The sequence below is a fragment of the Mytilus edulis genome, chromosome 9 (assembly GCF_963676685.1).
Source record: "Mytilus edulis chromosome 9, xbMytEdul2.2, whole genome shotgun sequence".
Lineage (NCBI taxonomy): Eukaryota > Metazoa > Mollusca > Bivalvia > Mytilida > Mytilidae > Mytilus > Mytilus edulis.
Window position 1 is genome coordinate 41,671,357 of NC_092352.1, and position 72,089 is coordinate 41,743,445.

Consider the following 72,089-nt stretch of genomic DNA (forward strand, 5'->3'; position numbering starts at 1 on the left):
GCATACAGACTAGTGGACACATCGACAGACCAATGAAAATGTTGACGGACTAGTGAACAAAGACAGACTTGTGGAAACATGTCCAGACTGTAGAGAATGTAGACAGACTATTATAAAATATTGGTGGAAATAAAAACAAGCTAGTTGACACATAGACAGAATGATGAATATGTATAGACAGACTTGTGTTAATGTAAATTGACAAAAAATATTTGTCAGCGTCGAACGATCTTGCAGCGTATAAAACGTGCCCCAAACGTGTCTCAAACTTATCTGTAGCGTTTTCAACGCGCTTGCAGCGTATGTATAACGTGTAGCGTATATGTATAGTATGGTAGTGTTTTATTCTTTGCATAAAAAATAACTTTCGAATCATAACAGTTCAAAAGCCAATTAATTACGAAATTGAAACGCGCAGAAAACAAACAATTCCAAAGAGTTTTGCTTAATTTGGTTTGGGCTATATATTATGCTTTGTGTTTCGAATAAATCACCAATTTATACAAATTTAATTGAAAATAACCTACCAATCATGTCAGCTGGCTACACTGTTAGTTAATTGGTGATATCCCGAGTCCAGTTCATATACTACCAGCAATGACATTGACCAAGTACTTTAAAAAAACAACTCAAAAATACAAGTCTCCCGCGCCGTATGCTAAACGTCTCGGGTTTTGTCTACATAAACCAGCAATGGCGCTCGATCAAACCGTGAGAGAAGGGAATCAAATACGATTGTCACTGAGCCTACTATTCAATGAGACAACAATATATGTTATAGTAGTCTCAGATTTCAAATTAAAAATTAAGTGGAAGATCACAAGGACTTATATGATTTGTATAGTACTATACAAATCCTTGCTTTTACCAAAAATTCTTTATATTTTAGTTTTTGATTTTTTTAAATTTCGATTTTTTTTTACTATGCTCAGTGAACGTAGTAAATAGTTTTACCAGGGAATAGAAGTAACAGAGACATATAATTGTATTATATACAAATCCTTGCTTTTACCAAAAATTCTTTATATTTTAGTTTTTGATTTTTTTTTAATTTCGATTTTTTTGTAAATAGTTTTACTAGGGAATAGAAGTAACAGAGACATATAATAGTATATGTTATTCTGGTCTCAGACAGGGTATATACTGTGACATTCCCGGCTTAGAGTTTATATCCCCTGAGCCGAAGGCGAAGGGGATATAAGCCCTAAGCCGGGAATGTCACAGTATATACCCTTTCTGAGACCTGAATTACACATATATTACGGATAACCCCTGACTTGATGTTATTTTCCAGTGCAGGTATTTGTTGACAACACATATATATTGAAAAACCCAACCTGATATGTTCGGCATACGTGAAGGATTTTCTAATTTGCTATGTACATAATTTTATCGTGTGTGTAATAATTTATAATAAGACTTTTAACATCAAATTAAAGTATTAAAAGTGTTAATTGCGTGATTTTGTATCAAAAATGTATCATTGACTGAAGCACGTCATTATTTTCCTCTGTGAACCTCTGACAGTCTGATAGCTTATGACTACGTCACATAGTAACCGGTGTTATGGTGACGTTTTTGAGGTTCCAATTGGGGATAAAAACGTCGTATATACCCCGGCAGTTTCCTGAATATATACTGACATCTCTGTGTTGTTATCCCATCAGAAACTTCGACACATTTGTAATCCGTAATAGTATTATATATATATATATGTCTAGCGGGACGGCTACAGTGCAGGCGATTTGGTGTCACGGTATCTCAGTAGCATGGGTTCGAATCCTTGCGAGGGAAGAACAAAAAAATTTGCAAAAGCAAATCTACAGAACTAACATTGTTGGGTTGATGTTTAGACGAGTTGTATATTTATATATATAGGCCTCTCTGTCGGGTACTATACGTAGTAAATCGAGGCTATTTGTAAATAGAACTGAATCTATGTATTTCTATTATAACATAAAAGACATAGAACATACACTTCATACACTTTAGGCTTAACTAATTTAAATACTATATATTATATACATGCATGAGCACTAAGCTAAAAGCAACATAAAAACGAAAGCACAACAATCACAAATTATAAAAACTAAGCAAACAAACACAAAAAAACAGCGCTATATATATAATGTTTCAAAGTTGTAACATAAAACATAAAATAAATACTAAGCACATGCATTGCAATGCCATGAGTTTCCATTGCATGAGTTTATTAGATTCTCAAGTACATCTGAGACTTCTATATACTATATGTGTTATGTCTGACTCAGAGCACATGCATTGCAATGGCCACGATGAGTTGCCATTCAAAGAGTGTATTAGACAAAAGATGTTTCAGTTCTAAAGTAATTTTGTAACTCATTCCATAGTTTCACGGCAGAATATCTGAAAGATTTCAAGCCATACCTTGTAGTTCTTACAGCAGGTATTTCCACTAAGTCTTGGTATCTGAATGAACATTTTTTGTTCAAGTAGGCCTACGTATCACGTATCATTGCCGACGTTATCCTCCTTGTGATTGCTTTTCAAGTGTAGATAATCTGAACTCACAGGAACTTGTCTCCGAAAAATATTCATGAGTATCTGGGAACAGTATATATTTAACCTCAATATATATATATATATGTTCCTCATAGTCATATATATTATACCTTGATATATTATACCTTGATTTTTTTCACTGTCAAAACTAATGTCAACTGCCGTCAAAGATCATCAAATGTGACTGCCACTGCTTTTTATAGAAAATGGAAACTACCGGGCATCACAACTTTGTTTATCTTTATAACGTCTGTAGAATCCAAATTTAGAAGAATTGATTATCCACCAGTGCTAGTTCTCTGAAATACATGTTCGTACACTTTATATTTTCCCGCGGAAAACTTTTAGGAAAACAGGTTTGTTATCTCCCTTTGAAGAGAATCTTCTCAAAGAAAATGAATAAATGTGTACACAAATTGGCGTGTTTTTATTTTTTACATGCAGTTTCGTCAGATGTTTTACAGAAAAGTTCTATATAAAAGTTTGCTAAAAATTCAATTAACACTAAAACCTTTTAAAGTGTCACCGATAAGCAAGAGACATTTATCTGACGATTTTAGACTCGAAATAAAAAAACGAGTAAAAGACAATAAATTTAGCCACAGAAATATGGATAAAACTGCTGAATCTAAGAAGACATTACGACAGGTAGTGAACGGCGTTGACCTGGTACGAAGAGTCAAGTACAAGGATAAAAAAGACAGCCTTCCACCTCCAGGAACCATTGATCTTCGTGTCATATCCAGTGGAGGTCGGGGTACTCCTAAATCTGTCCTCCTGAATACAACCAATGAAAGGTGTGTATGTTTACAAATGAAATGTAAATGTATATTAATATATGAGAAATAATGTGAATGATCTTTGTTGTCAACCAGGGAATACCCCTATTTCTACTTTCATATGGTCGAATGATCCCAAAAATTATTTGGCCAAAAAAATAATACATGTGTGATAATCATGTGTTTATGCTTACCTGCTGGGGAAAATATAGGGTATATTTGTAGGTAATAGTCCAAATAATTATGATATCTAGGAAGGCTATTTTATTAAATTTTTTGCTTTCTGTATCTATCATTCTACATGTTCTATCTGTATCTGTATGTTTCACAGTCATGACAGTGCAGGAACCGATCGCTGATATATGCGCACTGGAAGGAAAGCTGGTTGGTTAGTCTACAGCCTTCAATAATTAGCAACGCCCATACTGCATAGTCAGCTATAAAAAGCCCTGAAATCATTCATGTCATTAATTAAAACAATTCAAATGAGAAAACTAGCAGCCTAATTAATACATACATGTATGTACCCAAAAAAAATAACAAAACACAAATACAAATGTATGCAACACAGCAACAAACTACAACACTGAAGTACAGAATCCTGATTTCATTTGGGACAGGTACATACATTTTTACTTACAGAATGTTGTGGGGTTAAACTTGTTAGCAGGATCATAACAAACCCCTAACATGGGACAGGGGTGTAACAGTTCAACATTAGAATAAACTATAAAAATAATATACATGTCAAATGTATGTTTGCAACTGTTATTATACTGATTATATATTTGTCATTTCAGCTACCTGTTTAATTGTGGTGAGAACACATATAGAATAAGCTGTAGCAGCAGGTAATGTATAAATTACACACACATGTTAATTTAGTTTAACAATAAAAATGTATTTTTTGGTTGGTCAGTGGTTATGTTAGTCCACTGACATCGTTTGTGGAAAATATTTTGCTGAGGCAAGGATTTACTTGTTAATTGTTGTCTATGTTCTAGATCTGATTCATGTGCTTCAGGATTTTATGTCATATTATTGTACTCTGCATCAGCATGGTTATGCCCACTTTATTTGAACAAAAACCATATGTGGGTACATGCATTGAGACAGCAACCAAAGGTAGATATTAGTCTACCAGTTAAATTCTTTACACTCTTACAACCTGGGCTTTATAATTCATAAACTGCATGTAATTATATATATATCATATATATGTCTTTTCACAGTTAAATGTCAGATATTATCATCATCTGATCATGTAATATAATCTGCATTTAGCAAACTCCTGTAACTATCAACTACATAATAGTTTGATAGAAACTATAAATAAAACACAATAGGAACAGAAATATGTCTAATGAATAAATCTAGTGAATACTGTTACCACTTGATTAAAGTCATATGAAATGAGTGACCGGTGAAAAATAATGTAATTCCAATTCTTGAACCAATGCATATATCCTAAACTTAGTCTTCTGTGCACGATTTTATTATTTTTTTATGCATAAATTTCATATAATCGTCAATTTTTTTTTCAATAGGCCAGTGTTGTTGTGAACATATGGCAGTTAGTGTTTTGAGGCCAAAGTTTAATGAGTGTCACCCGTTTGTCAACAAGCAACAAACAAGCATGGATATTGAGCACGTGTTTAACATGTACAAGCTGCAGATAATAGCTTATTTCAGTGACAGATCCACGCTTATTGCGATCACTGGATTTTTACGAGTAGGGTCACGCTAAGGTCACTTTGCATATTGGAAATATGTCCGGCGAATTGCTTCCTGGAAGCAAGCAAATAAAAAAAAGTAAACTTCTTCTAAATGTGAACAAATTAAAGAATTTTCTTCAGAAAAAAGTATATGTACATGTTAAAATTTAATAATAAAAACTATCCATTTTGTTATAAAAAACATATGTTTCATTATTTAGCTCCCCTGGTCCAAAGGGCAAAGTGAGCTTTTCTCATCACTTGGGGTCTGTCGTCTGTTGTCGTCGTTAACTTTTACAAAAATCTTCTCCTCTGAAACTACTGGGCCAAATTTACCCCAACTTGGCCACTATCGTCATTGGGGTATCTAGTTAAAAAGAATGGGTCCAGTGACCCGGCCTACTAACCAAGATGGCCGCCATGGCTAAAAATAGAACATAGGGGTAAAATGTAGATTTTGGCTTACCGGTATAGTAAACCAACCTGTATTATTTGGGGTGAATGTAAAAATGAAGGGATAATAAGAATTTTAAAACTCCAAAAAAGGGCAGCAAGATTAATTCTAGATGCAGATCCTTTATCCCCCTCAGCCCCCTTATTTAAAAAACTTGGGTGGATGACAGTTGACAATAGAATAAAATACCACAAATATTTACTTCTATATAAATGTATGCGTAAGGAAGCACCAATGTACCTAGTTCAAAAGTTTAAACTGAAATCAGATAATAATCCTTACTCCTTAAGAGGTGTCACTCAAGGTAATCTGATAGTTCCTAAGCCAAAAGCTGAACTATTTAAGAAATCCTTTGCTTATTCTGGATCAGTATTATGGAATGGACTACCACACACAATGTGTAAAGCTCAAAACACTTTTACTTTTAAGCAAAGTATCAAGAAGTACCTAACACAACCCTGATAAGAAATGTTTGCTACAATGTATTTGTATATTTTTTATTTTTTATTTTCATTTGATTTTTTGACTACATGTATACATCTTAAACAGCATTATATCTTATGTTAATAACAATACATTGAACTACATGAGTGTAAATATCTGTTTTGATTTTATTGTAATTTGTATGTGAGGGCCTCAGGGAAGATTAGTTTATTGTAACTAACTGAGTTTACCCTCTTTAAATAAAGAATTTATTATTATTATTATTATTATTATTCCTTTGTTGGGTTGATGCCCCTGAATTGGTAATTTTAAGGACATTTTGCTGTTTTTGGTTATTATCTTGAATATTATTATAGATAGATTTAAACTGTAAACAGCAATAATGTTAAGCAAAGTAATATCTACAAAAAAGTCTAATGACCAAAATGGTCAGATGACCTCTTAAGGAGTTATTGCCCTTTATAGTAAATTTTTGTCAATTTTTCGTAAATTTTTGTTATCTTTTACAAAAATCTTCTCCTCTGAAACTACTGATACAAATTTAACCAAACTTGTCCACAATCACCATTAGGGTATCTTGTTTAAAAATGTGTCTGATGACCCCGCTTGCAAACCAAGATGGCCGACAGGTCTAAAAATAGTACATAGGGTAAAATGCAGTTTTTGGCTAAAATCTCTGAAATCAAAGCCTTATGAGCAAATCTGATGAGAAAAATTTGTTCGTTAGGTCAAGGTCTATCTGCCCTGACATTTTCAAACCAATCAGGCAACCCATTGCTGGGTTGCTGCCCCTGAATTGGTAATTTTAAGAAAATCTTCCAGCTTTTGGTTATTATCTTGAATATTATTATAGATAGAGATAAACTGTAAACAGCAATAACATACAGTAAAGTAAGACCTACAAATACGTCGATATGATAAAAATGGTCAATTGAACCCTTAAGGAGTTATTGCCCTTTATAGCCAATTTTTAACTAGTTTCATAAATTTTGTAAATTTTTACAAAATATTTAAATTACTGGGATAGATTCATAGGTTCATTATAGACAGAGATAATTGTCAGCAGTAAGAATGTTCAGTAAAGTAAGATCTACAACATGTACAAACACATCACTACCACCAAAACACAATTTTGTCATGAATCCATCTGTGTCCTTTGTTTAATATGCACATAGACCAAAGAGAGCAACACAAGCTCTAAAGAGCCTCTAGTTTTTATTCAGCCTAAAAAAAAACAAATTTTTGTATCGTATAATGGTATGGTGTTGTCCTTGGCGTCGTCGTCCAAAGACACATTGGTTTCTGGACAATAACTTTAGTTAAGGTTAAATTTTTCAGAAGGTTCAATACGACTAAAGGAAGCCTGGGATTAATTTTGGGGATAATTGCCCCAACCGTTTAGGAATTAGGGGCCCAAAACAAGCATTTTTCTAGTTTTAGGATAATAATTTGTGTATAGATATTTCTATTGCTCTGAAATTGTACCACAATGTTAAATACCACAAGTAGAAGGTTGGAATTCTTTTTATGGGTTATGGGGCAAAAAAATAGAAATTAAGGGCCAAAAAGGGGCCCAAAACCAGTATTTTTCTAGTTTCCAGACAATAACTAGTGTGTAAGGGTATGGATCTCTCTGAAATTGTCCCACTATGTTCCATATAACAAAGGGAAGAATGGGATTGTGAGTTTGGGGTTAATTGCCCCAGACATGTAGGTATTAGGGGCCAAAAAAGGGCCAAAAAGAAGCATTTTTCTAGTTTCAGACAATAACTTGTGTTTAAGTGTATGGATCTCGCTGAAACTGTACTACAAGGTTCCATACTACAAAGGAAAGGCTGGCACTGAGTTTTTGGGTTATTGCTCCAAAGGGGGTTTTCAATAAGTTGGGGGGGGGGGGGAGGGTTGTTTACAATTTTTTAAGGTGATGCATATATTTTTTTCTCTTCAAATTTCAAATTTTTGACAAGTTTTAAAGGTGAAATCTTCCATTTCACACTGACAGTAACGAGCAATAGATTTGCAAAGTTTTTACCACATTGATTTTGTGTCAGAAACCTTTATTATGTCAAAAATTTGACCACAATCCAAAATCAGACAGTATCAATCTTGAATGTTGTGTCCATACTTGCCCAGCTGTTCAGGGTTTGACCTCTGCGGTCATATAACGCTGTGCCCTGCAGAGCATCTGGTTTAATTTGAGGTTTCATATGACATTAATATTTTGCAATTTTCTTTTTCAGACTTGATAAATTTTCCAAAACAGAAAACATTTTCATCACACACAAATCTTGGGACAACATTGGAGGATTACATGGTATGTAAGATTTTACTTAAGTTTTCTTATTTAACAATAATTAAGCTAGAAGTGTTTCAGACAACAACAATAACTATTGAAAAAGTATGATAATTCTGAAGCCATAAACTTTTTTCTATATATTATATAACGCTAAAAATGCTAAAATCTTTTTTCTTAAAATTATTTTTTTATATCTTTAGTTTAAACATATTTATTTATCATGTTTATAGTGGATTGGGAAACAAGTTTTTCAACTTATACTAATCCCTTTCCACTTTGCGGGTGCAAGTGCTGCCTTGTAGCGGCATTAGCCTGCTCTTTTTTCGAAATCTACAAGGGTGTCTTTAACGTGCAAGAGATATGGCTCTATCTTAACACGGGTCAGCCATTTATTGTCCCTTTCCGACGGACTATCATCGTTTCCTCAAGACCATACTCGCAAATGGTGTCAAGGGAGAGCCGAAAATTAAGTCCCTGAAATTTTCATCCCAGACGGGAATCGAACCAGGAACCTTCGTGTTAGTAGTCCGATACACTAACCACTACTGTGACCACGGCTCTTACTAACCACTACTTTTTAATATCTTTAAATATCAGGATGATGGATAAATATAAAAATAAGAAGATGTATGATTGCCAATGAGACAACTCTCAACCAGATACCAACTGGTGTAGAAGTAACCAACTATAGGATACAGTCACTGTTACAGCCTTCAACAATAACCAAACCCATACTGCATAGTAAATTAGCTATAAAACAATTTAACAAACTAGATGTTTATAATTTGATTTATATTTTGTTACAGGTATGGCGTTATCTTTAGAGGCAGCAGGTGTCCCTAAAGTAACTTTGCATGGCCCTACAGGAATAGTATGTACCTATATGTATATGACAAAGAGTAGATAAAAAGATAAGATAAGGAGTGAGACAACATCATATCATTACTTGATGAATAAAAAATAAGACATGTAGAAAGAAAAAAATGTTGATATCAGTATTTTGAAATTCAGGCATAGTATGAAAGCTTGTATTTCATGTCTTGATGAAAAGAGGTATTGTGTAAAAGGTTAATAAGGCTGCAAACCAATTCAATCCACCAAGAGGAGGTCAAATAACAGTCTTGTTCATGTTGTTTAAGAATTGTCTATGCATGTGTAAAAACCAATTGTGTAAGCTCTCATTCTCTCTAATAGTGTAAGTTCTAAATTACTCCAAATCTTAAATTGATGTGAACAGACAAAAAAAATGTCCACAGCATATCTGGGTTTCTACTCAGGACAGCTACATTTATATATGTCAGAAATTAAGGCATGTTCAAATTTTATATGTTTATTTGTATACAATAATGATGCATACATTGGTACGAAACAATGTATTATGTATCCCTGTTATTTTACTTTTTTAGGAAACTGTGACTAGAGATGCCATCTTTTTTGCTGAAGGTTGCAGAATAATAATTGGTAAATATGAAGCATTTATTTACTGGTAGCTACTTTAAGAAAGCATACCTGCCAACCCTCCCGCTTTTCATGTAAATGTCAAAAGATAATGATAAAGGAAAGAAACAAACAACACACCATGTATAGGATATAACCATATATTGAAAGAAATAAAGTATATCTATTAACTCTTATAAGTGTTTGTATATAAATAAATAAACAGTTCATATATTTCACTTTAAAAAGTTGTACGCGCAAAATTTCCCACTAAGCTGTCATTGCTGACGGGGAGATCTCCCTCTTTGAAGGTTTCAGAGGTTGGCAGGTATCTGAAAGATGCAGATGTTTGCAGTAGCTATTAATTAAAGATGGCAGATTATCTTGTCAAGGAGATGTTTGAGAGACCTACATTTTATAAGTTGGTTATTGATGTCTTATCTTAATGATCTGAATTGTCTGTCAGGCACTTATTTTCCATTCTGTTTTGGTTAAGAAATTTGTAGCTTAGTTATCATATCAGGGTTGGCTTTTTGTCATAAAACATTACCATGATTACTCAGTACTCAAGAGTAGAATATTTTTGCCCAAAACATCAAATCCAGTATTTAGATTGTTGATTTCTAAGTCCAAGTACAGTAGTCATGTAAGATAAATTAAGATTAATATTTAGATTAGTATACTGTATTTATTGTACAAAAAGTCTGCGGCATAAATCAGAATACTGGTTAGCCAATTTGGTGACCAAGTTCATCTTTTAGCCGCTTTGCTGCCTAAAATGTTTTAACATATTTTTTTAACCTCAACATGTAATGCTTAAAACTGTTCGGGACTTGAATTGTTTGTTTCTTTCTTATTTCCTTACTTTTCTTTGTTAACATGAAACCTTCATCTACAAAACCCTATTCTCCTGCCTGCGAATCCATGTTGTATTTTGAAAACGTCATATTATTCAAACGTCATACACAAAACCATCGCACTTCAGCGAAAGGACCATCATACTTCGGCATGGACCATCGCACTTCAGCGTGACCATCGCACTTCAGCATCCCAATCGCACCTCCGAGTCCTACATATTTATTACTGCAAGGTCCACAAATTATGATGAACAAACATGAGCTAAATATAGCATAGGTAATTGAAAAAAGTAACATTGCTATTATTGAAGTACAAAATAATACTTATTTATACAAAAAGGTTTCTTAGCTTCAGTATTTTATATGATGTTGCTTTTTAGCTCACCTGGCCCGAAGGGCCGAGTAAGCTTTTCTCATCACTTAGCGTCCGGCGTCCGGCGTCTGTCGTCGTCCGGCGTCGTTAACTTTTACAAAAATCTTCTCCTCTGAAACTACTGGGCCAAATTTAACCAAACTTGACCACAATCATCATTAGGGTATCTAGTTTAAAAAATGTGTTCAGTGACCCGGCCAACCAACCAAGATGGCCGCCATGGCTAAAAATAGAACATAGGGGTAAAATGCGGTTTTTGGCTTATAACTCAAAAACCAAAGCATTTAGAGCAAATCTGACATGGGATAAAATTGTTCATCAGGTCAAGATCTATCTGCCCTGAAATTTTCAGATGAATCGGACAACCCGTTGTTGGGTTGCTGCCCCTGAATTGGTAATTTTATGGAAATTTTACTGTTTTGGTTTATTATCTTGAATATTATTATAGATAGAGATAAACTGTAAACAGCAATAATGTTCAGCAAAGTAAGATTTACAAATAAGTCAACATGACCAAAATGGTCAGTTGACTCCTTTAGGAGTTATTGCCCTTTATAGTCAATTTTAAACCATTTTTTGTAAATCTTATTAATCTTTTACAAAAATCTTCTCCTCTGAAACTGCTTGGCCAAATTAATCCAAACTTGGCCACACTCATCATTGGGGTATCTAATTTAAAAAATGTGTCCAGTGACCCGGTCAACCAACCAAGATGGCCACCATGGCTTAAAATAGAACATAGGGGTAAAATGCAGTTTTTGGCTTATAACTCAGAAACCAAAGCATTTAGAGCAAATCTAACATGGGTGGAATTGTTTGTTAGGTCAAGATCTACTTGCCCTTAAATTTTCAGATATATCGGACAACCCGTTGTTGGGTTGCTGCCCCTGAATTGGTAATTTTATGGAAATTTTACTGTTTTGGGTTATTATCTTGAATATTATTATAGATAGAAATAAACTGTAAACAGCAATAATGTTCAGCAAAGTAAGATTTACAAATAAATCAGCATGACCGAAATGGTCAGTTGACCCCTTTAGGAGTTATTGCCCTTTATAGTCAATGTTTAACCAATTTTCAAAAATCTTAGTAATCTTTTACAAAAAATCTTCTCCTCTGAAACTACTGGGTTAAATAATCCAAACTTGGCCACAATCATTTTTGGGGTATTTAGTTTAAAAAATGTGTACAGTGACCTGGCCATCCAACCAAGATGGCCACCACGGCTAAAAATAGAACAATGGGGTAAAATGCAGTTTTTGGCTTATAACTCAAAAACCAAAGCATTTAGAGCAAATCTGACTCAGGGTAAAATTGTTTATCAGGTCAAGATCTATCTGCCCATAAATTTTGAGATGAATCGGACAACCCGTTGTTTAGTTTCTGCCCCTAAATTGGTAAGTTTAAGGAAATTTTGCTGTTTTTGGTTATTATCTTGAATACTATTATAGATAGAGATAACCTGTACACAGCAATAATGTTCAGAAAAGTAAGATTTACAAATAAGTCAACATGACTGAAATGGTCAATTGACCCCCTAAGGAGTTATTGTCCTTTATAGTCAATTTTTAACAATTTTCATAAAATTTGTAAATTTTTACTAACATTTTCCACTGAAACTACTGGGCCAAGTTCATTATAGATAGAGATAATTGTAAGCAGCAAGAATGTTCAGTAAAGTAAGATGTACAAACACATCACCATCACCAAAACACAATTTTTTCATGAATCTATCTGCTTCTTTTGTTTAATATTCATATATACCAAGGTGAGCGACACAGGCTCTTTAGAGCCTCTAGTTCTTATAAATATATTTATCTGAATCCTGAATATTTTTATAACAGGAAGGCATCAGCCATGGATGACAACCTACAGTGATGACAACGTCAATGTTACATATGTGCCTTTACTACCTGAGGAGAAAGAACAATTTCATAATCCTTCTAAAGATATATCTACCTCAAACAGATCTGATAAAAATACAAATTCAAATACAGACGTTCAAGATAGTTCAATAACATCAGAGGGAACATCAATATCAAATGCAGGTGAGTAATGAAAACTCCCAAGTAAAATGCTTGTTATGGATGATCAGAAATTATTCTTTTGTGAAATTGTACTTATTCTTATTTTAAGATTGCTACCTTATTGAACATAGTTTAGAACACGGTTAATTCAGAAACTAATGCATGCATATATTATTTTGAATCCCAAATATCTGGTAAAAAGTTAAATCTGGTACTGTGAAATTACTTTAATTTGTGGGTATCAAATTTCATGGTTTGAGCAAAAGTTAAGTGTTCATGGTGTTGCTGGGCTCTTAAATTCAAATAATAATTTTTATATGACCGCAAAATTTGAAATTTTTTTCGTCGTATATTGCTATCACGTTGGCGTCGTCGTCGTCGTCGTCCGAATACTTTTAGTTTTCGCACTCTAACTTTAGTAAAAGTGAATGGAAATCTATGAAATTTTAACACAAGGTTTATGACCACAAAAGGAAGGTTGGTATTGATTTTGGGAGTTTTGGTCCCAATATTTTAGGAATTAGGGGCCAAAAAGGGCCCAAATAAGCATTTTCTTGGTTTTCGCACTATAACTTTAGTTTAAGTTGATAGAAATCTATGAAATTTTGACACAAGGTTTATGACCACAAAAGAACGGTTGGGATTGATTTTGGGAGTTTTGGTTTCAACAGTTTAGGAATTAGGGGCCAAAAAAGGGCCCAAATAAGCATTATTCTTGGTTTTCGCACAATAACTTTAGTTTAAGTAAATAGAAATCAATGAATTTTAAACACAATGTTAATGACTACAAAAGGAAGGTTGGTATTGATTTTGGGAGTTTAGGTCCCAACAGTTTAGGAATTAGGGGCCAAAAAGGGTCCCAAATAAGCATTTTTAGCTCACCTGGCCCAAAGGGCCAAGTGAGCTTTTCTCATCACTTGGCGTCCGGCGTCCGTCGTCGTCGTCCGTCGTCGTCCTGCGTCCGGCGTTAACTTTTACAAAAATCTTCTCCTCTGAAACTACTTGGCCAAATTTAACCAAACTTGGCCACAATCATCATTGGGGTATCTAGTTTAAAAATTGTGTCCGGTGACCCCGCCAACTAACCAAGATGGCCGCCATGGCTATAAATAGAACATAGGGGTAAAATGCAGTTTTTGGCTTATAACTCAAAAACCAAAGCATTTAGGGCAAATCTGACATGGGGTAATATTGTTAATCAGGTGAAGATCTATCTGCCCTGAAATTTTCAGATGAATCTGACATTCCGTTGTTAGGTTGCTGCCCCTGAATTGGTAATTTTAAGGAAATTTTGTTGTTTTTGGTTATTATCTTGAATATTATTTCAGATAGAGATAAACTGTAAAAAGCAATAATGTTCAGCAAAGTAAGATCTACAAATAAGTCAACATGACCAAAATGATCAGTTGACCACTTTAGGAGTTATTGCCCTTTATAGTAAATTTTTAACCATTTTTCGTAAATCTTAGTAATCTTTTAGAAAAATCTTCTCCTCTGAAACTGCTGGGCCAAATTATTTGAAACTTGGCCACAATCATCATTGGGGTATCTAGTTTAAAAATTGTGTCCGGTGACCCCGCCAACTAACCAAGATGACCGCCATGGCTATAAATAGAACATAGGGGTAAAATGCAGTTTTTGGCTTATAACTCAAAAACCAAAGCATTTAGAGCAAATCTGACATGGGTAAAATTGTTAATCAGGTGAAGATCTATCTGCCCTGAAATTTTCAGATGAATTGGACAACCTGTTTTTGGGTTGCGGCCCCTGAATTGGTAATTTTAAGGAAATTTTGCTGTTTTTGGTTATTATATTGAATATTATTATAGATATAGGTAAACTGTAAACAGCAATAATGTTCAGCAAGGTCAGATTTACAAATAAGTCAACATGACCAAAATGGTCAGTTGACCTCTTTAGGAGTTATTGCCCTTTAAAGTCAATTTTTAACCATTTTTCGTAAATTTTATATATCTTTTACTAAAATCTTCTTCTCTGAAACTGCTGTGCAAAATTGATTCAAACTATGCCACAATCATCTTTGGGGTTTCTTGTTTAAAAAATGTGTCCGGTGACCTGGCCATCAAACCAAGATGGCCGCCACGGCTAAAAATAGAACATAGGGGTAAAATGCAGTTTTTGGCTTATAACTCAAAAACCAAATAATTTAGAGAAAATCTGACATGAAGTAAAATTGTTAATCAGGTCAAGATCTATCTGCCCTGAAATTTTCAGATGAATTGGACAACCTGTTTTTGGGTTGCGGCCCCTGAATTGGTAATTTTAGGGAAATTTTGCTGTTTTTGGTTATTATATTGAATATTATTATAGATATAGGTAAACTGTAGACAGCAATAATGTTCAGCAAAGTAAGATATACAAATAAGTCAACATGAACGAAATGGTCAATTGACCCCTGTAGGAGTTATTGACCTTTGTAGTCAATTTTCAATCTGCTTCCTTTGTTTAATATTCACATAGACCAAGGTGAGCGACACAGGCTCTTTAGAGCCTCTAGTTCGTAAATCTTAGTTATCTTTTACAAAAATCTTCTCCTCTGAAACTACTAGGCCAAATTAAACCAAACTTGGCCACAATCATCATTGGGGTATCTAGTTTAAAAATTGTGTCCGGTGACCCGGTCAACCAACCAAGATGGCCGCCATGGCTAAAAATAGAACATAGGGGTAAAATGCAGTTTTTGGCTTATAACTCAAAAACCAAAGCATTTAGAGCAACTCTGACAGGGGTAAAATTGTTTATCAGGTCAAGATCTATCTGCCCCGAAAATTTCAGATGAATCGAACAACCTGTTGTTGGGTTGCTACCCCTAAATTGGTAATTTTAAGAAAATTTTGCTGTTTTTGGTTATTATCTTGAAAAATATTATAGATAGAGATAAACTGTAAACAGCAATAATGTTCAGCAAAATAAGATTTACAAATAAGTCAACATGACGGAAATGGTCAAATGACCCCTTTAGGAGTTATTGCCCTTTATAGTCAATTTTTAACCATTTTTCGTAAATCTTAGTTATCTTTTACAAAAATCTTCTCCTCTGAAACTACTAGGCCAAATTAAACCAAACTTGGCCACAATCATCATTGGGGTATCTAGTTTAAAAATTGTGTCCGGTGACCCGGTCAACCAACCAAGATGGCCGCCATGGCTAAAAATAGAACATAGGGGTAAAATGCAGTTTTTGGCTTATAACTCAAAAACCAAAGCATTTAGAGCAATTCTGACATGGGGTAAAATTGTTTATCAGGTCAAGATCTATCTGCCCCGAAAATTTCAGATGAATCGAACAACCTGTTGTTGGGTTGCTACCCCTAAATTGGTAATTTTAAGAAAATTTTGCTGTTTTTGGTTATTATCTTGAAAAATATTATAGATAGAGATAAACTGTAAACAGCAATAATGTTCAGCAAAATAAGATTTACAAATAAGTCAACATGACCGAAATGGTCAAATGACCCCTTTAGGAGTTATTGCCCTTTATAGTCAATTTTTAACCATTTTTCGTAAATCTTAGTTATCTTTTACAAAAATCTTCTCCTCTGAAACTACTAGGCCAAATTAAACCAAACTTGGCCACAATCATCATTGGGGTATCTAGTTTAAAAATTGTGTCCGGTGACCCGGTCAACCAACCAAGATGGCCGCCATGGCTAAAAATAGAACATAGGGATAAAATGCAGTTTTTGGCTTATAACTCAAAAACCAAAGCATTTAGAGCAATTCTGACATGGGGTAATATTGTTTATCAGGTCAAGATCTATCTGCCCCGAAAATTTCAGATGAATCGAACAACCTGTTGTTGGGTTGCTACCCCTAAATTGGTAATTTTAAGAAAATTTTGCTGTTTTTGGTTATTATCTTGAAAAATATTATAGATAGAGATAAACTGTAAACAGCAATAATGTTCAGCAAAATAAGATTTACAAATAAGTCAACATGACCGAAATGGTCAAATGACCCCTTTAGGAGTTATTGCCCTTTATAGTCAATTTTTAACCATTTTTCGTAAATCTTAGTTATCTTTTACAAAAATCTTCTCCTCTGAAACTACTGCGCCATATTAAACCAAACTTGGCCACAATCATCATTGGGGTATCTAGTTTAAAAATTGTGTCCGTTGACCTGGTCAACCTACCAAGATGGCTGCCATGGCTAAAAATAGAACATGGGATAAAATGCAGTTTTTGGCTTATAACTCAAAAACAAAAGCATTAAGAGCAAAACTGGCATGGGTTAAATTGTTTATCAGGTCAAGATCTATCTGCCCTGAAAATTTCAGACGAATCGATAGTCAATTTTTAACAATTTTCATAAAATTTGTAAATTTTTACTAACACTTTCAACTGAAACTACTGGGCCAATCATTAAAGATGGGGATATATGTACGCAGCAAGAATGTTCAGTAAAGTTAGATCTACAAACATATCACCATCACCAAAACACAATTTTGTCACGAATCCATCTGTGTCCTTTGTTGAATATTCACATATACAAATGTACCAAGGTGAGCGACACAGGCTCTTTAGAGCCTCTAGTTCTTGGTTTTCGCACCATAACGTTAGTATAAGTAAATAGAAATCTATGAAATTTAAACACAAGGTTTATGACCATAAAAGGAAGGTTGGTATTGATTTTGGGAGTTTTGGTCCCAACAGAATAAGGGGCCCAAAGGGTCCAAAATTAAACTTTGTTTGATTTCATCAAAATTGAATAATTGGGGTTCTTGGTTATGGCGAATCTAACTGTCATGACTGTGTATGTAGATTCTTAACTTTTGGTCCCGTTTTCAAATTGGTCTACATTAAGGTCCAAAGGGTCTAAAATTAAACTTAGTTTGATTTTGACAAAAAATGAATCATTTAGGTTCTTTGATATGCTGAATCTAAAAATGTACTTAGATTCTTGATTATTGGCCCAGTTTTCAAGTTGGTCCAAATCGGGGTCCAAAATTAAACTTTGTTTGATTTCATCAAAAATTGAATAAATGGGGTTCTTTGATATACCAAATCTAACTGTGTATGTAGATTCTTCATGTTTGGTCCTGTTTTCAAATTGGTCTACACTAAAGTCCAAAGGGTCCAAAATTAAACTTAGTCTGATTTTAACAAAAATTGAAATCTTGGGGTTCTTTGATATGCTGAATCCAAAAATGTACTTAGATTTTTTATTATGGGCCCAGTTTTCAAGTTGGTCCAAATCAGGATCTAAAATTATTATATTAAGTATTGTGCAATAGCAGGTCTTTTCAATTGCACAGTATTGTGCAATGGCAAGAAATATCTAATTGCACAATATTGTGAAATAGCAAATTTTTTTTAAATTAGAGTTATCTTTCTTTGTCCAGAATAGTAAGCAAGAAATATCTAATTGCAAAATATTGTGCAATAGCAAGATTTTTTTTTAATTGGAGTTATCTTTCTTTGTCCAGAATCAACTTAAATCTTTGTTATATACAATATACAATGTATATTCACTTTTTACTACCAACTGATAAATTAAAATAATCTTTACCATTCAGTGATAACAAGCAGTTTTTTTACATCTTAATATTTTATGATGTATTTAAATGAGTAGTTATTGTTGCAAACTCCATTAGAAATTTTAATTGAGATTTGTTTTGGAATCAGGGAAAGGGGGATGTGATTAAAAAAATGGGTTCAATTTTTCTCATTTGAAATTTCATAAATAAAAAAGAAAATTTCTTCAAACATTTTTTTGAGAGGATTAATATTCAACAGCATAGTGAATTGCTCTAAGAGAAAACAAAAATTTTAAGTTCATTAGAACACATTCATTCTGTGTCAGAAACCTATGCTGTGTCAACTATTTAATCACAATCCAAATTTAGAGCTGAATCCAGCTTGAATGTTGTGTCCATACTTGCCCCAACCTTTCAGGGTTCAACCTCTGCGGTCGTATAAAGCTACGCCCTGCAGAGCATCTGGTTATGTTTTCTTAAAATAAAATGATTGATAAATATGAAGTATGCCTTGTATATTATGATTTACATATATTGACACAAAAACCATGACGATACTTGAAATGAGTTAAGATCTAATAACAACCAGTAAAAATCAACATGAATAATATAAACTTCAATAAGACAGCAACCCAACTCATATAATTGCTAATGTCAGCTCAAAACAACTTGAAAGTTTTGAACGGAAGAAATAGAACATACATGTATTTAAGTTGTCCTACTATGCCAACCCATCAAAACATAAACATGAACATATTAATTTTTAATCATACCAATAAATAGTAATCAAATTGCTTAATTTAGAATAAAAAGCCATTATTTGAATTGACTTGCATGTAAGTAGCCAAAATGTTGAATAATTTCAGAACCATCTAGTCCACCTACCAAAAAGAAGAAACTATCAGTGTTTATGCCATTAACAGATCCAGATTGTACTTATGCATACATTATTAAGGTAAATGAGAGTAAGGTTGAACAGTGATAGTTGTTTGTTTTATCATGTTTATTGTGGTAATTGTTTTCAATTAAAAATGTTGTACTAGGGAATCTTAGAAAGTTAACCAAAACTACATACATATATATATAAGTAAAATCAAACATATGTGATAATAAAACCTAAAATCCATTTGTAATGTGTAACTTGACTTTTAAACCATATAAATTGTCTACCTTGGACCAGGGAAATATCAAGTTGTCTCAAAATCATAGATATGTTAATTGGCTATTGAGGAAGTCACTAATATAGTATATTGTTTTCCAATATCCTGCCCAAGAATGTCTTAAGATAGTTTAAGTGTTGGTTCAACAAAAATAAAGTCACTCAAAACTCAGAAGATTAACACAACTGTAAGTGACCTTGGTTTATACAACCAAAACCAAACAAAATCATTCAAAATTTGTCAGGTTGGAGTACATTTCATTGTAACTCATTGTAAATTTCTTAATTCTCTTTATAATCTAAATACATTTCTGTAGCTTGTTGCCTGTCATAAATTATTAAATACACCAATTTTGACATTAGAATTTTTATTCAACTCTTGCAAATAAAAAAAGAATAACATATATCATGTATATAAAACCTTAAATTTTAAAGCATGAAGCACATGTCTTATGTTTTTGTTTTGAATGGTAGGCTGTTACACTATTCATACTTACTCCATCAAGTTTTTTTTTATATAAAAAAGAATAGAATTAACATAGAGACCTAAATGGTAACTTGTTTTATTATTCGCCCAAAATTATGTTATTCATAGTCAGAGTTTGTATATATCATACATTAACATACAAATGTACATCAAGAAAAAGAAAAAAATGAAAAAAAAAATTTTTTAAATATTTTTTGAAGATTTATAGAAGTCAAACGGACTTTAGGTAGCATAGTACTGTTTTCTAAAATAAAAAACTTTAAAAAATAATGACATATAGAGATAATTCAGTATATTCTGTATTTCAGCCACATCCACGTCCAAGAAGTGTTGATTTAAGTAGATGTAAAAGTTTAGGATTAAAACCGTAAGTATATTCATAGCTATTTCACACAGAACTACAAAATTCACTAAAAGTTTCCAAAAAAAAAAAAAAGGAATTTTTTGTTTGAGAAGATGTGGTATGAGTGCCACTGAGACAACTCTCCATCCAAGTCACAATTTGTAAAAGTAAACCATTATAGGTCAAAGTACGGTCTTCAACACAGCGCCTTGGCTCACACCAAACAGCGAGCTATGAAGGGCCTAAAAATGACTATTGTTAAATCATTTAAACAGGAAAACCAACAGTCGTATCTATGTCAAAAATCGGAAAACAAGAAACACTTAACCATATCAACAAACGACTAATTCTGCATCTGGTGTCTGATTTAGGACAGGTGCAAACAAATGCAGCCAGTTTAAACATTTTAATAAGTACCAACCTTCACCCTTAACTGTAACAATAGTGTAACATCACAACCTAGAAATTCACACTTTGAAATATCAATTGAAATGGCTTAGTATGATTAATATAAGGAACATTGACAACAAAAAGTACAAAGTATTGATACTCAAATTTCATATCTAGAAGATACATTATTTGACAATAAAAAAGTAGTTACTTATTATTTTATAGCAGCAAATGAATAAAATGAATAGTATGTGTAAAATATACATGGATTTTGATTTGTCTGTTGTTTGTTTAACTTTTAGAGGTCCTTTGATTGGGAAGTTAAAAAATGAAGAAAGTGTGACACTACCAGATGAAACGGTGGTATGATCATTAATACTATATATATCATTAGACATTTTTTTTTTTTTTTTTTTTTATTAACAATGGAATCATCATTAGTAAATATAATTATTGAAATACGTTACTTTATTAAAGGTGTTAGACATAATTGATTGAAATCTGCCTCTTCTGACGAATACCCTTGTAGCAATAAAAAGAGTTTTTTCTTGTCTTTCTGTGAGCTTTTAGTTGCTGTGTAGGAAATCAAACATTCGGAACCACCACAGATGAGGTTGAAGGAAGTTATAACTTATATTTATATACTGATTACTGTTATAATCAATGTTATTATAAATTGCAGTATCTACTCTTTTTTTTTTTTCTATACATAAAACTTACCATGAATACATTAAACTTGCATGTAGCTGTTATTATTTATGGCTATCTGAAAGAGAGGGTAATTTAATATTAGATTAAACATTAATAGATCTTTTCAGATTCATCCTGACCAAGTGTTGATGCCAAAAGAAAACCCAAAACCTATTCTAGGTGAGTGAGGAAGCATATGGGTTATTTTAATTGATAATGTAATTTTTCAGCCTTCATTGCACATATCATTCATTGCTAATTGAAGCTACTTGATCTGTGTTTGTGAGTAATTTTTAGAATGCATTTTGTTCTTTGAAATGTTAAGAGTGAAAACTGTGAAATGTTAGAGTGAAACCTGTGAAATGTTAGAGTGAAACCTGTCTAAACCAAAATTTTTGGGTCTGTTTCATTTTTTCATTTTTTCAGGTTTGACATTTGACTGGAAACAAAAGGAAAAAATGTGATGAATGAAATGCTGTATTGAAACTACTATCTTTCATTGAAATGTTTGATGTACAAAATGTATAAACTTTTTTTACATCAAGATCATATCACAAAGTACAGAAATAATATAGCACTGGAATCAGACTCTTCTGATTTAAGTCTGATCCCAGCAGTGTGATTCAATCGCCATCTGTTTTGACATTGCATTTGAAAGTGTCAGTTGTACTAGAATTTTAAAATAAATATTTGAATAAATAAATCGACTCATTTGAGGGTTGAGTGAATTCTTTGATTTTGAAGCTGAAAAAGTCACCTATAAGCAGATCAACTTGTTCTGCGGTATATATAGAAATCCTGTGATTTTTTGCAATAAGAAAAGTAATGTAAATATGAAATGAAGTAAGAAAAGCTAAAATGTTAGTGACAGCAAAACTCAACTAGATAGGGCTCAAAGGAATAATGTAACTGTTCTAGACTGAATGAGTATTTGGACCGTATGTCTGACTAATATTAAGAAGTTGGTCAAGTTTATAAGATACAAATTTATATAACAGATCAACATATCTCAAATTAATATAAAAAGTTTTTGAATAGTAATTGAAATAAAAACTTAATATTTTAACTGTTTAAAAAGATCACACTTATTTAATCTGTAAATCTCCTGTATTTAGCATGTCAGTAATTCATTAATTGCAGGCCAGTATGCTCAGTGAAATTGAAGTTATCGGAAGTAAACATAATGTGGGAGGACAATTGTTTTAAAATATTTAGGAACTTTACAAAAAAAATGCATATGCAAAGGAACATGCATGAACAGAACATGTAAATGTAAAAAAATATGATGTTCTTAGTAGAAGCAAGTGTCACCTTCGGCCAGAGTAACAAAATAGAATTCACAGATATACAATTAAACAAATAGTTAATTTCAATTGTTTGCTTATTCACTTTATCCATCTATTTTGTAATAATAACAATTTGTACAACTAAAAATAAAGATTTTGATAAATGTTTGTTTAAATTTAACCCATATGACCCCCAAACCTGTATGATCAGCTGGACTGTACATGTATACTGTCTGGACTGTATACTGCATACGGCCCAAATACTCATATGGTCTGGAACATAACCATCACAATTGGCTTATTTTCATTATTTGAAGACATATGAGGCATATAAATATTATAAGTATTTTTTTTACAGTTGTTGAATGTCCAAATGAAGACTACTTGTACAGTTTATTAAGATCAGAGAAGTTATTAGAATGTCAAGGAGACAATGACAACTCAGCTGAATTAGTAGTTCATATGTCATCATATAACATGGTCAATAATCCACAGTATCAACAGTTTATACAGAGGTAACTTAAGTGTGAATATAAAGAACATTGTTGATATTGCTGTTTTCCATTTTGACAGTTGCCTGTAGATATTTTTCTTGCATCACTGGTGTCAGCTATTGTTAAACTTTATATGCCCATTGAAGGAAGTATTATGGTATTCTGTTGATCGTCTGTCTGTCCATTACAATGTATAGGACAATAACTCAAAAATGATTTGAGCAGTTTTCATGAAACTTGGTGAATTGTTTATATCAATTGAAGTGAGTTTCTTTTAGATCTTAATACATTTTAGAGTTAACATTTCTGAGTTATAGGGTTTTATCCATTAGAAAGTTGGATTCCTGTTTTCATTTTTCTTTTAAAACTCTGATATGAAATTTGAGGAGTTATGAAATTTTATTTTTTTAAAAAGCCACAGGCTTATCATGTGCTCATGGAGCAACTCTTTATTGATTTAAGTTACATAGGTATTTTTTTAACAGATAAGATATTTGCAGGAGTTGTTGATAAAATAGTTAAAACAACCATAAATACTATTTTTCAAATGCTGTAATTAGTTGCTTGACAAAACACTTGTGCAAAATGATAATTGACATTTGGATCATCACAGAAGAAAATGGATTGAGATATATGTAGAATGATTTGGAGAGGCAAATAATGATATGTTTCAAAGCGAAGTTTTAAGTGGTGAGATGGCTAAAAAAAAGTAAAGTTGAGTGCAACCGGTTTTCTTACATTTAAAAGTAACTGAATTGAAGATAAATATATTAAGAAGGTAACTACATGTACATACTATTTTGTTAACAGTGATGAATTCTTATTTCATTTTAATAAACAATTTATTATTTTAGATTTTCCAGTTCAACACGCCATATGTTTCTACATGAGAAGACAAGTACATTATCATTACCTTCAGTGTTAGAACTTCAAAGCAGCCTGAATATGCTGAATTCAACAATATTTCCACAATTACATATACCAAAGCAGCAGATTGAAGATTTCAAAAGTGAAAATCATATACTAGCCAAACCTTTCATGAAATACTCTTATAGACCGAAAAAAATTGTATCATTGTAAGTGTACATTGAATTTTAAATATGACATTCAGCAATTATTCAGTTTAAATTCTCATTCTTTGGATCAGAATTGAAATTTTAGTCATATTTTTAGAGTGCAAGACAAATGGATGCTCAACCATGGGTGTTTGCTTCTTGTAAGAAGTTAGATGAGGTGAATAATTCATCATTTTTATACAAAAGCTTTATTGTTTGAAGTTCCTATCATGCTTCAATGACCTGTTTAAAAAATGCACAGTTCTTTTAAAATATGATAAAGTTGGTTAGTATGAGTCTAAGGACAACTATTATAATATTTGATATAGTATTGAATCATTGCATTGCAAGGCAACCATGTATATCAGACTGGAATAACCTGACCTTGACCTCTTTTCATGGTTTATGATAAATTTTTAGTTTTCCTGTTTAGGTGTGGTTCTCAGATACTTTAAGGAGGGTGGTAAAGGGTTATTTTTTGTGCAACGTGTTTTGCCATTTTTATTTCACATGCAGCCGTGAAAAAGGTTCGTTATTCACCGTGTTTCGTGAAATTGGTAAAAAGATCAACGTGCAAGACATTTTTAATTGTTCGTTCATCGTGAAATGGCGATTTTATTTCACGTTCTTCCGTGCAGATACTCCCCCTTTACGCCCCTCTTTAATTATTAGGTCAAGTTAATTTCTGTGTGCATAATAATTGTAACCTATAGAGACAGGGTTCTCCTGACATGGACCTCGTTATCATGTTTCAGTGGTCAATATTAGGCCTATAAGTAATAGTAGGTTAACTATATTTGATGTTGTAACAATTGTATGATTATAAAAGTGAATAATATCTTGTCTTGTAGTGAAGATTGTTTACCAGAAGATTTTGAATGTAAGACAAGAGACCAGTTTGCTAGTGACAGTAACATTATGAAAACCGTAACAGATTATAAAGAATTGATTGCATCTAAACAGTCCACGTCCAAAGATAAAGGTTAGTTTTGGTAATTGTTTGTCATTTTAAGAAGTTTCATGTTAAAATGAAAATTGGTATCCACGAAAAATAAATGAATCCATAGTATGCAGATTCATTTCATACAGTATTATCATCTGTTGATCAGCTATAAAATAAAATCTATTATTCCACTGCATGTTGATTTTGATCTAGTGAAATCAACATTTGATTGGTTGAAACTTTCACAAATGACGTCGAACAAAACTTCATATTCCCCTATGAAATGTCGGGACTAATTCGTGCGACGTTACGTGCGGTTTATGTACAACACGTCTTGAACTTCTTATTTTCTAAATAAGCTTTAGCAAATATCATTATCGTGTTCAAAATTATTTCAGACGTTAAAACAAAAAGACTAATTAAATAATTAATGTTTATCTGTATGTTTATCAATATGTATGTTGTATTTAGTAAGAAAAACAAGCGGATAAGAGAAAATGCAGGTATGCAACTAATAAATATTTGAAGATCAGATAGTATACAAAGCTTAGGCAGTGGAGTAAAACATTCATTTCCCTTGACCTCTGGAGATATGAAGATTTATTTACCCTTGAAAAATCATATTTCCCTCGGGCAGAGCCCTCGTGAAATATAAATATTCTTTGGTGAACAAATCTTCATATCTCCTTTTCAAAAATGATATAAATGGAATTTATAAAATAAATTTCTTGATTATATCTTTCAGGATCTGATTTTCCAGAGGTTGTGTTTTTGGGTACAGCTTCAAGTGTACCGGGAGCCTTTAGAAACTGCACAAGTATTCTTCTTCATATGGAGTGAGTTTAATCTTGTTATATATACTGTGGATAATTATAAGATAACTGTATTGTATTTGAAGCTTTGTGGACTTCCAGCAGTAGTTTTACTGTCACAAGTTGAGTTAACCTGGCAACGCATACAAAGACAGGTAAACAGATATTTGCAACAGTAAAACTACCAATGGACTTCTGGTTTGATTTGATTGCATGGATTTCTCAAAGTCTACATACAAACTTAAAGAAAAACTAAACTTAATTGAAAGTTTGTATATGTGGTTACCTATGCCTAAATATCCAAGAAAAATCAGTACCTAAAGAATTCGTAATATGTCATACTAAAATCATGTTTTTTTGCTTTCAGTGAAGATACCAATTTATTAATGGACTGTGGCGAAGGAAGTTTAAGTCAGCTGTTAATGTTGTATGGAGATAAAACAGACGAAGTATTAATCAAACTAAAAGCTATATTTATATCACACTTACATGCTGACCATCATCTTGTAAGTACAGAACTTTATAAGATTATTTGGTAAAAGTATATTTTTGTTTACTAAATTCAAATGGATTCAGTTTTTTTGGAAATGAAACTTTAAATATAGTAATTTTACATCATATGAAGATGTTTTTATTAAGGTTTAAAAAAAAAAAATATGAATCTTCACAAATTTCTTAAAGATGTACCATCTCTTTACAACAGTATTATAAAATGTTGAAAAATAATTGTCACAAATTTGATTGAAAACTAAATGTGAAAAAAGTATCTTCCCAATTAAATTAGTTTAAAGTATAGAGTGTAAAAAAAGTTTAAGGGTAACTCAAAAGAATATACAACCTTGAAGATATTTTTCATGAATTACTGAATCTTCATTTTTGTAGGGTATGTCAGGTTTAGTTTTTGAAAGGAAAGCAGCATTAGCCAGAGCTGGAATGGAAATAACTCCAATCCTCCTGACAGCTCCAGTACAGATCATTAGCTGGCTTAGGACTAATGAAGAACAGTTCCGTGTAAATAGTCTCAAAGAAGTTCTACAGTAAGTTTTATGATCAGAATACTTTTGACTTGTTTACAGTTATGGTTATATTTGATTTCTTTAGTTTTAATTTCTTAGTATACACTGGTCATATTTAGCTCATGATTTTAGATTGAAATATTTTATGTATGTTATGTATGTGATGTATAAAAACTGCTATAAAATTCAAATGGAATTTGATTATAAGAGTTTTTTTAATTCAATTTATATTAATGTTAACAAAAGGTTCCTGTTTTCTGGTTTGATCTGTAAATAAAAGTTAAGGAAAATTTGAATTTGTTTGTTGTTGCTTTTATATGTCCAAGAAGTCTGTGACGTACATTGTATGTATAAATATGTTTATGTAGATAGATAAATCATTTATCTAAGTCATGTTCTTTCTTTTGTCTTATTCATTTCTGTACTATGAATTTTCCATCATTTGTCAAATTTTGAATACATTCAAAATTTTAGAGTTTAGTATGACGTCTATTTTCACTGAACTAGTACACATTTTTATTTAGAGTTCAGCTCTGGCCCTCCTCAGGGTGCAGGATTTTCTTGCTGCGTTGAAGACCCATTGGTGGACTTCTGCTATTAACTGCTCTTTGGTCAGGTTGTTTTTTCTTTGACATATTCCCCATTTCCATTCTCAATTTTATACCTCTTTTTGCAGAGCACTTTATAATTTCATCGGAACAAGTTATTCAGCAGTTTTATATCTTTTGATAATCTTACTTGTGTTTTATTTTTCAGATTAGTATATAGTCAGAATTTAATGAGAGAACCATATACTGTCCCTATTAAGAATGAAAAAGACCCGACTTTGTTGGAAGTAGTAAAATCTAAATTGAATTGCACAGATGTAAGTAAATTATACATAGAACAATATAAAAATAAAAAGAGTTGATAGGGTTTCCAATGAGACAACTATCTACCTGAGACGAAAAGAAAGTTTGGGTACAGTTGCAAAATATGTAAAACTATATAAACATACAAGGCAGATATAAAAATTAAAATTCTTCTCTAAGATGTATGATGGAATATAGGTTTTTGTAAACCTAAACGAAATACATCCATAAAACTGTAAAGATAATGCCAGGGATAATTTGCAAAACTTAAATGGATCTGTTTAAAAGTATCTGGGGTCTTGGTGGCCAAGTTGTTTTTAAAAGAAGTCCACATACTACATCACTAGCCTATCAACACTGAGGTTGTCAGTTGCAGACTTCCAACTCTTAATCTTAATTGACTAGGATTGGCAGTATTCGTGAGGAAGGATTCTGGCTCTCACCTGGCACTCTGTCTTCTTTCACTAATAAAAACGGGCCACCACAATATTGCTAACAGTTCTGAAAGCAGTTTAAAACACCAATAATAAACCAATCAGAATCCTATGTCAGGTTAAAAACTAGGCAATGAATAAAATGTAATCTGATACTAATCGTTCAATTACTTATTTTACTTTATAAACCAAACCATATTTTTGCCATTCATACATTTTTTTGTAATTCTCTAATATAAAGCTTACTGCTAATTGAATCAAATGAGATAAGACATATTACGTTATTAAAGAAAATAGATAAATATTGAAATAATTGAGATAATTAGAAGTGTACTTATTGTATATATTTCCAGTTTTTACCAGTTCCTGTTTTACATAGTAAGCATGCTTGTGGACTAGTCATTACACATAAGTCAGGCTGGAAGATTGTTTACTCTGGTGATACTATGCCATGTAAAGCTCTTATTGAAACAGGTTAGTTTAAGAACAATCACATTTTGTAATACTCAGTATAAACAGTGTTCTCCCCAGAAATTTTGGATAGCATCACATTTTGCATAAAAAAAATGACTATTTTTTTTTAATGTTGTTTGTCGCGTCTCGTTGATACTCTATTTTCTTTATATGTTTTAGTTTAGATTGTTCAATTCATAACTGAGAATACAATTAAACTATAACCACAAAAACAGTTGTTTCAGTTTAAGTTTTCTTTATTCATTTATAGTTACAGAATTATTTTTTTCCTCTTGTGCCAAATAAAAATAAATATGTGGTTTCAGTTACCCAACAATAAGTCAAATGAATGAATGGTTCATTATAGATCAACCTGTTTATATACAAAACTAAATATCTAGTACACAAAATTAACTATTTTTTATATTATATCAAGTAAAGATAAAGTAGCAAAAGTAGCAAAAAAAAAAATCAATTTAAAAACTTTTTTTTATCATGTTTATGAAATTTATTGTTTCATGGCACTCAATGAATTAGTCCCAGTTGTTTCTTATCTTTACATCAAAATGATATGTATTTTTAACAAAGTTATCTAACAAATAGTCTGTTAATGCGTAGTTTTCTCTCTTGGTATATTTTTTCTGTCTACTGTCCATCTGTTGTCATTATCGTGAAAATGCAGATTTTTGTCATATCTGGTCCGGTTCCGATCCTCAGTTTGCACAAAAATGTGCAATGGCGGCCGTAGAAAAATTTACGAAAATGAGTCCGAGAATAAACATTGTTTGACAAAAGATTGTGCATGAATAAGACGCTTTTAATGCATTAAATGGATTAAACATAAACTTAAGCCAATTATGATAACTTTTTAAAGAAGTATTAAACTTAGTTTAGCTATAAACCAAAATTCTCGCTCTCGTATTACCCTGGGAACAGTATATCTGTTCCTGTATTACCGGAAGAGAAAGAAAGTAATTTTTGGAGAGATGAACAAATAAACGACCTTTTTAAAAAAAAATAAAAATCGTTTCAATCTTTGAAATTTCGTAATACAAAACGTAGATTTCGAATTGTTTTGTGATTGCATTTTTCCATGTCGAAATTGGTGATATAATTTTTATGATCATAATCGATAATAGATGAAAGTTCAAAATTGAGGACAAGTAAAATAGCATCTTCAAAACAATTATAGCGTCGCGGGAATTATTATAGCATCACGGTGAAAAAATATAGCGTCGCGGTACCGCGACGCTAAAACGGCCTGGGGAGAACACTGGACTATAAATATAATTTTTTTTATGATACATTTTTGAAATACACATCAGTTAGTCTTTAGGCATCAACCTTCATGTGAGTGTTCTATACCATATGATGCATTTTACATCATTCACTCTCTGTTTACTACATTTTGCAATTACCTATGGCGGGGGTATTATCAGGAGCAATAAATAGCTCATAGTTCAACTATTCATTTATAATTCTCTTACACATACTGGTAAATGTAATAGATTGAAAGATTTTTATTACTAAGAAAAAATTTGATGTTAGAAAGCTTCTTAAAATTTTTTTGGCAAAAAGAGTTGGCAAAGAAAGGCAACTTTATTTGCATGTGAAACGTTTAAGGATTAAACTTTTGGTTTATGATCAATGAATTATCTTTTAGCTATTGTTAGCCTTAGTTATTTCAAGTTAAAAAAAAAACTATAAGTTTGAATAATCTGTATAGATTGAAATATCTAGAAAATTAAAAGACAAAGATGTAAAAAAAAAAACCCACAAAATCAGCAAAGTGTCTCTCTATATTATATGACTTTGTTAGTATTGTGTTTTTATACTATATAAAGGGTAGTAAAAACATTATGTGATATGTCTATTAAGCAAAAGGTAAACCAATTCAATTAAAAAAATATATACCTTAAAACATGTTTTATAGGGAAAGATTGTGATTTATTGATCCATGAAGCTACCCTACAGTCTGATATGGTGGCTGATGCTGCCAAAAAACGACATAGGTAATAAGGTTATACATAGTATGTTTTGTTCGATCCAAAAGGGGTCCTTGAAAGTTTGAACAAATTTTTTTCAAGAATATTTTGTGCTTCATTTATTATGCTCCATTTATGGGCATTATGTTTTCTGGTCTGTGCATCTGTTCGTTCCTCCTTCCATCCTTTCGTCTATGTGACCGTCTGTCCCGCTTCAGGTTAAAGTTTTTGGTTGAGGTAGTTTTTGATGAAGTTGAAGTCCAATCAACTTGAAACTTAGTAAACATGTTCCCTATAATATGATCTTTCTAATTTTAATGCCAAATTATAGATTTTATCCTATTTTCACGGTCCACTGAACATAGAAAATGATAGTGCAGATGGGGCATCTGTGTACCAGTACTTTGGACACATTCTTGTTTTGATTTGCATCCTTGCCTGTTGTGATTTAGTCATTTGAGTCTGTTCTGTTTGGCAGAGGAAATATATTCTATTAGTGGGGATTTTATAATTTTCAAATGATTTATTGTAAACCTAAATAGTTTTCTTGAGCCATTTTTTTAGCCACTTTTGCAAGTAGAAATACAATGAGAATATAAATTGCTGCAAATTTGTACAACCTGGATCTTTCCTTATTGAACTACAGCTAGGAAATTTGTCCATCTCAAAATCAAATAGCCTGGAAGTGGACTAGAATGGGCTGAATGGGAAATAAAGTATCAGTGTTGATAAGTGTTTTACAGTATTTAACCAAACAAAAAACAGATGCTTTTATTGACAATATATGTTTTTTTTCTAGAGTGGAACAATAAAAGATCTAATAGGAACAACTGTAAATTTCTTTTATGTTGTAGATTAACGTGTATGCTAGTAGATCTTGAATATATTTATTTTATATTTAGCACCGTAAAACAAGCAATAGAAGTTGGGATTCAAATGCAAGCAAAGTTCCAGATGTTGACCCATTTTAGTCAGAGATACAAAAGAATACCACTGGTTGAACATAAAGAGTTTCATAATAAATTTGGTTTGGCTTATGACTTTATGAAGGTAGGTCAACAAACAAAAGTAATTGAAACTATAAAATTAACACACAATTGGACAAGCCTAAGAGATTGAGACCACAAAATGAATAAAACCCATTGAACATACTGAAAGTGATTTAGACAACAAAATTAACACAACATATATAAACTGTTATCACAGAGATATATCTCGCCTTTTTGTAATTTTGATTATATGCAAATGTTGAAATTAAAATAGCAAAATTCAACATTTTACATAAGTTAGGCAAATATTCAAAGTCAATTAATCATGACTGAAGGTACATGGCTAAACAATCTTCATGTAAATGAGATGTGCCAATGCTAATACAAATGCATATCAAATATCATTGAATTATTAGAAGTCGTTCCCTTTCAACAAACCTAAACACAAACATTAAATTTGTAAACTATGCAAAATTTTCAGAGTCAACAATGAAGAGGGGGTGCAGCTATATAATTTCCATGGAAACAATACTTACAGGGTCGGTTGAAAACAAAACTTTACGACAAAAGAGATGATTTCAGCTTTCCAATTGTGAACTTTCCATTTCTAAGTAGCAACATTCCAGCAGCACCTGCATACGGGGTATATATCTCCCAATTGATACGATATTCCCGTGCTTGCATTTCCTATCATGATTTTCTTGATAGAGGTTTGCTGCTCACAAGGAAGCTATTAAACCAAGAGTTCCAAATGGTGAAGTTGAAATCATCCCTTCGTAAATTTTACGGACGCCATCACGAGTTGGTTGACCGTTATGGAATAACCGTTTCACAAATGATATCGGATATGTTCCTTACGTCGTAACTACAATCCCCTTCCCTTTCATGAATATGACCTACCGAATTAGACTATTTACCGGATTTGTAATCACTTAAGCAACACGACGGGTGCCACATGTGGAGCAGGATCTGCTTACCCTTCCGGAGCACCTGAGATCACCCCTAGTTTTTGGTGGGGTTCGTGTTGTTTATTCTTTAGTTTTCTATGTTGTGTCGTGTGTACTATTGTTTTTCTGTTTGTCTTTTTTATTTTTAGCCATGGCGTTGTCAGTTTGTTTTAGATTTATGAGTTTGACTGTCCCTTTGGTATCTTTCGTCCCTCTTTTACAAATGCCAATAAATTTGCATACCGAATACCTTTGATCTAACATTAACATTTCATCTTAAACTGATCTAATCACAAACTAATACATATAAACTTAGCAAAAGTTTCAAAGTCACTAGACCATAACTGAGGGACAAGGCAAATATTCACCATGGAAATGAGATGTTCTAATGCTGATACAACTGAATACCAATTAACATTAGCCTACCACTAATGGTTCCCCCCGAATCACAAACTAATACATGTAAACTTAGCAAAACTTTCAATTTTTTCTTAGACCATGACTAAGGGGGGAGCCAAATAATCTCCATGGAAATGAGATATGCCAATGCTTATACAACTGCATACTAAATATCATTGATCTACTACTAGTGGTTCCATATAAGTCAGCTATAAAGGGCCCTGAAATGACAATGTAAAACAATACAAAGTCAATACACCACGTCAGGGCCAAATAATCTCCATGAAAATGAGATGTGCCAATGCTAATACAACTGCATACCAAATATGATTGACCAACCACTTGTGGTTCACCATAAACTAGACCTCATCACAAACTAATGCATTGTTGACGCCGCCGTTGCCGGAAACAGCATACCTATGTCTCGCTTTTGACTGCAGCAAGCGAGACAAAAACAGAAGTTATTAAGACCACAGTATTGTACCACATATTTTAAAGAAAAAAACTAAATGAGAACATATATAAGAAACAAAAATATACGAGACCACAGTTTTAACACAACATTTTGAACAAACAAAAATGATAGAGACCATCAAATTAGTGAAAAATGTTGAAAAACAAAATTAATTGAAAGTACAGTATAAGCTCAATAAATTCAACAACAAAATTGTTGTGACCACAAAAGTCATAAAACATAGTGAACCAACAGACGGAATTGAGACCACAAAATTTGGACAACATATTGAAACACAACAATGATTAAGACTATGATTTTAGCACCACAAACAAGATGAGACTGTTAAATCTCTGCATTCAAGGAATACTGGTACATTTATTCATCAAACATAATCCAGTTCTTTTTGACTTATTATATTTAATAAATTTTAAAGGTGTGTAAATGTAAATCTTTAAAAATAAAAAAAAATACATTAAAGGATCAATTTCATGAGTCAACACCCATAAATTAAATATTAAGCAAAAAAATTCATCTGATCATGCAACAACTAAGGCCAACTAAATTTAATTAGTAGATTTTCATCCAAATTTTTGAAAAAAATGGGGCGGGAGGGAGGATTTTATTTTTTATTTTTTATTTCATATCAAACCATCTTGTGACGTTTCTTTCATATATGCAAGAGTATAAGCTTCTAGCATGTATATACATGTACAACGAATCGTATATAATCTTTCAAATTTTTCAAATTAATATCTCTGATTGGCAAACACTGTTCTACATCTATTGGGGCAGAGGTTGTTTGCTGTTTCTCGACAAAAAAGAATAGCCATGGATAAATCTACAAAATGTATGTTTGCCGTCTTTTTGAACTCAATATATCTCAAAAATCTAACAAGTTTGAGCTTGTGTCAATTGTTTAATCCAGTCATTTTTGTACCAACGTGTTCCACAATTCTTGAGCTTGGGATATCATTCACAGTCCAAAATTCCCGACACAAAGTCATTGACATTTTACAGTATCAATAATAATTTTCACGGTTTTCTAATCATAGAAATTTGTGTCATGCCGCAGCGATTTGCATTCTTGGAACAGCGTATTAATCGTAACTCGAATATTTTATGCCCTTCCCGTAATCAATCTCTATTCTCGGTAGATGATGTTGTCATCATAGATCTGTAGAGTTATTCTAAATTACTCGAAGAAATACGAGAAACGAAAATTAAAACAGGAAGTTTTGAAAGAAACAAAATCATTGACGTTTACCGGTAACGAAAATTAACAAAATCTGTAAATCGTAAAAAAAAAATTTCAAAATAAAAAAAATCTGGGCGGGACGATTTCAGAGGGGCGGGCGGGGATGAAAATCTATCAATTAATTTTAATTGGCCTAACAGAACCACATTATTACAATAACAAAAGGTATGTTCATTAATAGCACATAGCTGAGAGGGTGATGGATAAGATTGTTACCCTGAGAAAACATTGTCAATTGCAGCAAAGCCATGGTTGACATTGTCTTTTCAAGTGGTAACAATCTGCTCTATCACCCTCTCAGATATATGTAATTTAACTTATTAGTCCCCTACTGACGAAGTCGAAGTACACTTTGGGTTTGCACTCTGTCCATCTGTCTGTCTGCACTTTTTGCTTAATGCTTAAAGATATTGATTTGATATTCTTGATGATATTGATTTGATAATTGGTATATAGTTCTATCATGACAAGTTTGAATTTTGTTACGGTCTGATGATTTGTGCAGAGTAATGGTCATTGGACTTAGAAAATTTACTTTAATAATCAGTTTTCAACACTTTTTTTCCATCATACATGAAGATATTCACCTGATATTTGTTATATAGTTTACACCATGACAGTTATAGATCAAATTAGAAATTGTTCTAATACAATGAATTTTAAACTGTTATACTCACATAATGCTTGTTTTACTAAATGTTCTGTCATTACTGTCTATTTAATTTCAAATTTAAAGTAATAAAATACAACGTCTGATTCATAACAACCATCCATATTTAATAAAGCACACAATTGATCAAGCGTCTTCATGAAGGGTAATAGAGGATTTGCCATGGGATAACGTAAATTGTCTCCCTCATATTAACCAATAGCAATCTTGCATTTTGAAATGAAGTATAATAATTTATAATATTTGATTATTTTCAGGTTAAGTTAAGTGATGCTGAAGTATTGAATGATATGATTGATCCACTGACTGAGATATTTAAAGAAGACATTGAATATTCAAGGAAAAAAGAAGCTGATACTAAAAAGAAATCTAAACATATTTCTAAAAGACTAGGAAATTTATCAGAAGTGTTGAAAGCTGTGTGACGAATATTAGAAGAAAAAGAACCATGGGATTATCCATAAATGAAATGTGATAAAAATAAAATTATAAAGTAAAATGAATTAATACAAAAAATAAAAAAATAAACTTTTATTGATTTGTTTGGTTTTACTCATTGTACTCCTAGCTATTATGGCTTTCATAATCTAGTACAGGTAGTTTCTGCCAGGTAATGGACACAATCAACGGACTGATTACACTGCCATGGTTTGGTGCACATATTCGACCACCCCCCCAAAATCTTGAAATTTAATTCAGCTTTGTCATCGAGGCTTTAAAGGCCTTGACTGACAGTGCTGATACAACCCCAGGAGGAAGAGCGTTCCAATCCCGGATGGTTCTTGGGCAGAATGAGTGTTTTCGGTAATAACGGGATGCTGATGGTACTTGGAAGGATTTATCATGCATGTTTCGTGGTATTAGACGTTGTTTGTTGATGTGTTAACACTTTGTTTTTTTTGTTTTTTTTTAAATAAGTATGGCAGTCAGTTCGTTTTCCGTTTGAATTGTTTTACTGGTCATTATAGCTGACTATGAGGTATGGGTGGGTTTTGCTCATGGCTGAAGGCTGTACGATTACGTATAGTTGTTCATTTCTGTGTCATTTTGGTCTCTAGTGAAGAGTTGTCTCATAAGCAATCAGACGAGATCTTCAAAAAAAAAGGACTTTGTGGCAAATAAATCAAGATTTTTATAGAAAATCCACAGCCTTTAAACATAAACCTTAATACACAAATTATTTATTGCAGTTCGCGTGCCGGTGATTAATTGATTGATCATTGCTTCACACCTGAAGTATGTCGATTACCAGTTAATCGGCCCTTATTCACACACGAAGCGTGCCATTAATTATTTAACCGTTATCAAAACAACTTCACACCTGATCTAATCTTTCTGCATGTACGTTTGCACTATATTTTAAAATGTATATTTCATCACAATACTACTATCATTTATATACGTATTGACCTCAATTATGATAAAAGTTAAAATAAAAATTAAGCCAATATTTAGAAGAATTACGAGAGGCGTATTAAAAAAAACCACTAGTATCACTATTATTTACACACACATTGTAAGACATTTTTACAAGGCTTTGTTGCTATTAATAATAGTAATAAGGGTCCTACAAATACAGCTTTTTGAAATATATACTCTTATTGGCCCCAAACATGGACCAAATAACAGGATTAGGGGAAAATATTATTGAGATACACAATTTATATATCGTCTTGCATACATTACAACGTGGACGAACCATGATTGCAATTGAAGATGATCATACATTTCACCATAGTTTATATATTTTTTCTCTAAGCTTGGTTTTTACAACGTTTAAGCCATGCATTTTCTTTTCGGTGAGGATGGTGATTGTTTAAGTATAACTCAACGGCCTTTGATGATCATAGTGCCGCACTTATACCGATTTTTTGTTTTCATTTACTTCTCTCTGTTTATTCTACTTTTAACAAATCCATTCTATTTTTGTAGGTATGTTATCCACTAATGACCACTGATTAGCATATTGTGTACTCATAATTATTTTAATGTGCATATCAAATAAATTGCCGTGCAAACAATTTCAAACAATCAATTCTAAGGAATACTAATGATTATAACGATTAGCATTTTATAAGCTTATTTAAAACAATTATGATTGAATTTTATTAACAATGAAAGTTGTTTTTTTATTTGTATTTTGCTATATAATGATATACGAAAGAAAGTTACAATAACTATGCATATAAACTTGATAAATAAAACATGGTTACGAGTTGGCAAAAATAGGGTACGAGTTGATTGAGTACGACTTGCCGAAAGTACGAGTTGTCGTGTACCCTTCCAGTTTATGCATTAGGAGACTGTGGCCGACCTTATCAAAGGCTTTCGAAAAGTCCATAATGAGAACATCCGTTTGCTTTCCTGTGCTCATGTTGTTGGTGATGTCATCCACAAATTCAATCAACTAGATTTCGCATGATTTTTTGCTACGAAATCCGTGTTGTAATGGATATAGAATGTTGTGAAGATCTGCATGATTCATAATATGGCTAGTTAGTATGTGTTCCATGAGTTTACAGCAGATGCATGTCGATGAGATATTGGTCGATAATTCTCTGCTTTGTATCTCTCTCCTTTCTTGAAGACTGGGCTTACGTTGGCGTTCTTCCAGTCAGATGGTACTACCCCAGTATTAAGTGATGTTGTAAAGATGATAGTTAGAATTGGGGCTATCTCGTTTGATAGTTCTTTAAGTATTCTAGGTTTTAGCTTGTCTGGTCCTGAAGCTTTATTTGGATTCATTTTTGTAAGAAGTTTCAGCACTCCATTTTCTGTAATGATTAGATCTTCAGCAGAAGGGTATTGGCCTGGCATGTTACAACAAGATTTGAATTCTTCTGGACTAAATGTTTCCTTGGAAGAGAATGCAGATTGAAACTGCTTATTCAGGAATGTTGCTTGGTCCACAGGATGCGAGTGAAGTACTCCATTACAACGCAGTGGTGCCACACCGCTGCTATCAGTCTTCATATGTTTGATATAGGTCCAGAAACGTTTGATACTGCTGTGTGGTTGGGTTTCTTATTTAGGTGCTATATTTTCGATGTACTTCCAATATGCACGACGTAGTTCTTTCTGTACCTTTTGCCTGGTTTCTTTGAATTTTGATGTAATCTTAGGATCCGCTGACTTTTTCTTTCTTTTGTATAGTCTGTCACGGTGGCGTATTAATTTACGTACATTTGGTGTTAGCCAAGGTAAGCTATCTTTCTGTTTTGCTATCTTGTGCGGGATATGGTTTGTTACACTTTGGTTGAGGTTGGTTTTGAACAATAACCACTTTGGTTGAGGTTGGTTTTGAACAATAACCAGAGTTCCTCTGCCGAACTTCCATTTGAAGCTAGATTTCTGATCTTTTCATGGGTTTGGATCATTTCCTCTTCAGTGATGGTTTCCCAGTTTGTCTTTCTGTATAAGGGGATGTTCCGAGGTTTTTGTTTCCTAGATAAGGGCATGGTGTTTATTTCACTGAAGACAATGTCGTGGTCTGAAACCCCAGGTATCACTTTGGTGCGTGTGAAGCGTGTTGCATTGTTCGTAATCACTAGGTCTAGCGTGTTAGGGCCTCTTGTTGGTTCCTCCCACTAGTTGAACAAGTCCATTGTGCGTCAAGAATGTCGCCAGACTTGTAGTGGTTTATCTGACTTGTTGATTCTGGTTTCAGGGTTCTTGTTATCCAGTTCCAGCCTAGGAGATTGATGTGCGACCACCAACAATTATGAAGACATTCTTTGCAGCATTAACTTTTTCAAGACTTCGCCCAAGTTCTTCGAGGATTTCTTCATTTGATTTTTTAGGGTTGTAGTAGGATGCAAGATATAAGTCTTTACTGTCAGCTAGGCTGATTTTAGCCCAAACAATCTCGCAATTTGTTTGAAGCTCGGGTACAGGTGTGCTTAGATGGTCATGATTTATTGCTATTAGCACCGCACCTCCTTTCATGTTGCGATCATTTCTGTAGATGGTATAATTTGGTGGGAAAATCTGGTTATCTTTTATAGAAGAGTCTATCCAGGTTTCTGTTCCTAGGACAACATCTGGTTTAGTGCTTTCAATCAAGTTCTTAACTAATCCTTGTTTTTATTTGATTGACTGAAAATTTACTGTAAGCATTTTGATAGGTACGTTTTTTGGAATTTTATCCTGCTTCTTTCTGTCTGGTGTTGATGCGTGGATAGGTGGTATATAGTAATAGAATATTCCATCCATTTCTCCTTGATTCTTCCTGACTTATTCCTTTTGTATCTGCAACTGCTCCGGATCCTGAACCACATGACAAAACTTTGTGGGACTTTCAAAAAATCACATAATGTACTTGTCTACTGCCTATTTCATATCTTAATATGAATGTTTTTTGTCCTTTGTGTAACATGTTGCGGGGGACATGGACATACCAGGCTTTGTCCGTCCCTCCATCCCATTTAGTTAGCACTCTCAAAGGTACAATTCTTGCCTGATTTTTATATAACTTATACTATAGGTTAATATCAATATCTCGGACAAGTTTTATAATGGTGGATAATTGAATGTGTTAAGAGTTATGCCACTTGAAAATATAAAATTTTTGGAAGGCAGGGAACATTGGAACTTTTTTTTATTGGGTTTAATTTTGGCATGGCATTATTTTTGTCAAATACACACAATGACAACTCTTCCTTAATCTTAAATCAGATTTAACTAAACTTTCTCAGACTCTTGGTCATATTAGACAAAGATGCACTTCTAAGTTTGTACTATCATTAGAATTTTTATTGGGATATCCCGTAGCAGATTGTAGGCTTTGTCATTGCTTTTTTGAACATTTCAATTTAGTTACTTAAACTCCTCTTAAACCCCTTATTAGAATTGATTGTAGCTGTAATTTTATTTTTGATTTTTTGTTTAAGATAATAATAATCACAATTTTTTCATTGAGTCTTCTAACCATTGCACATTGATTATAATGATTTAGTAATCGGTAAGTGTTTGGCAATCTGATTCAGAACTGATTCCTGTATTATATAGGTGTCAAATCTGTTACAAACAACAAAGTTATTATTATTAATTTTATTAGATATTTTTTTATTTTTTTGTAACATGACATTCTTCAAAAACCTTTTTATATGGTAGCTATAACTAGTTATGGATCAACTGAATTTGGTGTTTTGAATGACTGAAAGGTGTACATGTCTGTCTAACTGGATTTAATGGATTTGTTGTTGTATTCATGTTTATTGATCAATGTTAAGTGTTATTTTCAGTGGTTAGTAGATATAGGAAGATGTGGTATGAGTGCCAATGAGACAATTCTCCATCCAAGTCACAATTCATATAAGGAAACCATTATAAGTCAAGGTACTGTCTTCAACACAGAGCTTGACTCACACAGAACAGCAAGTTATAAAGGGCCCAAAAAGATTATTAGTGAAAACCCATTCAAATAGGAAAACCAACAGTCTAATCTATATTAAAAAATGAGAAACCAGAAACACTAATGACCCACATACAACAACTACTGAACATCAGATTCCTGTTTTCATATACTAAAAGTAAGTATGTTTGTTGTATGCATTGTAGTCTCTTTGGCAGTGTTAATTTGACCTTGACCTCATTTTCTTGAGTCTGGTAATGTTAAGTTTATTTGATACAAAAGACTTTCAATATAAAACTAAATCTAGATCAGTAAAGCAGGCAAGACATTTCAACTTTTGCACTATTGTTACTAATATGAGGGCAATGGACTTCAATTGTTGTAAAATCTTCAGGTATGAAAAGTAGGTAAAGGATCCATGTAAAGGGCTGGTAAGCTAACTTGACTTAATATCTTAAATGTTTGCACTGATAAAATATTCATCTGTCTCGTCCATCATTTAATTGTACTTCAAAAAAGGTACATTCTTCATAGCCACTAAAATACAAGCAGAGTGCATAATTATAAGCTACATTTGTAAAAAGTAAAATAACAAAAATACCAAACTAAAACCGAAAATTCAAATCGGCAAGTCCTTTATAAAAATAGCAAAATTGAAAGCTCTAACACATGTAACTAATGGAAAACAACTGTCATATTCTATACTTGGTAAAGGTATTTCATTATGTAGAAAATGGTGAATTAAACCTGGTTTTATAGCTAGCTAAACCTGTCCTCTGTATGAAATTCACATAGAATTCCATTACATTGACAACAATGTTTGAGCAAAGTGGATGAAAGCATGTATAGGCAACGGACTATACAACCTTCAAACAATGAGAAAAATCTATACCATTAAGACCGCTATAAACCGATTTTGGAAAATAAAAAATGTGAATTAGAAAATATAAGAAAAGAAAAAATTAAAGGGAAGATAATTCGATCAAGAATACAATGGGCTATTTTTGTGGGCTAAAATAAAAAAAAAATTACAAATAAGATGATACCGAAAGTAGAAAAAGAAAATGGAGATGTAATTTCAAAACAAAAAGATATTTTAAAAGACGTAAAATCTTTTTATTGGAAATTTATACAAGAATAAATACAAGTCAAAGCTAGGGAGATAAATTCAGTAAACTTAAAGAAGGATTGAAAGATATAAAATTTAAAAAACTAACTGATGATGAGAAAAAAAATCTTGAAGGGGAAATAACAATTGAAGAAGCTGGTTTGATATTGAAAAATATGAAAAATAATAAAACACCAGGATCTGATGGTTTCTCCACAGAGTTCTTTAAATTTTTTTGGAAAGATTTGAATTTTTTTGTTGTAGACTCCATGAACTACAGTACTGAGATTGGTGAACTATCTGTTACGCTAAAACAAGGAATCATTACATGCCTGCCGAAATGTAATAAGCCTAGACATTTCTTACAAAAATTGGCGACCTATATCTTTATTAAATACAGTATATAAAATTGGCTCTGGAGTTATAGCAAAACGCTTTAAAACAGTTTTAGATAAACTGATAGATTTCAATCAAACTGGATTTATTAGTGGGAGATATATTGGAGAATATCATCGTTTAATTTATGATATTATGCAATTTACTGTGGAAAAAGATATTCCAGGACTTTTTCTGCTCATAGATTTCGAAAAGGCATTTGATTCGATTTCTTTGGAATTTTTAACCAGTGTCTTGAAGTTGTTCAATTTTGGAGAATCAATAATTTATTAGGTTAAAGTTTTTTATAACAATATCAAATCAGCTGTAAACTAGGGAGGATATCTATCAGAATTTGTTTCTATAGAACGAGGCTGTAGACAAGGTGATCCCTTGTCGCCTCATATTTTTATTCTCTGTGCTGAGATATTAGCACTAAAAATACGAAATAATGATAAAATAAATGGTATTACAATTACGCAAGTTGAGCACAAACTTTCATTATTTTCTGATGACACATCTCTTATTTTAGATGGTAAAGAAGAATCTTTGAATGAAGCATTAAATGAATTAGATTGGTTTGGAAATATATCTGGTTTAAATATTAATTTTTCTAAAACACAAGTTATTTGGATAGGAAATAAAAAGTATAAAGTAATGAGGTATTATGCCAAAATAGAAACCTTACATGGGGAAAAACATATTTTAAGGTATTAGGTTTAAGCTTTGATGTTAATCTTGATAAAATTCTAAAAATTAATTATGAAGAAAAAATTGTACAAATTAAATGTGTAATTAGACAATGGTCAAAACGAAATCTTACTGTTATTGGTAGAATTACTGTAGTAAAGACATTGATATTGCCTATTTTAAATCATTTGTTTATATCCTTACCAAATCCAATTGATGATATTTTAAAAAATGTTATTCAACTTATGTACAATTTTATATGGAGTTCACCAATTGATAGAATTAAGAGAGATGTTTTAGAAAATGATATTGAAGTTGGTGGACTCAAAATGATAAATCTTAGTGCATTTATTTTAGCACTGAAGTGTACATGGATAAGGAGATTATTTAAAACAGACAACAAATGGCAGAATGTTTTTTTGTCAAATGTTCATGTAGAACTTGAAAAATGTTATGGTTGTGGAAGTGTTTATATCCAAAAATTACAACAACATATCAAAAATAAATTTTGGTAAGATGTTCTGAAAGCATGGCAATTTCTTAAAGAAAAAGATGAATATTACAGTTGGGAATACTTTCTTGCCAGTGCAATCTGGCTTAACAATAATATAAAGGTAGCAAATACACCTATTTTTTTTATAAAGATTGGTTTGAAAATGGTATAAGATTTATAAATGATATTGTAAATGAAGATGGGACCTTTTTCTCTCATCAAAAGATAGAAGAAATGTATTAGATAAATGTGACTTTCATGAGATATAATAGTATTATATCTGCTATACATCAAGCATCAAAATCATTTGTGGGAAAAAATCACAAATTAGAACTACCTTTAATTCCATCTGCTATTAAAAGACTGGTTAAAAGTTCAAATGGATCTAAAGATATGTATATTGTTTTAAATAAAAATGGAAGTGTTCCCACTAGTCAGTTAAGATGGACTGACATTTTTTTGGCTTTGATCAAAATTATTGGAAATTTTTTTATAAACTGCCATTTGTTGTCACAAATAATACTAAGTTACAGTGGCTACAGTATAGATTCAATCATCGAATCTTAGCTACAAACAAATTTCTTCATAAAATTAAGATTTATGATAATCCAAATTGTACATTTTGTAATAGAGCAATTGAAACATTAGAACGTTTATTTTGGGAATGTGAACATACACAATTATCATCAGAACTGATTGAAAATTGGTTTCTGACCAATGGAATTAATGTACTTTTTACAAAAGAAGTTTTTTTGTTTGGTAACACTGTAAAAATATCAAAAGGCATTGCAGAAAATACTCTTTTTCTTACCATAAAGCAATATATTTATAATTCCCAGGGGCGGATCCAGCCATTTTAAAAAGGGGGGTGCCAAACCACCGGAACCCCCCTCTGGATCCGCGCCTGAAAAGGTTGCCACATATGTAATATGATGGACACATCAATCTTTAAAAATAAGACCCTTCCGTGATGTTTTCTTCTTTCAATCCTAACAAATCTTCTAAATTTTAAGCTTTCCTCTTAACTTGTTTACAAATGATGAAAATAAAACTTCCCTTAAATTCTGCCATTCTTATAGGTATTACAATGTTGCAAAGATGAAGAGTTTGTCCAGCGGCACATATCACAGTCATGTCCAGCGGCACATATTACAGTCATGTCCAGATTCATCATTATACCATGCTGGAAAAACTTTATCGATAAATTCAATTTCAATTGAATATCGTCTTGTTAAACAAAAATATGATATGTGTGTGAAACGTCTGAAATATACAATGATTGATTTATTCATTGTTGGTCTTTAACGCCACTTTAATTATTTGTTTGCTATTTCATGGCGGCCAGCTTTTTGTTGATGGTGAAGAAAGCTGGAGCACCCGGACAGAACTACTGACCTTCGACTGGGAAACTGTCAAACAAGCAACACGTGTAAGGCATGTAGGGTTTGAACCCTGAAATAAGCAATGAAGAAATAAATTGTACCAATGATACAAGCTTTTTTTTTATCACTTTATACAGTTTTCGTTTGATCGATAGTTTTTGTGTTTTTGGAATATAAATTGAATAATATGACGTGTTAAAACGAATTGAAGAAAACAAAACGGTAGCTGAAGGCATAGTTGAAAAGAAAAAAGAATTGTCATTAAGATGCTGTCTAGTTGAGGGAAATTCGTGTAGTCTGGCTTACAGTCAAACTAACACATGCCCATGATTTTTGATGTTGCTAGGTTACTGTCTAATTGTCTTTTACTTCATATTATCACTTTGATGTACAATACATAAGTATACATGTTAAAACATAAAGTTAGGATGTTATGTCTTGCATAATTGAGTGCTGAAAAAAGCAAAAGAGAGACTCAAAGAAATAAATATAAAAAGACAAAATGATCTGATTTTCAAAAGTGACCTGTTTGGTCGCTCGTAATCGGTTGTCTATAAATATAGTTCCTGACATTTTTTATGAATGTAAACCTTTAGTACTGTGTTTTTAACATATAAAAAACTATGACTAAAAGTATCAGTTATGTAATTTCTTTTATAGTGAACTTTATGATATTTTTGTATTATGGTTTATATCATTGGGGCATTGTGGGACTATGTGTCAAATTGTATGAAGGGCAACTCTGCCTATTCAAGCAGCGACGATTCGCACGTGTCTTGTGACTTCATTTCATGTTTAAGCAGTTCCGAATAAGTAAATTCTTGAGTTTACGCCAAGAGGAGCATCATCGTTTCAACTTTTGTTTCCTTTTGTAGACTATGTTCCTCAAATGTTTTATCTGAAAAATATGTCTTCACTGGGAACCCCAGAGCTGAAACGTGAACACGTCAGTTTAGCAGGGACAATACTCTGTACCCCTATTTTTGTCATTTTTGCACATGGAATCTTTACAGACGCTGTCAGTGGTTAAGAGTATTGCTTGACATCGACATGTCTAACAAGATAGTGAATGCAGCATTCGAATAGGGACTGTTCGATTCATACTCAGAAATTTTGCAATTGTCAAAAATAGAAAAGACCCTTTTTTATTCAATATAGATATTCTACATTATAAGGTGTCGACGTTAAGTTAGTAATGGAACTTGAAAAACTTTTAAAAAGTTAATTTTATACAAGACTTTAACAAAAAGGTTGCCACATATGTAATATGATGGACACATCAATCTTTAAAAATAAGACCCTTCCGTGATGTTTTCTTCTTTCAATCCTAACAAATCTTCTAAATTTTAAGCTTTCCTCTTAACTTGTTTACAAATGATGAAAATGAAACTTCCCTTAAATTCTGCCATTCTTATAGTTATTACAATTTTGCAAAGATGAAGAGTTTCTCCAGCGGCACATATCACAGTCGTGTCCAGCGGCACATATTACAGTCAAGTCCAGATTCATCATTATACCATGCTGGAAAACTTTATCGATAAATTCAATTTTAAATGAATATCGTCTTGTTAAACAAAAATATGATATGTGTGTGAAACGTCTGAAATATACAATGATTGATTTATTCATTGTTGGTCTTTAACGCCACTTTAATTATTTGTTTGCTATTTCATGGCGGCCAGCTTTTTGTTGATGGTGACGAAAGCTGGAGCACCCGGACAGAACTACTGACCTTCGACTGGGAAACTGTCAAACAAGCAACACGTGTAAGGCATGTAGGGTTTGAACCCTGAAATAAGCAATGAAGAAATAAATTGTACCAATGACACAAGTTTTTTTTTATCACTTTATACAGTTTTCGTTTGATCGATAGTTTTTGTGTTTTTGGAATATAAATTGAATAATAAGACGTGTTAAAACGAATTGAAGAAAACAAAACGGTAGCTGAAGGCATAGTTGAAAAGAAAAAAAAATTGTCATTAAGATGCTGTCTAGTTGAGGGAAATTCGTGTAGTCTGGCTTACAGTCAAACTAACACATGCCCATGATTTTTGATGTTGCTAGGTTACTGTCTAATTGTCTTTTACTTCATATTATCACTTTGATGTACAATACATAAGTATACATGTTAAAACATAAAGTTAGGATGTTATGTCTTGCATAATTGAGTGCTGAAAAAAGCAAAAGAGAGACTCAAAGAAATAAATATAAAAAGACAAAATGATCTGATTTTCAAAAGTGACCTGTTTGGTCGCTCGTAATCTGTTGTCTATAAATATAGTTCCTGACATTTTTTATGAATGTAAACCTTTAGTACTGTGTTTTTTAACATATAAAAAACTATGACTAAAAGTATCAGTTATGTAATTTCTTTTATAGTGAACTTTATGATATTTTTGTATTATGGTTTATATCATTGGGGCATTGTGGGACTGTGTGTCAAATTGTATGAAGGGCAACTCTGCCTATTCAAGCAGCGACGATTCGCACGTGTCTTGTGACTTCATTTCATGTTTAAGCAGTTCCGAATAAGTAAATTATTGAGTTACGCCAAGAGGAGCATCATCTTTTCAACTTTTGTTTCCTTTTGTAGACTATGTACCTCAAATGTTTTATCTGAAAAATATGTCTTCACTGGGAACCCCAGAGCTGAAACGTGAACACGTCAGTTTAGCAGGGACAATACTCTGTACCCCTATTTTTGTCATTTTTGCACATGGAATCTTTACAGACGCTGTCAGTGGTTAAGAGTATTGCTTGACATCGACATGTCTAACAAGATAGTGAATGCAGCATTCGAATAGGGACTGTTCGATTCATACTCAGAAATTTTGCAATTGTCAAAAATAGAAAAGACCCTTTTTTATTCACTATAGATATTCTACATTATAAGGTGTCGACGTTAAGTTAGTAATGGAACTTGAAAAACTTTTAAAAAGTTAATTTTATACAAGACTTTAACAAAAAGGTTGCCACATATGTAATATGATGGACACATCAATCTTTAAAAATAAGACCCTTCCGTGATGTTTTCTTCTTTCAATCCTAACAAATCTTCTAAATTTTAAGCTTTCCTCTTAACTTGTTTACAAATGATGAAAATGAAACTTCCCTTAAATTCTGCCATTCTTATAGTTATTACAATTTTGCAAAGATGAAGAGTTTCTCCAGCGGCACATATCACAGTCGTGTCCAGCGGCACATATTACAGTCAAGTCCAGATTCATCATTATGTATACCATGCTGGAAAAACTTTATCGATAAATTCAATTTCAAATGAATATCGTCTTGTTAAACAAAAATATGATATGTGTGTGAAACGTCTGAAATATACAATGATTGATTTATTCATTGTTGGTCTTTAACGCCACTTTAATTATTTGTTTGCTATTTCATGGCGGCCAGCTTTTTGTTGATGGTGACGAAAGCTGGAGCACCCGGACAGAACTACTGACCTTCGACTGGGAAACTGTCAAACAAGCAACACGTGTAAGGCATGTAGGGTTTGAACCCTGAAATAAGCAATGAAGAAATAAATTGTACCAATGACACAAGTTTTTTTTTATCACTTTATACAGTTTTCGTTTGATCGATAGTTTTTGTGTTTTTGGAATATAAATTGAATAATAAGACGTGTTAAAACGAATTGAAGAAAACAAAACGGTAGCTGAAGGCATAGTTGAAAAGAAAAAAAAATTGTCATTAAGATGCTGTCTAGTTGAGGGAAATTCGTGTAGTCTGGCTTACAGTCAAACTAACACATGCCCATGATTTTTGATGTTGCTAGGTTACTGTCTAATTGTCTTTTACTTCATATTATCACTTTGATGTACAATACATAAGTATACATGTTAAAACATAAAGTAAGGATGTTATGTCTTGCATAATTGAGTGCTGAAAAAAGCAAAAGAGAGACTCAAAGAAATAAATATAAAAAGACAAAATGATCTGATTTTCAAAAGTGACCTGTTTGGTCGCTCGTAATCTGTTGTCTATAAATATAGTTCCTGACATTTTTTATGAATGTAAACCTTTAGTACTGTGTTTTTTAACATATAAAAAACTATGACTAAAAGTATCAGTTATGTAATTTCTTTTATAGTGAACTTTATGATATTTTTGTATTATGGTTTATATCATTGGGGCATTGTGGGACTGTGTGTCAAATTGTATGAAGGGCAACTCTGCCTATTCAAGCAGCGACGATTCGCACGTGTCTTGTGACTTCATTTCATGTTTAAGCAGTTCCGAATAAGTAAATTATTGAGTTACGCCAAGAGGAGCATCATCTTTTCAACTTTTGTTTCCTTTTGTAGACTATGTACCTCAAATGTTTTATCTGAAAAATATGTCTTCACTGGGAACCCCAGAGCTGAAACGTGAACACGTCAGTTTAGCAGGGACAATACTCTGTACCCCTATTTTTGTCATTTTTGCACATGGAATCTTTACAGACGCTGTCAGTGGTTAAGAGTATTGCTTGACATCGACATGTCTAACAAGATAGTGAATGCAGCATTCGAATAGGGACTGTTCGATTCATACTCAGAAATTTTGCAATTGTCAAAAATAGAAAAGACCCTTTTTTATTCACTATAGATATTCTACATTATAAGGTGTCGACGTTAAGCCTCGGTCACACCTTACCGGATAAGACGAACGGACGCCTAACGGATGAAAATAAAAGTTGTCCGTTGACAAAATTGTTATCCGTTGGGCGTCCGTTGATGTACTGACCAACTAAAACGGACGCCTAACGAATGCATAACGGACATGCAACGGATATGCAACGGACGAGAAACGGAGACGTAACGGACAGAACGGATGTCGAACGTACATCCAACGGACGAGTACCGCATAAAACGGACACCTAACGGAAGCGTACCGGATAAAACGGATAAACAAGATATACGAAAAAATTAAAGGCGACAATAATAATACATGTCAATCGCATTAATATTGAAAATGTTCTAGTTAAGTAATTAAGTAAGTTGATTTTATTTCGAGTCGGCATATATATACATAATAACAGACAAAACATGAGCTCTGATGAACTTTTTAACCGACTATCACATAAAAAAATCATGCAAATCCTACCAAACAAAACTGAAAAAACATGCAATATAATGAAAGCAAATCTATTTGTCAAAGTTCTGTGTAACTGGTTTTTGTTTGTTCTTCAAAATGCCGCTAAAGGGTAGTGTCTGACCTGAATATTAAAGTTTAACAGCTGATTGATTGTGAAGATGTGCCCTTACTCTAAGATCGATTATGAATAATAAGAATTCATGAACCTTAAGAAATATTTTTGGCATTTCTGACGAGAAATTTTCAATTGGCATCAATTTTATCCGTTTCAGATCCGTTCATCATCCGTTATGTCCGTTATACGTCCGTTAGAAGTCCGTTTCTCATCCGTTTTATCCGTTAGACGTCCGTTAGAAGTCCGTTGGTGAATTTATCTGCCAGACCTCCAACGGATGTATAACGGACACGTAACGGATACAAAACGGAAACGAAACGGACGAGTACCGTACAAAACGGACGCCTAACGGACGTCTAACGGACGTTCAACGGACATTTTATCCGTTAGACGTCCGTTCAAAGTTTTGAACATGCTCAAAATTTTCCACCGGACAGAACGGACGTCGACGGATAAAACGGACGCTTAACGGACATGCAACGGATAAAACGGACGCTTAACGGACATGCAACGGATATGGACGGACGTCTAACGGATTGAAAAAAAGTTATCCGTTAGGCGTCCGTTCGAGCTATCCGGTAAGGTGTGACCGAGGCTTTAAGTTAGTAATGGAACTTGAAAAACTTTTAAAAAGTTAATTTTATACAAGACTTTAACAAAAAGGTTGCCACATATGTAATATGATGGACACATCAATCTTTAAAAATAAGACCCTTCCGTGATGTTTTCTTCTTTCAATCCTAACAAATCTTCTAAATTTTAAGCTTTCCTCTTAACTTGTTTACAAATGATGAAAATGAAACTTCCCTTAAATTCTGCCATTCTTATAGTTATTACAATTTTGCAAAGATGAAGAGTTTCTCCAGCGGCACATATCACAGTCGTGTCCAGCGGCACATATTACAGTCAAGTCCAGATTCATCATTATGTATACCATGCTGGAAAAACTTTATCGATAAATTCAATTTCAAATGAATATCGTCTTGTTAAACAAAAATATGATATGTGTGTGAAACGTCTGAAATATACAATGATTGATTTATTCATTGTTGGTCTTTAACGCCACTTTAATTATTTGTTTGCTATTTCATGGCGGCCAGCTTTTTGTTGATGGTGACGAAAGCTGGAGCACCCGGACAGAACTACTGACCTTCGACTGGGAAACTGTCAAACAAGCAACACGTGTAAGGCATGTAGGGTTTGAACCCTGAAATAAGCAATGAAGAAATAAGTTGTACCAATGACACAAGTTTTTTTTTATCACTTTATACAGTTTTCGTTTGATCGATAGTTTTTGTGTTTTTGGAATATAAATTGAATAATAAGACGTGTTAAAACGAATTGAAGAAAACAAAACGGTAGCTGAAGGCATAGTTGAAAAGAAAAAAAAATTGTCATTAAGATGCTGTCTAGTTGAGGGAAATTCGTGTAGTCTGGCTTACAGTCAAACTAACACATGCCCATGATTTTTGATGTTGCTAGGTTACTGTCTAATTGTCTTTTACTTCATATTATCACTTTGATGTACAATACATAAGTATACATGTTAAAACATAAAGTAAGGATGTTATGTCTTGCATAATTGAGTGCTGAAAAAAGCAAAAGAGAGACTCAAAGAAATAAATATAAAAAGACAAAATGATCTGATTTTCAAAAGTGACCTGTTTGGTCGCTCGTAATCTGTTGTCTATAAATATAGTTCCTGACATTTTTTATGAATGTAAACCTTTAGTACTGTGTTTTTTAACATATAAAAAACTATGACTAAAAGTATCAGTTATGTAATTTCTTTTATAGTGAACTTTATGATATTTTTGTATTATGGTTTATATCATTGGGGCATTGTGGGACTGTGTGTCAAATTGTATGAAGGGCAACTCTGCCTATTCAAGCAGCGACGATTCGCACGTGTCTTGTGACTTCATTTCATGTTTAAGCAGTTCCGAATAAGTAAATTATTGAGTTTACGCCAAGAGGAGCATCATCTTTTCAACTTTTGTTTCCTTTTGTAGACTATGTACCTCAAATGTTTTATCTGAAAAATATGTCTTCACTGGGAACCCCAGAGCTGAAACGTGAACACGTCAGTTTAGCAGGGACAATACTCTGTACCCCTATTTTTGTCATTTTTGCACATGGAATCTTTACAGACGCTGTCAGTGGTTAAGAGTATTGCTTGACATCGACATGTCTAACAAGATAGTGAATGCAGCATTCGAATAGGGACTGTTCGATTCATACTCAGAAATTTTGCAATTGTCAAAAATAGAAAAGACCCTTTTTTATTCACTATAGATATTCTACATTATAAGGTGTCGACGTTAAGTTAGTAATGGAACTTGAAAAACTTTTAAAAAGTTAATTTTATACAAGACTTTAACAAAAAGGTTGCCACATATGTAATATGATGGACACACCAATCTTTAAAAATAAGACCCTTCCGTGATGTTTTCTTCTGTCAATCCTAACAAATCTTCTAAATTTTAAGCTTTCCTCTTAACTTGTTTACAAATGATGAAAATGAAACTTCCCTTAAATTCTGCCATTCTTATAGGTATTACAATGTTGCAAAGATGAAGAGTTTGTCCAGCGGCACATATCACAGTCATGTCCAGCGGCACATATTACAGTCATGTCCAGATTCATCATTATACCATGCTGGAAAAACTTTATCGATAAATTCAATTTCAAATGAATATCGTCTTGTTAAACAAAAATATGATATGTGTGTGAAACGTCTGAAATATACAATGATTGATTTATTCATTGGTGGTCTTTAACGCCACTTTAATTATTTGTTTGCTATTTCATGGCGGCCAGCTTTTTGTTGATGGTGAAGAAATCTGGAGCACCCGGACAGAACTACTGACCTTCGACTGGGAAACTGTCAAACAAGCAACACGTGTAAGGCATGTAGGGTTTGAACCCTGAAATAAGCAATGAAGAAATAAATTGTACCAATGACACAAGCTTTTTTTTTATCACTTTATACAGTTTTCGTTTGATCGAAAGTTTTTGTGTTTTTGGAATATAAATTGAATAATAAGACGTGTTAAAACGAATTGAAGAAAACAAAACGGTAGCTGAAGGCATAGTTGAAAAGAAAAAAAAATTGTCATTAAGATGCTGTCTAGTTGAGGGAAATTCGTGTAGTCTGGCTTACAGTCAAACTAACACATGCCCATGATTTTTGATGTTGCTAGGTTACTGTCTAATTGTCTTTTACTTCATATTATCACTTTGATGTACAATACATAAGTATACATGTTAAAACATAAAGTTAGGATGTTATGTCTTGCATAATTGAGTGCTGAAAAAAGCAAAAGAGAGACTCAAAGAAATAAATATAAAAAGACAAAATGATCTGATTTTCAAAAGTGACCTGTTTGGTCGCTCGTAATCTGTTGTCTATAAATATAGTTCCTGACATTTTTTATGAATGTAAACCTTTAGTACTGTGTTTTTTAACATATAAAAAACTATGACTAAAAGTATCAGTTATGTAATTTCTTTTATAGTGAACTTTATGATATTTTTGTATTATGGTTTATATCATTGGGGCATTGTGGGACTGTGTGTCAAATTGTATGAAGGGCAACTCTGCCTATTCAAGCAGCGACGATTCGCACGTGTCTTGTGACTTCATTTCATGTTTAAGCAGTTCCGAATAAGTAAATTATTGAGTTACGCCAAGAGGAGCATCATCTTTTCAACTTTTGTTTCCTTTTGTAGACTATGTACCTCAAATGTTTTATCTGAAAAATATGTCTTCACTGGGAACCCCAGAGCTGAAACGTGAACACGTCAGTTTAGCAGGGACAATACTCTGTACCCCTATTTTTGTCATTTTTGCACATGGAATCTTTACAGACGCTGTCAGTGGTTAAGAGTATTGCTTGACATCGACATGTCTAACAAGATAGTGAATGCAGCATTCGAATAGGGACTGTTCGATTCATACTCAGAAATTTTGCAATTGTCAAAAATAGAAAAGACCCTTTTTTATTCACTATAGATATTCTACATTATAAGGTGTCGACGTTAAGTTAGTAATGGAACTTGAAAAACTTTTAAAAAGTTAATTTTATACAAGACTTTAACAAAAAGGTTGCCACATATGTAATATGATGGACACACCAATCTTTAAAAATAAGACCCTTCCGTGATGTTTTCTTCTGTCAATCCTAACAAATCTTCTAAATTTTAAGCTTTCCTCTTAACTTGTTTACAAATGATGAAAATGAAACTTCCCTTAAATTCTGCCATTCTTATAGGTATTACAATGTTGCAAAGATGAAGAGTTTGTCCAGCGGCACATATCACAGTCATGTCCAGCGGCACATATTACAGTCATGTCCAGATTCATCATTATACCATGCTGGAAAAACTTTATCGATAAATTCAATTTCAAATGAATATCGTCTTGTTAAACAAAAATATGATATGTGTGTGAAACGTCTGAAATATACAATGATTGATTTATTCATTGGTGGTCTTTAACGCCACTTTAATTATTTGTTTGCTATTTCATGGCGGCCAGCTTTTTGTTGATGGTGAAGAAATCTGGAGCACCCGGACAGAACTACTGACCTTCGACTGGGAAACTGTCAAACAAGCAACACGTGTAAGGCATGTAGGGTTTGAACCCTGAAATAAGCAATGAAGAAATAAATTGTACCAATGACACAAGCTTTTTTTTTATCACTTTATACAGTTTTCGTTTGATCGAAAGTTTTTGTGTTTTTGGAATATAAATTGAATAATAAGACGTGTTAAAACGAATTGAAGAAAACAAAACGGTAGCTGAAGGCATAGTTGAAAAGAAAAAAAAATTGTCATTAAGATGCTGTCTAGTTGAGGGAAATTCGTGTAGTCTGGCTTACAGTCAAACTAACACATGCCCATGATTTTTGATGTTGCTAGGTTACTGTCTAATTGTCTTTTACTTCATATTATCACTTTGATGTACAATACATAAGTATACATGTTAAAACATAAAGTTAGGATGTTATGTCTTGCATAATTGAGTGCTGAAAAAAGCAAAAGAGAGACTCAAAGAAATAAATATAAAAAGACAAAATGATCTGATTTTCAAAAGTGACCTGTTTGGTCGCTCGTAATCTGTTGTCTATAAATATAGTTCCTGACATTTTTTATGAATGTAAACCTTTAGTACTGTGTTTTTTAACATATAAAAAACTATGACTAAAAGTATCAGTTATGTAATTTCTTTTATAGTGAACTTTATGATATTTTTGTATTATGGTTTATATCATTGGGGCATTGTGGGACTGTGTGTCAAATTGTATGAAGGGCAACTCTGCCTATTCAAGCAGCGACGATTCGCACGTGTCTTGTGACTTCATTTCATGTTTAAGCAGTTCCGAATAAGTAAATTATCGAGTTTACGCCAAGAGGAGCATCATCTTTTCAACTTTTGTTTCCTTTTGTAGACTATGTACCTCAAATGTTTTATCTGAAAAATATGTCTTCTCTGGGAACCCCAGAGCTGAAACGTGCACACGTCAGTTTAGCAGGGACAATACTCTGCACCCCTATTTTTGTCATTTTTGCACATGGAATCTTTACAGACGCTGTCAGTGGTTAAGAGTATTGCTTGACATCGACATGTCTAACAAGATAGTGAATGCAGCATTCGAATAGGGACTGTTCGATTCATACTCAGAAATTTTGCAATTGTCAAAAATAGAAAAGACCCTTTTTTATTCACTATAGATATTCTACATTATAAGGTGTCGACGTTAAGTTAGTAATGGAACTTGAAAAACTTTTAAAAAGTTAATTTTATACAAGACTTTAACAAAAAGGTTGCCACATATGTAATATGATGGACACACCAATCTTTAAAAATAAGACCCTTCCGTGATGTTTTCTTCTTTCAATCCTAACAAATCTTCTAAATTTTAAGCTTTCCTCTTAACTTGTTTACAAATGATGAAAATGAAACTTCCCTTAAATTCTGCCATTCTTATAGGTATTACAATGTTGCAAAGATGAAGAGTTTGTCCAGCGGCACATATCACAGTCATGTCCAGCGGCACATATTACAGTCATGTCCAGATTCATCATTATACCATGCTGGAAAAACTTTATCGATAAATTCAATTTCAAATGAATATCGTCTTGTTAAACAAAAATATGATATGTGTGTGAAACGTCTGAAATATACAATGATTGATTTATTCATTGGTGGTCTTTAACGCCACTTTAATTATTTGTTTGCTATTTCATGGCGGCCAGCTTTTTGTTGATGGTGAAGAAATCTGGAGCACCCGGACAGAACTACTGACCTTCGACTGGGAAACTGTCAAACAAGCAACACGTGTAAGGCATGTAGGGTTTGAACCCTGAAATAAGCAATGAAGAAATAAATTGTACCAATGACACAAGCTTTTTTTTTAACTTTATACAGTTTTCGTTTGATCGAAAGTTTTTGTGTTTTTGGAATATAAATTGAATAATAAGACGTGTTAAAACGAATTGAAGAAAACAAAACGGTAGCTGAAGGCATAGTTGAAAAGAAAAAAAAATTGTCATTAAGATGCTGTCTAGTTGAGGGAAATTCGTGTAGTCTGGCTTACAGTCAAACTAACACATGCCCATGATTTTTGATGTTGCTAGGTTACTGTCTAATTGTCTTTTACTTCATATTATCACTTTGATGTACAATACATAAGTATACATGTTAAAACATAAAGTTAGGATGTTATGTCTTGCATAATTGAGTGCTGAAAAAAGCAAAAGAGAGACTCAAAGAAATAAATATAAAAAGACAAAATGATCTGATTTTCAAAAGTGACCTGTTTGGTCGCTCGTAATCTGTTGTCTATAAATATAGTTCCTGACATTTTTTATGAATGTAAACCTTTAGTACTGTGTTTTTTAACATATAAAAAACTATGACTAAAAGTATCAGTTATGTAATTTCTTTTATAGTGAACTTTATGATATTTTTGTATTATGGTTTATATCATTGGGGCATTGTGGGACTGGGTGTCAAATTGTATGAAGGGCAACTCTGCCTATTCAAGCAGCGACGATTCGCACGTGTCTTGTGACTTCATTTCATGTTTAAGCAGTTCCGAATAAGTAAATTATTGAGTTTACGCCAAGAGGAGCATCATCTTTTCAACTTTTGATTCCTTTTGTAGACTATGTACCTCAAATGTTTTATCTGAAAAATATGTCTTCTCTGGGAACCCCAGAGCTGAAACGTGCACACGTCAGTTTAGCAGGGACAATACTCTGCACCCCTATTTTTGTCATTTTTGCACATGGAATCTTTACAGACGCTGTCAGTGGTTAAGAGTATTGCTTGACATCGACATGTCTAACAAGATAGTGAATGCAGCATTCGAATAGGGACTGTTCGATTCATACTCAGAAATTTTGCAATTGTCAAAAATAGAAAAGACCCTTTTTTATTCAATATAGATATTCTACATTATAAGGTGTCGACGTTAAGTTAGTAATGGAACTTGAAAAACTTTTAAAAAGTTAATTTTATACAAGACTTTAACAAAAAGGTTGCCACATATGTAATATGATGGACACACCAATCTTTAAAAATAAGACCCTTCCGTGATGTTTTCTTCTTTCAATTCTAACAAATCTTCTAAATTTTAAGCTTTCCTCTTAACTTGTTTACAAATGATGAAAATAAAACTTCCCTTAAATTCTGCCATTCTCATAGGTATTACAATGTTGCAAAGATGAAGAGTTTGTCCAGCGGCACATATCACAGTCATGTCCAGCGGCACATATTACAGTCATGTCCAGATTCATCCTTATACCATGCTTGAAAAACTTTATCGATAAATTCAATTTCAAATGAATATCGTCTTGTTAAACAAAAATATGATATGTGTGTGAAACGTCTGAAATATACAATGATTGATTTATTCATTGGTGGTCTTTAACGCCACTTTAATTATTTGTTTGCTATTTCATGGCGGCCAGCTTTTTGTTGATGGTGAAGAAATCTGGAGCACCCGGACAGAACTACTGACCTTCGACTGGGAAACTGTCAAACAAGCAACACGTGTAAGGCATGTAGGGTTTGAACCCTGAAATAAGCAATGAAGAAATAAATTGTACCAATGACACAAGCTTTTTTTTTATCACTTTATACAGTTTTCGTTTGATCGAAAGTTTTTGTGTTTTTGGAATATAAATTGAATAATAAGACGTGTTAAAACGAATTGAAGAAAACAAAACGGTAGCTGAAGGCATAGTTGAAAAGAAAAAAAAATTGTCATTAAGATGCTGTCTAGTTGAGGGAAATTCGTGTAGTCTGGCTTACAGTCAAACTAACACATGCCCATGATTTTTGATGTTGCTAGGTTACTGTCTAATTGTCTTTTACTTCATATTATCACTTTGATGTACAATACATAAGTATACATGTTAAAACATAAAGTTAGGATGTTATGTCTTGCATAATTGAGTGCTGAAAAAAGCAAAAGAGAGACTCAAAGAAATAAATATAAAAAGACAAAATGATCTGATTTTCAAAAGTGACCTGTTTGGTCGCTCGTAATCTGTTGTCTATAAATATAGTTCCTGACATTTTTTATGAATGTAAACCTTTAGTACTGTGTTTTTTAACATATAAAAAACTATGACTAAAAGTATCAGTTATGTAATTTCTTTTATAGTGAACTTTATGATATTTTTGTATTATGGTTTATATCATTGGGATGTGTCAAATTGTATGAAGGGCAACTCTGCCTATTCAAGCAGCGACGATTCGCACGTGTCTTGTGACTTCATTTCATGTTTAAGCAGTTCCGAATCAGTAAATTATTGAGTTTACGCCAAGAGGAGCATCATCTTTTCAACTTTTGTTTCCTTTTGTAGACTATGTACCTCAAATGTTTTATCTGAAAAATATGTCTTCACTGGGAACCCCAGAGCTGAAACGTGCACACGTCAGTTTAGCAGGGACAATACTCTGTACCCCTATTTTTGTCATTTTTGCACATGGAATCTTTACAGACGCTGTCAGTGGTTAAGAGTATTGCTTGACATCGACATGTCTAACAAGATAGTGAATGCAGCATTCGAATAGGGACTGTTCGATTCATACTCAGAAATTTTGCAATTGTCAAAAATAGAAAAGACCCTTTTTTATTCAATATAGATATTCTACATTATAAGGTGTCGACGTTAAGTTAGGAATGGAACTTGAAAAACTTTTAAAAAGTTAATTTTATACAAGACTTTAACAAAACGGTTGCCACATATGTAATATGATGGACACATCAATCTTTAAAAATAAGACCCTTCCGTGATGTTTTCTTCTTTCAATCCTAACAATTCTTCTAAATTTTAAGCTTTCCTCTTAACTTGTTTACAAATGATGAAAATAAAACTTCCCTTAAATTCTGCCATTCTTATAGGTATTACAATGTTGCAAAGATGAAGAGTTTGTCCAGCGGCACATATCACAGTCATGTCCAGCGGCACATATTACAGTCATGTCCAGATTCATCATTATACCATGCTTGAAAAACTTTATCGATAAATTCAATTTCAAATGAATATCGTCTTGTTAAACAAAAATATGATATGTGTGTGAAACGTCTGAAATATACAATGATTGATTTATTCATTGTTGGTCTTTAACGCCACTTTAATTATTTGTTTGCTATTTCATGGCGGCCAGCTTTTTGTTGATGGTGAAGAAAGCTGGAGCACCCGGACAGAACTACTGACCTTCGACTGGGAAACTGTCAAACAAGCAACACGTGTAAGGCATGTAGGGTTTGAACCCTGAAATAAGCAATGAAGAAATAAATTGTACCAATGACACAAGCTTTTTTTTTATCACTTGATACAGTTTTCGTTTGATCGATAGTTTTTGTGTTTTTGGAATATAAATTGAATAATAAGACGTGTTAAAACGAATTGAAGAAAACAAAACAGTAGCTGAAGGCATAGTTGAAAAAAAAAATTGTCATTAAGATGCTGTCTAGTTGAGGGAAATTCGTGTAGTCTGGCTTACAGTCAAACTAACACATGCCCATGATTTTTGATGTTGCTAGGTTACTGTCTAATTGTCTTTTACTTCATATTATCACTTTGATGTTCAATACATAAGTATACATGTTAAAACATAAAGTTAGGATGTTATGTCTTGCATAATTGAGTGCTGAAAAAAGCAAAAGAGAGACTCAAAGAAATAAATATAAAAAGACAAAATGATCTGATTTTCAAAAGTGACCTGTTTGGTCGCTCGTAATCGGTTGTCTATAAATATAGTTCCTGACATTTTTTATGAATGTAAACCTTTAGTACTGTGTTTTTTAACATATAAAAAACTATGACTAAAAGTATCAGTTATGTAATTTCTTTTATAGTGAACTTTATGATATTTTTGTATTATGGTTTATATCATTGGGGTGTGTCAAATTGTATGAAGGGCAACTCTGCCTATTCAAGCAGTGACGATTCGCACGTGTCTTGTGACTTCATTTCATGTTTAAGCAGTTCCGAATAAGTAAATTATTGAGTTTACATGTACCTCAAATGTTTTATCTGAAAAATATGTCTTCACTGGGAACCCCAGAGCTGAAACGTGCACACGTCAGTTTAGCAGGGACAATACTCTGTACCCCTATTTTTGTCATTTTTGCACATGGAATCTTTACAGACGCTGTCAGTGGTTAAGAGTATTGCTTGACATCGACATGTCTAACAAGATAGTGAATGCAGCATTCGAATAGGGACTGTTCGATTCATACTCAGAAATTTTGCAATTGTCAAAAATAGAAAAGACCCTTTTTTATTCAATATAGATATTCTACATTATAAGGTGTCGACGTTAAGTTAATAATGGAACTTGAAAAACTTTTAAAAAGTTAATTTTATACAAGACTTTAACAAAAAGGTTGCCACATATGTAATATGATGGACACACCAATCTTTAAAAATAAGACCCTTCCGTGATGTTTTCTTCTTTCAATCCTAACAAATCTTCTAAATTTTAAGCTTTCCTCTTAACTTGTTTACAAATGATGAAAATGAAACTTCCCTTAAATTCTGCCATTCTTATAGGTATTACAATGTTGCAAAGATGAAGAGTTTGTCCAGCGGCACATATCACAGTCATGTCCAGCGGCACATATTACAGTCATGTCCAGATTCATCATTATACCATTCTGGAAAAACTTTATCGATAAATTCAATTTCAAATGAATATCGTCTTGTTAAACAAAAATATGATATGTGTGTGAAATGTCTGGAATATACAATGATTGATTTATTCATTGTTGGTCTTTAACGCCACTTTAATTATTTGTTTGCTATTTCATGGCGGCCAGCTTTTTGTTGATGGTGAAGAAAGCTGGAGCACCCGGACAGAACTACTGACCTTCGACTGGGAAACTGTCAAACAAGCAACACGTGTAAGGCATGTAGGGTTTGAACCCTGAAATAAGCAATGAAGAAATAAATTGTACCAATGACACAAGCTTTTTTCTATCACTTGATACAGTTTTCGTTTGATCGATAGTTTTTGTGTTTTTGGAATATAAATTGAATAATAAGACGTGTTAAAACGAATTGAAGAAAACAAAACGGTAGCTGAAGGCATAGTTGAAAAAAAAATTGTCATTAAGATGCTGTCTAGTTGAGGGAAATTCGTGTAGTCTGGCTTACAGTCAAACTAACACATGCCCATGATTTTTGATGTTGCTAGGTTACTGTCTAATTGTCTTTTACTTCATATTATCACTTTGATGTTCAATACATAAGTATACATGTTAAAACATAAAGTTAGGATGTTATGTCTTGCATAATTGAGTGCTGAAAAAAGCAAAAGAGAGACTCAAAGAAATAAATATAAAAAGACAAAATGATCTGATTTTCAAAAGTGACCTGTTTGGTCGCTCGTAATCGGTTGTCTATAAATATAGTTCCTGACATTTTTTATGAATGTAAACCTTTAGTACTGTGTTTTTTAACATATAAAAAACTATGACTAAAAGTATCAGTTATGTAATTTCTTTTATAGTGAACTTTATGATATTTTTGTATTATGGTTTATATCATTGGGGTGTGTCAAATTGTATGAAGGGCAACTCTGCCTATTCAAGCAGTGACGATTCGCACGTGTCTTGTGACTTCATTTCATGTTTAAGCAGTTCCGAATAAGTAAATTATTGAGTTTACATGTACCTCAAATGTTATCTGAAAAATATGTCTTCACTGGGAACCCCAGAGCTGAAACGTGCACACGTCAGTTTAGCAGGGACAATACTCTGTACCCCTATTTTTGTCATTTTTGCACATGGAATCTTTACAGACGCTGTCAGTGGTTAAGAGTATTGCTTGACATCGACATGTCTAACAAGATAGTGAATGCAGCATTCGAATAGGGACTGTTCGATTCATACTCAGAAATTTTGCAATTGTCAAAAATAGAAAAGACCCTTTTTTATTCAATATAGATATTCTACATTATAAGGTGTCGACGTTAAGTTAGTAATGGAACTTGAAAAACTTTTAAAAAGTTAATTTTATACAAGACTTTAACAAAAAGGTTGCCACATATGTAATATGATGGACACACCAATCTTTAAAAATAAGACCCTTCCGTGATGTTTTCTTCTTTCAATCCTAACAAATCTTCTAAATTTTAAGCTTTCCTCTTAACTTGTTTACAAATGATGAAAATGAAACTTCCCTTAAATTCTGCCATTCTTATAGGTATTACAATGTTGCAAAGATGAAGAGTTTGTCCAGCGGCACATATCACAGTCATGTCCAGCGGCACATGTTACAGTCATGTCCAGATTCATCATTATGTATACCATGCTGGAAAAACTTTATCGATAAATTCAATTTCAAATGAATATCGTCTTGTTAAACAAAAATATGATATGTGTGTGAAACGTCTGAAATATACAATGATTGATTTATTCATTGTTGGTCTTTAACGCCACTTTAATTATTTGTTTGCTATTTCATGGCGGCCAGCTTTTTGTTGATGGTGAAGAAAGCTGGAGCACCCGGACAGAACTACTGACCTTCGACTGGGAAACTGTCAAACAAGCAACACGTGTAAGGCATGTAGGGTTTGAACCCTGAAATAAGCAATGAAGAAATAAATTGTACCAATGACACAAGCTTTTTTTTTATCACTTTATACAGTTTTCGTTTGATCGATAGTTTTTGTGTTTTTGGAATATAAATTGAATAATAAGACGTGTTAAAACGAATTGAAGAAAACAAAACGGTAGCTGAAGGCATAGTTGAAAAGAAAAAAAAATTGTCATTAAGATGCTGTCTAGTTGAGGGAAATTCGTGTAGTCTGGCTTACAGTCAAACTAACACATGCCCATGATTTTTGATGTTGCTAGGTTACTGTCTAATTGTCTTTTACTTCATATTATCACTTTGATGTACAATACATAAGTATACATGTTAAAACATAAAGTTAGGATGTTATGTCTTGCATAATTGAGTGCTGAAAAAAAGCAAAAGAGAGACTCAAAGAAATAAATATAAAAAGACAAAATGATCTGATTTTCAAAAGTGACCTGTTTGGTCGCTCGTAATCGGTTGTCTATAAATATAGTTCCTGACATTTTTTATGAATGTAAACCTTTAGTACTGTGTTTTTTAACATATAAAAAACTATGACTAAAAGTATCAGTTATGTAATTTCTTTTATAGTGAACTTTATGATATTTTTGTATTATGGTTTATATCATTGGGGCATTGTGGGACTGTGTGTCAAATTGTATGAAGGGCAACTCTGCCTATTCAAGCAGCGACGATTCGCACGTGTCTTGTGACTTCATTTCATGTTTAAGCAGTTCCAAATAAGTAAATTCTTGAGTTTACGCCAAGAGGAGCATCATCTTTTCAACTTTTGTTTCCTTTTGTAGACTATGTACCTCAAATGTTTTATCTGAAAAATATGTCTTCACTGGGAACCCCAGAGCTGAAACGTGCACACGTCAGTTTAGCAGGGACAATACTCTGTACCCCTATTTTTGTCATTTTTGCACATGGAATCTTTACAGACGCTGTCAGTGGTTAAGAGTATTGCTTGACATCGACATGTCTAACAAGATAGTGAATGCAGCATTCGAATAGGGACTGTTCGATTCATACTCAGAAATTTTGCAATTGTCAAAAATAGAAAAGACCCTTTTTTATTCAATATAGATATTCTACATTATAAGGTGTCGACGTTAAGTTAGTAATGGAACTTGAAAAACTTTTAAAAAGTTAATTTTATACAAGACTTTAACAAAAAGGTTGCCACATATGTAATATGATGGACACACCAATCTTTAAAAATAAGACCCTTCCGTGATGTTTTCTTCTTTCAATCCTAACAAATCTTCTAAATTTTAAGCTTTCCTCTTAACTTGTTTACAAATGATGAAAATGAAACTTCCCTTAAATTCTGCCATTCTTATAGGTATTACAATGTTGCAAAGATGAAGAGTTTGTCCAGCGGCACATATCACAGTCATGTCCAGCGGCACATGTTACAGTCATGTCCAGATTCATCATTATGTATACCATGCTGGAAAAACTTTATCGATAAATTCAATTTCAAATGAATATCGTCTTGTTAAACAAAAATATGATATGTGTGTGAAACGTCTGAAATATACAATGATTGATTTATTCATTGTTGGTCTTTAACGCCACTTTAATTATTTGTTTGCTATTTCATGGCGGCCAGCTTTTTGTTGATGGTGAAGAAAGCTGGAGCACCCGGACAGAACTACTGACCTTCGACTGGGAAACTGTCAAACAAGCAACACGTGTAAGGCATGTAGGGTTTGAACCCTGAAATAAGCAATGAAGAAATAAATTGTACCAATGACACAAGCTTTTTTTTTATCACTTTATACAGTTTTCGTTTGATCGATAGTTTTTGTGTTTTTGGAATATAAATTGAATAATAAGACGTGTTAAAACGAATTGAAGAAAACAAAACGGTAGCTGAAGGCATAGTTGAAAAGAAAAAAAAATTGTCATTAAGATGCTGTCTAGTTGAGGGAAATTCGTGTAGTCTGGCTTACAGTCAAACTAACACATGCCCATGATTTTTGATGTTGCTAGGTTACTGTCTAATTGTCTTTTACTTCATATTATCACTTTGATGTACAATACATAAGTATACATGTTAAAACATATTAAAAGTTAGGATGTTATGTCTTGCATAATTGAGTGCTGAAAAAAAGCAAAAGAGAGACTCAAAGAAATAAATATAAAAAGACAAAATGATCTGATTTTCAAAAGTGACCTGTTTGGTCGCTCGTAATCGGTTGTCTATAAATATAGTTCCTGACATTTTTTATGAATGTAAACCTTTAGTACTGTGTTTTTTAACATATAAAAAACTATGACTAAAAGTATCAGTTATGTAATTTCTTTTATAGTGAACTTTATGATATTTTTGTATTATGGTTTATATCATTGGGGCATTGTGGGACTGTGTGTCAAATTGTATGAAGGGCAACTCTGCCTATTCAAGCAGCGACGATTCGCACGTGTCTTGTGACTTCATTTCATGTTTAAGCAGTTCCAAATAAGTAAATTCTTGAGTTTACGCCAAGAGGAGCATCATCTTTTCAACTTTTGTTTCCTTTTGTAGACTATGTACCTCAAATGTTTTATCTGAAAAATATGTCTTCACTGGGAACCCCAGAGCTGAAACGTGCACACGTCAGTTTAGCAGGGACAATACTCTGTACCCCTATTTTTGTCATTTTTGCACGAGGAATCTTTACAGACGCTGTCAGTGGTTAAGAGTATTGCTTGACATCGACATGTCTAACAAGATAGTGAATGCAGCATTCGAATAGGGACTGTTCGATTCATACTCAGAAATTTTGCAATTGTCAAAAATAGAAAAGACCCTTTTTTATTCAATATAGATATTCTACATTATAAGGTGTCGACGTTAAGTTAGTAATGGAACTTGAAAAACTTTTAAAAAGTTAATTTTATACAAGACTTTAACAAAAAGGTTGCCACATATGTAATATGATGGACACACCAATCTTTAAAAATAAGACCCTTCCGTGATGTTTTCTTCTTTCAATCCTAACAAATCTTCTAAATTTTAAGCTTTCCTCTTAACTTGTTTACAAATGATGAAAATGAAACTTCCCTTAAATTCTGCCATTCTTATAGGTATTACAATGTTGCAAAGATGAAGAGTTTGTCCAGCGGCACATATCACAGTCATGTCCAGCGGCACATATTACAGTCATGTCCAGATTCATCATTATACCATGCTGGAAAAACTTTATCGATAAATTCAATTTCAAATGAATATCGTCTTGTTAAACAAAAATATGATATGTGTGTGAAACGTCTGAAATATACAATGATTGATTTATTCATTGTTGGTCTTTAACGCCACTTTAATTATTTGTTTGCTATTTCATGGCGGCCAGCTTTTTGTTGATGGTGAAGAAAGCTGGAGCACCCGGACAGAACTACTGACCTTCGACTGGGAAACTGTCAAACAAGCAACACGTGTAAGGCATGTAGGGTTTGAACCCTGAAATAAGCAATGAAGAAATAAATTGTACCAATGACACAAGCTTTTTTTTATCACTTTATACAGTTTTCGTTTGATCGATAGTTTTTGTGTTTTTGGAATATAAATTGAATAATAAGACGTGTTAAAACGAATTGAAGAAAACAAAACGGTAGCTGAAGGCATAGTTGAAAAGAAAAAAAAATTGTCATTAAGATGCTGTCTAGTTGAGGGAAATTCGTGTAGTCTGGCTTACAGTCAAACTAACACATGCCCATGATTTTTGATGTTGCTAGGTTACTGTCTAATTGTCTTTTACTTCATATTATCACTTTGATGTACAATACATAAGTATACATGTTAAAACATAAAGTTAGGATGTTATGTCTTGCATAATTGAGTGCTGAAAAAAGCAAAAGAGAGACTCAAAGAAATAAATATAAAAAGACAAAATGATCTGATTTCAAAAGTGACCTGTTTGGTCGCTCGTAATCGGTTGTCTATAAATATAGTTCCTGACATTTTTTATGAATGTAAACCTTTAGTACTGTGTTTTTTAACATATAAAAAACTATGACTAAAAGTATCAGTTATGTAATTTCTTTTATAGTGAACTTTATGATATTTTTGTATTATGGTTTATATCATTGGGGCATTGTGGGACTGTGTGTCAAATTGTATGAAGGGCAACTCTGCCTATTCAAGCAGCGACGATTCGCACGTGTCTTGTGACTTCATTTCATGTTTAAGCAGTTCCAAATAAGTAAATTCTTGAGTTTACGCCAAGAGGAGCATCATCTTTTCAACTTTTGTTTCCTTTTGTAGACTATGTACCTCAAATGTTTTATCTGAAAAATATGTCTTCACTGGGAACCCCAGAGCTGAAACGTGCACACGTCAGTTTAGCAGGGACAATACTCTGTACCCCTATTTTTGTCATTTTTGCACGAGGAATCTTTACAGACGCTGTCAGTGGTTAAGAGTATTGCTTGACATCGACATGTCTAACAAGATAGTGAATGCAGCATTCGAATAGGGACTGTTCGATTCATACTCAGAAATTTTGCAATTGTCAAAAATAGAAAAGACCCTTTTTTATTCAATATAGATATTCTACATTATAAGGTGTCGACGTTAAGTTAGTAATGGAACTTGAAAAACTTTTAAAAAGTTAATTTTATACAAGACTTTAACAAAAAGGTTGCCACATATGTAATATGATGGACACACCAATCTTTAAAAATAAGACCCTTCCGTGATGTTTTCTTCTTTCAATCCTAACAAATCTTCTAAATTTTAAGCTTTCCTCTTAACTTGTTTACAAATGATGAAAATGAAACTTCCCTTAAATTCTGCCATTCTTATAGGTATTACAATGTTGCAAAGATGAAGAGTTTGTCCAGCGGCACATATCACAGTCATGTCCAGCGGCACATATTACAGTCATGTCCAGATTCATCATTATACCATGCTGGAAAAACTTTATCGATAAATTCAATTTCAAATGAATATCGTCTTGTTAAACAAAAATATGATATGTGTGTGAAACGTCTGAAATATACAATGATTGATTTATTCATTGTTGGTCTTTAACGCCACTTTAATTATTTGTTTGCTATTTCATGGCGGCCAGCTTTTTGTTGATGGTGAAGAAAGCTGGAGCACCCGGACAGAACTACTGACCTTCGACTGGGAAACTGTCAAACAAGCAACACGTGTAAGGCATGTAGGGTTTGAACCCTGAAATAAGCAATGAAGAAATAAATTGTACCAATGACACAAGCTTTTTTAAATCACTTTATACAGTTTTCGTTTGATCGATAGTTTTTGTGTTTTTGGAATATAAATTGAATAATAAGACGTGTTAAAACGAATGGAAGAAAACAAAACGGTAGCTGAAGGCATAGTTGAAAAAAAAAAAATTGTCATTAAGATGCTGTCTAGTTGAGGGAAATTCGTGTAGTCTGGCTTACAGTCAAACTAACACATGCCCATGATTTTTGATGTTGCTAGGTTACTGTCTAATTGTCTTTTACTTCATATTATCACTTTGATGTACAATACATAAGTATACATGTTAAAACATAAAGTTAGGATGTTATGTCTTGCATAATTGAGTGCTGAAAAAAGCAAAAGAGAGACTCAAAGAAATAAATATAAAAAGACAAAATGATCTGATTTTCAAAAGTGACCTGTTTGGTCGCTCGTAATCGGTTGTCTATAAATATAGTTCCTGACATTTTTTATGAATGTAAACCTTTAGTACTGTGTTTTTTAACATATAAAAAACTATGACTAAAAGTATCAGTTATGTAATTTCTTTTATAGTGAACTTTATGATATTTTTGTATTATGGTTTATATCATTGGGGCATTGTGGGACTGTGTGTCAAATTGTATGAAGGGCAACTCTGCCTATTCAAGCAGCGACGATTCGCACGTGTCTTGTGACTTCATTTCATGTTTAAGCAGTTCCAAATAAGTAAATTCTTGAGTTTACGCCAAGAGGAGCATCATCTTTTCAACTTTTGTTTCCTTTTGTAGACTATGTACCTCAAATGTTTTATCTGAAAAATATGTCTTCCATGGTAACCCCAGAGCTGAAACGTGCACACGTCAGTTTAGCAGGGACAATACTCTGTACCCCTATTTTTGTCATTTTTGCACGAGGAATCTTTACAGACGCTGTCAGTGGTTAAGAGTATTGCTTGACATCGACATGTCTAACAAGATAGTGAATGCAGCATTCGAATAGGGACTGTTCGATTCATACTCAGAAATTTTGCAATTGTCAAAAATAGAAAAGACCCTTTTTTATTCAATATAGATATTCTACATTATAAGGTGTCGACGTTAAGTTAGTAATGGAACTTGAAAAACTTTTAAAAAGTTAATTTTATACAAGACTTTAACAAAAAGGTTGCCACATATGTAATATGATGGACACACCAATCTTTAAAAATAAGACCCTTCCGTGATGTTTTCTTCTTTCAATCCTAACAAATCTTCTAAATTTTAAGCTTTCCTCTTAACTTGTTTACAAATGATGAAAATGAAACTTCCCTTAAATTCTGCCATTCTTATAGGTATTACAATGTTGCAAAGATGAAGAGTTTGTCCAGCGGCACATATCACAGTCATGTCCAGCGGCACATATTACAGTCATGTCCAGATTCATCATTATACCATGCTGGAAAAACTTTATCGATAAATTCAATTTCAAATGAATATCGTCTTGTTAAACAAAAATATGATATGTGTGTGAAACGTCTGAAATATACAATGATTGATTTATTCATTGTTGGTCTTTAACGCCACTTTAATTATTTGTTTGCTATTTCATGGCGGCCAGCTTTTTGTTGATGGTGAAGAAAGCTGGAGCACCCGGACAGAACTACTGACCTTCGACTGGGAAACTGTCAAACAAGCAACACGTGTAAGGCATGTAGGGTTTGAACCCTGAAATAAGCAATGAAGAAATAAATTGTACCAATGACACAAGCTTTTTTTTTATCACTTTATACAGTTTTCGTTTGATCGATAGTTTTTGTGTTTTTGGAATATAAATTGAATAATAAGACGTGTTAAAACGAATTGAAGAAAACAAAACGGTAGCTGAAGGCATAGTTGAAAAGAAAAAAAAATTGTCATTAAGATGCTGTCTAGTTGAGGGAAATTCGTGTAGTCTGGCTTACAGTCAAACTAACACATGCCCATGATTTTTGATGTTGCTAGGTTACTGTCTAATTGTCTTTTACTTCATATTATCACTTTGATGTACAATACATAAGTATACATGTTAAAACATAAAGTTAGGATGTTATGTCTTGCATAATTGAGTGCTGAAAAAAGCAAAAGAGAGACTCAAAGAAATAAATATAAAAAGACAAAATGATCTGATTTTCAAAAGTGACCTGTTTGGTCGCTCGTAATCGGTTGTCTATAAATATAGTTCCTGACATTTTTTATGAATGTAAACCTTTAGTACTGTGTTTTTTAACATATATAAAAAACTATGACTAAAAGTATCAGTTATGTAATTTCTTTTATAGTGAACTTTATGATATTTTTGTATTATGGTTTATATCATTGGGGCATTGTGGGACTGTGTGTCAAATTGTATGAAGGGCAACTCTGCCTATTCAAGCAGCGACGATTCGCACGTGTCTTGTGACTTCATTTCATGTTTAAGCAGTTCCAAATAAGTAAATTCTTGAGTTTACACCAAGAGGAGCATCATTTTTTCAACTTTTGTTTCCTTTTGTAGACTATGTACCTCAAATGTTTTATCTGAAAAATATGTCTTCACTGGGAACCCCAGAGCTGAAACGTGCACACGTCAGTTTAGCAGGGACAATACTCTGTACCCCTATTTTTGTCATTTTTGCACATGGAATCTTTACAGACGCTGTCAGTGGTTAAGAGTATTGCTTGACATCGACATGTCTAACAAGATAGTGAATGCAGCATTCGAATAGGGACTTTTCGATTCATACTCAGAAATTTTGCAATTGTCAAAAATAGAAAAGACCCTTTTTTATTCAATATAGATATTCTACATTATAAGGTGTCGACGTTAAGTTAGTAATGGAACTTGAAAAACTTTTAAAAAGTTAATTTTATACAAGACTTTAACAAAAAGGTTGCCACATATGTAATATGATGGACACACCAATCTTTAAAAATAAGACCCTTCCGTGATGTTTTCTTCTTTCAATCCTAACAAATCTTCTAAATTTTAAGCTTTCCTCTTAACTTGTTTACAAATGATGAAAATGAAACTTCCCTTAAATTCTGCCATTCTTATAGGTATTACAATGTTGCAAAGATGAAGAGTTTGTCCAGCGGCACATATCACAGTCATGTCCAGCGGCACATATTACAGTCATGTCCAGATTCATCATTATACCATGCTGGAAAAACTTTATCGATAAATTCAATTTCAAATGAATATCGTCTTGTTAAACAAAAATATGATATGTGTGTGAAACGTCTGAAATATACAATGATTGATTTATTCATTGTTGGTCTTTAACGCCACTTTAATTATTTGTTTGCTATTTCATGGCGGCCAGCTTTTTGTTGATGGTGAAGAAAGCTGGAGCACCCGGACAGAACTACTGACCTTCGACTGGGAAACTGTCAAACAAGCAACACGTGTAAGGCATGTAGGGTTTGAACCCTGAAATAAGCAATGAAGAAATAAATTGTACCAATGACACAAGCTTTTTTTTTATCACTTTATACAGTTTTCGTTTGATCGATAGTTTTTGTGTTTTTGGAATATAAATTGAATAATAAGACGTGTTAAAACGAATTGAAGAAAACAAAACGGTAGCTGAAGGCATAGTTGAAAAGAAAAAAAAATTGTCATTAAGATGCTGTCTAGTTGAGGGAAATTCGTGTAG

The 72,089-nt window shown here is 32.8% G+C and overlaps 1 protein-coding gene across 1 annotated transcript; it reads left to right on the forward strand.

The window, feature by feature from the left end:
- Nucleotides 1–2,914: 2,914 nt before the first annotated feature.
- On the forward strand, nucleotides 2,915–36,072 carry LOC139488351 (zinc phosphodiesterase ELAC protein 2-like). The gene is made up of 21 exons (XM_071273885.1): nucleotides 2,915–3,338; nucleotides 4,121–4,171; nucleotides 8,174–8,247; nucleotides 9,036–9,100; nucleotides 9,636–9,690; nucleotides 12,741–12,944; nucleotides 19,290–19,378; nucleotides 20,378–20,436; nucleotides 21,105–21,165; nucleotides 21,621–21,672; nucleotides 23,137–23,293; nucleotides 24,127–24,348; nucleotides 25,179–25,309; nucleotides 26,016–26,106; nucleotides 26,450–26,588; nucleotides 26,965–27,119; nucleotides 27,855–27,963; nucleotides 28,737–28,857; nucleotides 30,770–30,848; nucleotides 31,724–31,871; nucleotides 35,796–36,072. Exons 1-21 carry the CDS (start codon nucleotides 2,980–2,982, stop codon nucleotides 35,961–35,963), a joined length of 2,589 nt encoding a protein of 862 aa, XP_071129986.1. The 5' UTR covers nucleotides 2,915–2,979; the 3' UTR covers nucleotides 35,964–36,072.
- The last annotated feature ends 36,017 nt before the right edge of the window (nucleotides 36,073–72,089 follow it).

Coding starts and splice junctions, on each gene's coding strand:
- LOC139488351 (XM_071273885.1), top strand. CDS start 2,980: ATGCAGTTTCGTCAGATGTTTTACAGAAAAGTTCTATATAAAAGTTTG. Junction 25,310..26,015: donor GTCCACGTCCAAAGATAAAG/GTTAGTTTTGGT, acceptor TATATCTTTCAG/GATCTGATTTTCCAGAGGTT. Junction 30,849..31,723: donor GCTGCCAAAAAACGACATAG/GTAATAAGGTTA, acceptor TTTTATATTTAG/CACCGTAAAACAAGCAATAG.